This window comes from Capsicum annuum, chromosome 4, assembly GCF_002878395.1.
Source record: "Capsicum annuum cultivar UCD-10X-F1 chromosome 4, UCD10Xv1.1, whole genome shotgun sequence".
Classification (NCBI taxonomy): domain Eukaryota; kingdom Viridiplantae; phylum Streptophyta; class Magnoliopsida; order Solanales; family Solanaceae; genus Capsicum; species Capsicum annuum.
In genome coordinates, this window is record NC_061114.1 from 209,406,632 (window position 1) to 209,477,872 (window position 71,241).

At 34.3% G+C, this 71,241-nt stretch overlaps 2 protein-coding genes, 1 long non-coding RNA gene and 1 pseudogene across 6 annotated transcripts; 3 read left to right on the top strand and 1 right to left on the bottom strand.

The window, feature by feature from the left end:
- The first annotated feature begins 1,234 nt into the window (after positions 1–1,234).
- On the top strand, positions 1,235–19,150 carry LOC107867477 (10 kDa chaperonin). 4 transcript variants are annotated; one of them, XM_016713730.2, is made up of 6 exons: positions 1,235–1,402; positions 1,492–1,839; positions 2,094–2,118; positions 2,515–2,597; positions 18,673–18,812; positions 18,903–19,150. In XM_016713730.2, exons 2-6 carry the CDS (start codon positions 1,819–1,821, stop codon positions 18,949–18,951), a joined length of 318 nt encoding a protein of 105 aa, XP_016569216.1. In that variant the 5' UTR covers positions 1,235–1,402; positions 1,492–1,818; the 3' UTR covers positions 18,952–19,150. The 4 variants fall into 4 exon arrangements, with proteins under 4 accessions (XP_016569216.1, XP_016569217.1, XP_016569218.1 ...); XM_016713731.2 differs by having other exon boundaries at positions 1,610–1,839; XM_016713732.2 differs by having other exon boundaries at positions 1,686–1,839.
- Positions 14,427–15,785, bottom strand: LOC124897709. The gene is made up of 2 exons (XR_007054591.1): positions 15,069–15,785; positions 14,427–14,657 (listed from the first exon to the last, which is right to left on the bottom strand). It is a non-coding gene; the product is annotated as an uncharacterized LOC124897709 (long non-coding RNA).
- A 33,504-nt stretch (positions 19,151–52,654) lies between the features above and the next one.
- Positions 52,655–55,173, top strand: LOC107868700 (annotated as a pseudogene).
- Positions 55,174–63,758: 8,585 nt separating this feature from the next.
- Positions 63,759–67,773, top strand: LOC107868701 (importin subunit alpha-like). Its single transcript, XM_016715366.2, is given in 11 exon segments — positions 63,759–63,860; positions 63,949–64,092; positions 64,882–64,976; positions 65,099–65,192; positions 65,273–65,404; positions 65,554–65,739; positions 65,836–65,999; positions 66,091–66,169; positions 67,167–67,245; positions 67,375–67,424; positions 67,541–67,773. Coding segments are annotated over 11 exon segments (1,269 nt in total). The 3' UTR covers positions 67,685–67,773.
- Positions 67,774–71,241: the final 3,468 nt, after the last annotated feature.

Below are 71,241 nucleotides of genomic sequence, written 5' to 3' on the forward strand. Positions count from 1 at the left end.
TTTTTTTTTTTTTTTTTTCAGATTTCTTAGTAAATAAAATTATAAGAAATTGGAAAACAAGTTCTCTCACGAGGTTGTTTATAACTTAAACCTGTATATTATTGACTAATATATATATATATATATATATATATATATATATATATATATATGGCCAAAATTCATGACTCGACTTCTAGAATAATTACGACAGTTTATATGGACTCACCAATCCATTAACATGGCTGATGGCACGGCCAACCATTACGGTTAACACTACGGTCTAGTTTAGTGTGCTGAATGTGCAAGATTCTCTTTTTAGGTTGTCATTTAAATTTGTTTCTATTTCTAAAATTATGCAAATATGACGTTTGAGATGGACAAAACATTAGAGTTAAAAAAAGTGACGAGTTTTTTTGGAATAACGAATTTAGTATAATTAATTTCATATCATCCAATAGAAAGATAATGATACTTGTTCCATCTCAAATTAATTGACATGCTTGTTAAAATACTAGTCTTATAATATGTGTTACATTCACACGTGGATCTCGCTTCAGTGAGTTCAGTTTTATAAACCCACTTTGATATTATAAAAGAAAGTATGTTGGAATTAATAAATAAACTGACGATTTAATTAAATACAAAAAATACTTAAACAGAAAATTAATATATTCATGCAAAATCATATAAAAGCATTAAATACTACAACTTTAAACCAAATAAGAAAAACTATGTATTGAGAAAATTGAAGAAAATATGTGTTTTAAGTCTTTAACGAAGGATTGATGATATTGACCAACTTAAAGGGTCAAACATAATTAGAAAACTTTATTAAGTTAATTGTTGACTTGATTAATATTTTCAAAACTTACTAATCTTTTCAAAAATACAAATCAACTCACACTCCTCTCCTTTCCAAATCATCGATCGTCTCTCTCCTCTCTCTCCACAACTTCTCTCAATTTTCTCTCAATCAATAGTTCTGTAAAATTTCTCCCTTCAATCCCCTGTGACTTCAACCTCCGACGACAAATATTCGGGTGAGTTTCTTTTCGACTTTCAACCGTCAATCAACTTGAAGACTTCTCCAACAATAACAACCACTACAAAAAATGGATTTGATTGTGAAGGTTATATTTGCGGGAGTTATTTTAACCTCTGCAAAATTATATTATATGTGAAGGTTAACTAGACCGTCGCTAAAATTTTTTAGATTTGCGGGGGTTCCATTAAAAAACATACTGCAAACCTACTTTCATATTCCCTCATTTTTTTAATTGGCCAAATGTTTTCCCCCAAAACCACTTCTGTCAGTTCCCAACGTTCCCTTTTCACCTCTTCACAAGTCCTCGCTATTTTCATTTTCTCTCTTTCCAGTGGAAAAACTAAGTATTTTTTCCTTCGGTTAGTAGAAATTAAGGTTTGTGTTTTTGTTTGTCGAGTATTTTTTTCGTTGTTGTTGTATGTTATGGGAGTGAAAATTAATCGGATCTACAAATTGATTTACAGATCGGTGAATTAATGATTTGAAGTTGAAATTAAGTTAAAGAAGATACACCCTCCCCCTGTTGCTGTTGTTCCTATATGAAAAATTAAATCAATTTCCTGTGTTGTACACAAAAATCAGACCTAGGGTTTGGGTGCTCCATCTTGTTCCTATATGAAAAATTAAATCAATTTCCTGTGTTGTACACAAAAATCAGACCTAGGGTTTGGGTGCTCCATCGTCCATTCCAGTTCGACAATCGAAGAATTTGTAGAGCTTGGTAATCATTCTGTGTAATCGAACCTTGGTCTGAACTAGCGGTTCCAGCAACAAGGCGAATTTCTGAGGCAATGAAGCAATCCAGCAATCATGTAACCTCAGCTCTTTCACTTTCTGTTTACTGCTCTAATTTTTTTGATTACTTCCTACCTTTAATGGAGAAATGTAGATTGTTGAAGTTGATAATACTTCTCGTAGAAAGTTCGACTGAGAAGAGATTATGCAGTATGCTCGTGAACGCGAAGAACATGTCTTTTAATCTCATAATTATCTTTCTACTTTTATCTTCTTCATGTTTTAGTTATTTGCTTGATAATTGACATAGTTGATTTGCAATTTGGTGTAGGAGGCCGAGGGTCGGAAATCAAAGTGTAAGTATCATAATTACTAGTTTTCATTTCAGAATTTCTTTGTCTTTGGTTGTTTAACTTGAGTTGTTTTGCTTAGATGTGTTATTAGTTTGGCCAGAGACTTATATGTTAGTGTCACATACATGTGATGTTCTTTAGCGGAGGAATAAAATGTGCTAGAACGGTGTAGGAAGAATATTGAAGATTGCTATAGTTGATCCCAATTAGTTTGGACCAAGGTTTTTATTAGTGAACAATATATGATTCATATAGCCGACACCAACTAATTTAAGATGTAGGTGGAGTTGATGATGGGTAGACTATGTTTTACTTAGTGATGTATCCTTAGAACATGAAAGTTGAAACCTTGTAGCCTATAGTTTTATATCCTTGAAAATATAATCAGTTTTTGTGCAGCAAGAGGACCTTCAGTGCAAAGAAAGCCCTTGAAACCAAGAGATTATCAAGTGGACCTCGAATCTCGTTTGGGAAAGACTCAGGTTTTCCATAATTTCTTTTCTTTTATGAAGTCGTCACTATTCTTTGTTGTTATTATGATGTTTTCAGTATCACTGCAAGTTGAAGGTTTTCTTCTCTTTTCTAAATTATGTGTGAGAGAGAAAGGAACATTTACGACTTTAAAAGAAGTTTATGTGAGTTCTCAGTTATTTTGTTTGCATGGAGTGTGACTTTCTGTTCAAACATTGAGATTTTGAGTTGCTTTTTGTCATCTATAGTCCATTTGTAAGCTCCGTAGCCTCTTGAGTGTTGTAGACACCTAATTTTATCCCTCTCGAAGTTTAATTTTATTCATTTTTTAGTTTACCTTACCACATATCCTCACCCATTCTACATTTTACCTGCAAAGAAATAAATACAACAAATCCTAATAAATTAAATTCCTAATCCCTAATATTCCCTTATCCTAACTAATTTTTACACCTTATCATCCTAATGTTGCAAAAGGGAGGGGGCACAGGAAATTTCCACACAAATTACACCCACATACTCACGAATACAGATCATAGACTCCATTCTCACAATCACTTCACAAGACATAATTACACATCACAAAAGCCATACATACCTCACATACACACTCATTCACTGATTCATTGAAATTCCCATCACAAAAACCCACAAACATGAATTGGGAAATGCTGCACATGCTGGTACACCCACACAAATCAGAGAAGACGGCGGGAGGGGGGTCAACGGTGATCGAAAAATTGATAGAAGAGGGGAAAACAGTTTGAAAAATCTGCGTGCGAGAGAGAAATTGGGGGGATATGGGTGAACGTAGTGAACTAAAGGTATCTTGTTGACTGGCTTGAGTTTTTCGGCGAGTTTGTCGCCAGAATCAGCCGTCCCTCATCATAATACACCATCCACTGCTGCCGAACTGCCGAAACCAGCGAGAACACCTAGAGATCCGATCAAAACTGACTAACCCAACATTTTTTTGTCATTGTTTGAACTGGACAAAACTCCGAGACTCGAAAATGGTTGTTTAGTTTCTGTTTGGATGGTGGTTTCCCATGGTATGGTTACCATGGGAACTATGTTTGTTTTGATTTTTTGCTAAAAGGGATGGTATGGTATGGTATTTTTTCATGGTTTGATAACCATGGAATCTCCCAAAATCCTGAACCACCAATTTGGTGGTATCCCATGGTTTTAATTTTTTTTTTCAACTATGCCCTTATATAATTTTATTTAATCCTATTTTACCCTTTATCCTATATTACTTATTCTTACGCTTTTTTGCTTTGAATCTCTCTCTGCTCTTTGTTGCGTTGTTCTTCAACTGTTTTCCATCCATTTGCATATAATTTTGAATACTTTACAAAGAATTCAACTATGACAGCAACGATGAATTTAGTAACATCTGCTTATAAATTTAAAATTTATAATAATAAGGGTATTTTAGTAATATTACCCGTTATGATACAGTACCATATCATCAAACCAAACAAAAAAATTGTTATTAACCACAGTGAACGATACAGTCTATCCAAACATTGTATTGTACTATACTATACAGTACCATACCATACCATACTGTACCATACATCATAAAACCATGGCAAACCACCATCCAAACAGAATATTAAGGGTTACGTTGGTTGTTTTCTATTTGGGCTTGATAATTTCGGTTTCGAGTCTCGTGTGTGCTTTAGTCGATTGGTGTTTGAACCAAATTTTGGATTTTGTGGTTAATTTGGTAGAGAGTTAGTTTGTTTGCTCAATTTTGAGGTTTGACTCGAGGTTTCAGACACAGATTCTATCGGATTTAATTTGAATAATATATCGATTTTAAAAGCGGCATTGAGGTCCAATTATATCTTCTCTCCCTTTATTTTTTCTGTAAATGTGAATGATTTGTTGCTTGACATGTCTGGATCTTTGTTTTGTGTTGGTTGATGTTGGATTTGAATGTGAAAAATTGGATTGGTAGTCGAAGAATTGATTAATTATTTTGAGAATGAATTTGGGGAGGGATTGATTTCGATAAAAAATGAAGTCGGTTTAATTTTGATTTATTGATGATGTGAAATGTGATAGAATCATGATAAGTCAAATCGATAGGTAAATTATAGGTTTTGGGGTAGGCAAGCCTTAGAATTCTATATTAGTGAATGTGTGAATGCTTGTTTGAAATGGTTTTCCTATTTATATCGCATTTTTATCAAATATATTTATTCGCCGGGAAATGCCTCGAGGTCACGTGTATATATTTATTCACTGGAGAATATCCCGAAGTATCATGTACGCAAAGGAGGCTTGTGATCAAGGCCCGAGGCATCGGGTAAAGCATTGGAGCGTAGTTTTAGGATTAGCCCAGAATATAGTAGGTTTACATTTTTTATTTTGGACTGTATAATTTGGATTGAATATTATTCTGATTTTGAACTTTGTTTGATTCATTTGCTTGCTTGTTTTTATGTGTTTTTGTGATTTATTTACTTCATAGTGTTAAATTAGCTGATATACTCCCCCCGAAGTGATCGTGGTCAAACCATGGGATCGATGGGTGCCTAACACCTTTTCCTTGGTCAACGAAATTTTTTAGCCAAAATTTCTGTTTACAAACTAGTTTTAAAGTGTTAAAAACAGTTTTGAAAAAGAATTTCCAAAGGTAACTTGACATACCCGTTTGTGCGAAGTAGCGACTCTAAGTTTAATGTAAATAATCCTTTTCGAAACAAATTTCATTTTGTCACTTTAGTAATAAAAACCCCTTTTCAAACATAAAAGTAATTTTTTGGTAAAAAAAGGGGTGTGATAGCTCTGGCAACTCTGCTAGGGACTTTTCAAAATTCGAGCTTATTTTTGGAGTTGTATCGGCTTTGTTTGACATTATGGATGTATAAACATTGTTTGTATTATCGTTTGTGTTTATTTTATCATTGTAGAGTGCCTACGTGCTATGTGTTTACAGTCTTTCTTTATATGTTATCGCTTTATATCTGACATCATTTGCATAACCCAAGTCAATTCTTTTTGCAACAAGTCCCAGAGTGCACGTCGTGTACTAGAACTCTAGTTGAGTCACCCTTATTTTAGGAGAGGGAGCCTTCAGGCATATGGAGCGGGTGAAAAACTTTCGCAGCCACTATCGACCATACGCTTCTCCGAATAGCCTTGTTAGTGGACCCAGCGTAGGTCAGCCTTTAAGTCATGCTTATCTGCATTATATTGAGACCTAGAGGAACCCACTTGGTCCTTTATAGGAGACTCGCCTTAAAAACATCTCTATGTGCTAAATATTGGATTTTTTAAGGTGACGAGGTCATTTAACAGACTCATTTGGGAAAAATATGTGTCAGAATTAAAGAAGCGTGTGTTTAGGCAAAGAAAAAGAAAAGAAAAAAAAGAGTTTCGTAGTTCTTTAGAGTATTTATGACTTTTATTTTTCATAATCCAAAAAATCAAAAAGAGTTTTACCTTTTGCACTCATTTTCTCAAAAAGCAAAAATATCAAAAAGATTTTCCGTTTGTTCCTTTAGCAAACATTCATAATTTTAAAATTTCAAAAATAAAAATAAAAATTCTTAATAAGATCTTTTCATAAAAGAAAAACTCAAAAATGGTAGAAGTTTTACATTTCATATTAACGAAAACACCAATAAAGTATTTTTCTTTCATAATTGTTGGTGTTAGTTTTCATAAAATTGAAAAACTTAAAAAAGATTTTATTGACATTTTTTATCGTCAGTCTTTGTCGTATCTCTCAAGTCGTGGTTTAGCCTGTCCATTATTGTTTAATTATCCAATCTGGACGAACTACACACACCTGATTTTTCTCTCTCGAGAGTGAGATATGTAGGCAACTCTTCTAGGGTTCGGTGATCTTATTTAAAAAAAATGTAAAAAGATTTTGTTCACTATTCATTTAGAGTAAGTACTTCATATGCACCTTTAAAAGAAAACTACAAAAAATATTTTCTTTTAATAGGTTCAAGTTTCATTTTCGTATGAAATTTAAAATCAAAAACCCAAAAATATTTTCTTTGGTAATCATAGGTTTCATTTTGTATACGATGTTTAAAACCGAAAAAATTCAAAAAATATTTTCGTCAATTCTTCTGACAATTTGTTATTTTCTTTTCTTCTCAATTTTTTTTTAAAAAAAAGAAGGAAAAGAAAGAGTTTGATCGGCCATGTTGTGCCAAAACTTCATGAACTACGTACACCTGATTATTCACTCTCGAGAGTGAGATACGTAGGTACCCTTCTAGGTTTTGGTGATATTTTCTAAAAAGAAATGAAAAAAAGGGTTTGAGATAGTGTTGAACTTTAACACGTTATCTATTGTTTAGTTAGTTTAATGTGGTTGGTTTATGGTGTTGTGGCATTGTAGCTGATTCTCCACATCATACCAAATCCAAAGGGTTAGTTGTGTTCAACAAGGATATAAAGAGTGACATCATGGATCAAACAAAGAGTAGGAAAATGAGAGCTTGAAACAAGAGATTAGGAAACTAAGGCAACAAATGGTATAAATGCATCGAGCTTGGGCTAGTGGGTTGCATCCTCCCCCATTCCCCATTGTTAACCCTGCAAATATCTTTAGTTTTCTATCACAATTGCAAAGTTAGTTTTCTATTGTTGTTGACGCACCACAACATGCCTCGAAATTCATTCCACGTCAGCTGCATCCCAATACTTTCACCACTCATTCTCTAACTCCTTAGTATAAGCCTACTACATTCACAACACCATATACCGTCTGTGATTTTGCTGCTCAACCCTCTACTGAGGCTTCCACACTAGCTATCCACCCAACGGTTGTGGTTTCTCAGGCCGCTAGTGAATCCATGTTCAATACTCTTGATGATCATTGTTGTACTTCTGAGCCTATTTTTAAGTTAATAGAATCACCAAAATTTCTTACCAAGAAGTCTGACATAGCAGAAGAGTGAATGGTTGGAAAAATGAAGGGTACAGAAAATGCTATGAAAAGTTCCCTAGGACTCCCGGGTAAAGAAGATGTTTCATATAAAGACTGGGGCATGTCTTCAAGTATCAACCTCCTTCAAAGCTTTGAGCTATTGTAATTTGAGGAGCATGATGGACATGAGGATTCTGTGAAACATTTGGGATGATACTGCAATTAATCAAGGAAAACTGAAGGAAAGAAGAAGGAAAACACACCTATTGTCATGTCAGGGCCAAAACAGAGTTTGAGAGGTTCAACCCACCAATACTGTCAGCCTCAATCCTGATCTTACATATTATATCCATATAACCACTTGCAACAAGGTTCCTTTCTCCAAAATCCAAGAAATCTCATTCCACTTCCTCAATATCCTTTGATTAATGCACAATCGTATGCTCATTCGTCTTTCTATCCATAATGGTGTGCCCCGATCCCTCAACGTCGTCCTCGACCCCCACAAATTTAGGAACCTCTAAATCTAATTTTCATCCGAGGCCAGAGTTTGCAATAAGGAGGAAAGAAAAGGATAATTTCATGCCAATTGGGGAGTCATATACCGGTTTGTTCCAGACATTGAGACAATGGGGTATGATTACTCCTATCCCTAGGTATACTCCTGATCCACATTCAAAATATTTTGATACTAATATATGATGTGCTTATCTTTCTAATATGCAAGGTCACAGTACTAAAGATTGTTGTATTTTGAAAAGACAAATAGAGAAAATAATTCAAGAAAAAAAGATTGTGGTGCAAAACATTGGTACCTCAACCGTCCTACAGAGTTCTTCGCTAGCATGTGGTACTGCACTATATGTGGGAAGTAATGAGTTAAGCATGGGGACCCAACACTTATTTGTTGAAGAGAATGTGTTTGATCGTGGTGGAAACTCTAGTAATGCTGATATGCAAACCAATGGCTAAGTTGTCAGGCTGAGCAATTGAGAAGTCACCCCTCTCCCTACTAGGAAGAGGTATGTTAGTTTATTTTCTTTTCTTTTTTGTTTTATGAATTATTTCAGGATTGTAGTTCGAGATCTATCTTGTTTTGTCCCTTTGTCGTTTATGTTCAATCCTTTCTATCTTTTATTTCAACTAAATGAAGTATCCCTTTTCCTTTGTGTTTTAAATATGTGTTGTTTTTTTTATACAATACATTTTATGTCGGTTCTAGTGATATGACATTCCTGAGGAATTTTCAGCCAGATCTTAAATCTAGTTTAAGAATGAACTTTGAACCAGAGGGCCAAAGTCAAAAAAAACATCTGACAAAATAGGTAGATTACCGAGACATTTGGTGACAAGTTGAAGCCTTCTTTGAAAATTAAGGCAATTATTTTGAGAATCACAAGAATAACTTGGTCATCAATTGAAAGACATATCTCTATTAGGTTAAATAGTGGATGTGTGATCCTACATCAAAATGAATAGAACGAAAATCAACTCTATGAAAGCATAAGTCATTCGATGTGAGGAATGTACAACAAAGGTGGAGTTTACAGAAAAAGTAGCGACGCACAAGCTCAGTTAAACTTAGTGCTGTAAAAATGTCACAAATGATCTTCATCTTTCACTGTAATATTGCATGACATGTACTTACATTTTCAAGGATTAATATGATGAAGACATTTTATTTTGCTATCCAAACATCGTGTCATCCTTTGTTTATCCCGTTTGAGCTTTAGTTTTATTTTCTTTCATACCTCTCTTTGGAATCAAAATAGAGTCAACAAAGCTTAAAAGATAAGTGTCGAGCAAAATAATAGAGTCAGAAAAGTTTCAAAAGAAAAAAAAAGTGTTAAAAGAAAGAAAAGAAAAGAGTGTCAAGAAACAATAGAGTCAGAAAGGTCCCCCACCAAAAAAAGAGAAAAAAAAGAAGAAAAAGAAATCAGAATCAAGCAAAAAAATGAGTTGTTGGAACTATGTGTGACCTGATTCTCCTCTCTTGGGAGTGAGATGAGATATGTAGGCTACCCTACTTTAGGCTCGGTCCAACCAAATAAACAATTTAGAACTGCCCAGTTAAAAGAAATGGGGGCATGAGTTAATCTTTATCGTTAGAGTCGATTCCAAAAGTTGTAAGTCCTACCCCACTTCAAGTGTTGTTTGGGCCTCATGCCATTCTTTCTTTCTAACCTTATTCAAAAGCTAAGTTACAACTAAAGAAAGACCTTCAGATCAATCTTTGAGAATGTTAAGGCTAAGCATGCAATGCCTATGATAATGCATTTTGGGGACTACTTGTCTTCCTCAGCATAAGGAATTAGGAGAGAAAAAAATGAGAGAGCCTTATTGGTGAAAACCCTCACGGGCACCATAAGACAATGGTGAGTTGAGAGAGCTAAAAATTAAAGTGGCTTATCGGTGAAAACCCTCACGAGCACTATAAGACGATTGTGAATTGAGAGAAATGAAAATAAGAGAGTTTCATTAGTGAAAACCCTCATGGACACCATAAGGCAATGGTGAGCTGAGAAAAAGAAAATGAGAGAGGCTTGTTGGCGAAAACCATTCAAGGGAGGGCTAGCCGAATGAGGGTTTGCGAATAGAGATTCTGGCTAAAGAATTCTGTTGACCGAGGGGAAGGTGTTAGGCACCCCTCGATACCGTAGTTCGACCACGATCGCTTTGGAGAGTATATCGGCTAATTTAACACTATGAAGTGAATAAACCACAAAAACACATGAAAACAAGCAAACACACGAATCAAACAAAGTTCAAAACCAGAATTCTTAGGTCAATTGCATTTAAGACCTCATTCGACTAGCCCTCCCTTGAATGGTTTTTGCCAACAAGCCTCTCTGATTTTTCTTTTCTCAGCTCACCATTGCCTTATGGTGTCTGTGAGGGTTTTTTGCCAGTGAGACACTCTTATTTTCATTTGTCCCAACTCACCGTCGTCTTATGGTGCTCGTGAGGGTTGTCACTAATAAAACTTTCTCATTTTTATCTCCCTCAACTTACCATTGCCTTATGGTGCCCGTGAGGGTTTTCACCAATAAGATTCTCTCATTTTCATTTCTCTCAACTCACTATCGCCTTATGGCGCCCGCGAGGGTTTTCACCAATAAGACTCTCATTTTTATTTCTCTCCTGATTTCTTATGCTGAGGAAGACAAGTAGTTCCCAAAATGCATCATCATATCTATTGCATGCTTAGCCTTAGCATTTTCAAAGATTGATCTGAAGGTTTTTCTTTGGTTGTAACTTGAATTTTGGATAGGGTTAGAAAGAAAAGATGGCATTGGGCCCGAACGACACTTGAAGTGGGGTGAGACTTACAACTTTTAGGATCGACTCAAACAATGAGGTTGAACTCATGCCTAGTTTCTTTTGACTGGGCAATTCAAAATTATTTATTTGGTTGGACTGAGCCCAGAATAGGGCAACCTACATATCTCACCCCGAAAGAGGAGAATCAGGTCACGCGTAGTTCTGGCAACATATGCACAATATCACGAAATTGAAGATTTTTGATTTTCTGATTTTTTTTGTAACGATAAGCAAACAAAACGAAAGGACCATGCAACATCACGACACATTCATAAGAGAGACAACTACATATTAAGACAACTTAAATCTAATCACCAAATACCAAACAACACTCTAGACCCATAAGACGACATGTGAGACATTCCTAATAAAGACCATAATGTTAAAACAAACTTGACATGAACTTAACAAAGACACGCCAATACAATGACAGAAAATAAATGACTCAAACTAAATAAAGATAAGAAGTGCTCCTTCAAGCTGGTGCTCTGTGTGACGTCCCTGGCTGAGATGAACCCGTCTGTGAAGTCCCCGCTTTTCCACTCAGACTTTGCAACATATCCTGCAAGGATGCTTTGATACTCGAGAACAAACTTCTCGCCCGTATCCCCGCCTCTTGGAGATTACACCCAAAAAGGTTTTTCTGACACCCATCCACAGTTATGATCAAATGTGACAACTGAACTCTTAAAAACTCCACCTTGGCAACCGAATCTTCCTGCTCATCGTCCTCTACCATGATTTCTTCCCGTATCCGCCCTCTAAGTTGGGATGGTAAGGGTCTACTAATGCCACGGATAGAGATTGTAGCCATATTTCATAGTTTTGAGTACACCCTAGACTTTCCTCAAGAGTATCGACACCTAGCTTTATCGCATTATTCCAGAATTGCTCATATTTGCTTTCCCCCACGGCTTGGTCTTTAAAGTACTCTACATCCTTTAGAAGGTCCATTATTAGGGAAACGTCTTGCATCCTACTCAACTGACGCATCACCCTTCTTGGACTGTAAGGCCTAGCGCAATTAAGTCCTATCAAAACCAGAAGGAGTTGCATTTGAGATCCCATCAAGATTTTCTTAGGACGAAACCACATATAGGACCAAAGAATGTTGTCCGGAGTTCTTGATTCGAGAAATTCAATCCAGGAATTGACTCCCATAGGAAAAGAAAATTTATCAAAGCACATTCTCTCTTGCATGGCTTGCACTCGATCATTCAGACAACGATCGATCATATCTACTTTAATCAAAGAAGGCGTATGGAAATGCTCCATCACCCACAACTGTAATATCAGATTACTCCCCTAAAAAATCGTACCCCTTCATTTACTTCAGTTAACGCTTTATATATTTCTGTTAAGATCATTGGTACAATGGTGACCTCATCTTTTTTCTTGAATAAAGTTATCACCACTGATTGTAGACGAGTATTGATACATCTCTCATCTAATGGGAACTCTAAGATGCCCAACAAAGCCAGACAGAAAAACTCAAGACAACGTTGTTCCCAGATTTTTTTGGTAGTACAGAATTCATCCCAAAAGCAGTCGAAACCCTCTAAGGACCCAAATCTAGCAAACAAATAGTCAAAGGAAATCCAAGATTGTTTGAGACATCCCAGATGCTTGTTATCTTTCAATCCACAGAGTTGAAGAAATCTCTTACAAGTATGATTGCAGGCTAAAATCATCTGCTGACCCATATAAGTCAATTGAAACAAACGAGATATTTCTGCCAAGGTAGGAGTCAATTCACAACTTTCGAACCTAAACACCAAATTGTTTGGATCCCAAAAAGTCAACGCAACTTCTATTATATCCAGACGGGGCGTGAGATCCATGAGTGCTACAAGATTGCCTAACACTTTCCTCACTTCGTGCTTTTCAGAGTAGTCGAATGTGCCCCACCACTTGACCAACTTTTTGGGTACCTTGACAACCATAAGGACTCTAGATTTTGTGGACAGATCCATCCTGTAATAACACATAGGACATTAACTTAAACATTCAATAAGACTGGAAAAGATCCCCACCCATGGGATTATGACGCAGACGTGTGTTGAAGGGACAGACCATTATATGAGTCAAATTTGCCGAACAGTAGCACTGAATAAAATCAGCCTACTTAGTAAGAACCCGCTAACAACACTAAATTACACGGAGAAAAACCTAGGCTAAGACTAAGACAAAGGCCAAAATAAAGATTACCGGACCCACCGAGGGTTGCCTACGTACCCCCCGAGGGATGGGAATCAGGTATGCGTAGTTCGTTCAGATTGGACAATTAATGATTAAATAACAGATTGCACCCTAACTTGAGACACGACCAAAGACACACAATGAACAACATAACAATTTTTTTTTTGTGTTTTCAATTTGACACTTCACATAAAAAAACGACACCAACAACTATGAAAGAAAATCTTTTTTGTATTTTCGTTATATGAAATTTATAAAACTTCTATCACCTTTTTGCATTCCTCTTTTATAAAAAGCTCCTCTTAAAAGAAATCTTTTTGAAATTTCCAAATTATGGACGCTTACTAAAGAAACAAAGAAAATTTTTTTTGATGTTTTTGTTTTGATAAAATGAGTGTAAAAGGTACAAAATCTTTTTGAATTTTTGAATTGTGAAAAACACAAGCCATAAAGAACATTAAAAGCTATGAAACCTTTTTTGACTCACTTTCTTTGTTTCAAGCACACCTTACTTTTAACACATTCTTTTCCCGAATCAGTCCGTCAAATGACCACATTACCTTCAAAGATGCAACATTTAGCACATGGGGATGCTTTAAAGGTGAGTCTCCTACAAAGGACCGTGTGGGCCCCACTAGGTCTCAATATGATGCACATAAGAATGACCTAAAGGCTGACCTACGTTGTGATTTACTAACAAGGCCGTTCGGGGGAGCATATGGTCGATAGTGGCTGCTTTACTTTCCACCTACTCCATACATCCAACAGCTCCCCCCTAAAATAAGGATGACTCAACTAGAGTTCGTGCGCATGACGTGCACTCCGAGACTTGTTGCAGAAAGAATTGACTCGGGTTATGCAAATGATGCCAGATATAAAGCGGTAACACATATAGAAAAACTGTAAACAAAGAGCACAAAAACGCACAACAGTGATAACAATAACACAAACAATAATCACAAATAATTTTTATACACCCATAATGCCAAACAAAGCCGATACGACTCCAAAAATAAGCCCAAATTCTGAAAACTCCCCAGTAGAGTCGCCAGAGCTGTCACATCCCTTTTTTAACTCCAAAAAAAGATTAATTTTAAGGTTCGAAAGGGTTTTTATTATTAAAGTGACAAAAAGATGAAAATTTTTGTTTCGAAAAGGATTATTTAAATGTAAACTCAGAGTCACCACTTGGCATAATCGGGTGTACCAAGTCACCTTTGGAAATCCTTTTCGAAATGATTTGACTCTTTAAAAAAAAACTGATTTGCGAACCGAGATTCCGACTAAGGAATTTTGTTGACCGAGGGGAAGGTGTTAGGCACCCTCGATCCCGTGGTTCGACCACGGTCGCTTGGTGGAGCATATTGGCTAAATTTGAAACTAAAGATGTATAAACCACATAAACACACGACAATCAAGCAAATGAACACAAACCAAAACAAACCCCAAAAATACAATGTTCAGTCTAATTATACAATCCAAAAATAAAAAAATGTGTAAATAAATCCTATCTAATCCATACTAATCCTAACTAAGCTCCTATGCTTTACCCGATGCCTCGGGCCTTCATCACGAACGTCCTCCGAGTACAAAATACTTTGGGGCATTTTCCGGATAAAATAATACAAGTACTTCGGGGCATTCCCTGGCCAAATGATACAATTGAATCAAGTACGATAAACTAGAAAATATTCAACCAATATTCCAGATTCAAACATTCAACGAAAACTCTTATTCATAGGAATTTTGCCTACCCGAACCTATATTCGCCTATTTATTTCAATGTATTGTGATACTATCAATTCAAACAACATTTAATGAATCAAAATAAATTAATGATTGCTTTTTATCAATTTCAATTCCAATCCCTACTTGTTTCATTTTTTATCAATTACACCTGCATAGTTACTCCGATTCATTTCATATATCAACGAAATCACATCGTCAAAAATATAACATCATAACATCAACAAAAATCCAACAATCACCACGAATAATCACAACCAATTCAAATAATCGAAAATAAAGAACGGGGAGACGGGTTAAAGAAATGGACCTCGATAGAACGTTCTTGTATGATAATAAAGAAATCCGAAGACCAAAATACTCGAACGGAGAACCTCAACAGCGACAAACTCCGATTTCGATCACAAACTGATCTTAATAGACAGGTCAATACGAATGAAAATCAAACCCAAAACCCGAAATGAGAGTCAATGAATCCCGCAACCTGATTTCGAAAACGAATCACCAAGACAGACTAAACCAAGGCTTCAATGGTCTAATAGCTGCTAAAGAAATTGTATGACCTAAGCTCCGATAAGTGAACAAAGACAAGACAACCAAAACAGTGAACAACGACCAGGTTTTGTCCAAAAATCGAAGGAAAATAAAATGGTTTTTTGAGCGATTTTGAGAAGAGGTCTATCGAACAACGAGAAAGAAACCGATATGCGAACTCGAGGCTGATTTCGGCGAACTTACCGGAGCTCTCAACCCAGAATCTCTCTCTCTGCTACTCCCTCTCTCTTTTGATCTACTCTCTTCTTGCCATCTCACTCTGTGTGTGTGCGGTTTTAGTGTAGAAGAACCGAAGGTTTCTTTTTTTTATTTTCTGATCTTTCTCTCTATGGAGAAGATGATATGATGGTTATGGTGAGAGTAAGAAAAAATAAAAAAAGAAAGTGAAGGCGTGTCAATGGTGGTTTTCAGGAATGAAGAAGAAGAGCTCAAGATTTCTTTTCTGTCTATTCTCCTGATACCCCCCTCTCCCTTTTGTTTCTATATGTATTGTATATATAATATTGTGTGGGTCAGTGGTCCCCCTTGCAAAAAACGTGACCTCCCCTTGTCTCTTTTTAATTCCAAAGAAAGAATAATGAACCCCAGTGGGCCCACCCTCTCTTTTGTTCTCTATATGTATATGATAAATGAAAACAAAATGGTCCCCTCCCTGCATCTCTCTCTATCTGTGTGTATATTTATCTCAAAGAAAGCCCAAAAGGAATCATCCACGTGGGCCCCTTCCTCCCCTTTTCTTGGAAACTTCCTTTTTTTCATTATTTTTGTTTTGTTTTTTTTTACTTTTTATTTCTTTGTGGACAAAAAATGTGAAGAGGGGGAGGGGTCACGTGGGTAAGTAGGGTAGTGATGAGGTGTCTTGTTTTGATTGGATAGGTTGTTAGAATAAAAATAAAATTAGTTAGGGGTTGTTATTTTTTGTCATTTTATGGAGGGATGATTACATGATTGATGGTACATGATAAGATGAGATAAAAATGGTAAAAATGTTTTTTGGGAGGAACAAAATTAGGTGTCTACACAAGTTTCAGTAACATGAAAATTTTAAGGTGGGACATGAGACGAAGACAACAGGTTTGTTGGATGAGTTTCAGTAACGTGGCAACTTTAAGGTGGGAAATGAGATGAAGATAATAGATTTGTTAGATGTTTAAATATGGCATACTACTCTGAATGAGGAAGTGCTCGAGGTCTCTAAGTTCCTTCTTTATCTTGACAATACCAGTGCTCATTGTAGAAGGAATAACGGTTAGGATATTACAAGGACCGTCAACGTTGGGGAATTGATTGACTCTTTATATTGATAATTGGAAACCAGGATGAAGACAAATAATCTGTTAAGAGTATAATCTGGACCACATATAGAACTGGAATCTTCACTGTGAAGACATGTTGTAGAATGTAATCCAAAACTGATGACAGAAACTTGACCTTGTCTACTTGACCCTGGCTAGTGTTATGAGAAACTAGAGATCCTCGTAATGTTGCATGCTTTGGGTGGATTGCCTCTCATAAAGCAAGAGATCCTCGTAATGTTGCATGCTTTGGGTGGATTGCCTCTCATAAAGCATGTCTACAGGATAATATGTTCCAGAAGGGGTAGCATGTCTACAGGATAATATGTTCCAGAAGGGGTTATACTTTAATGAGCAGGTGCTACATGTTGAAAAGGAAATGTGACGCGCAATTGTTTCCATTTTACATTTTCCTATAGTAACTGAGAGGTCGAGTATGTTTTGGAATATCCTGGATGTTCAGTGAGTGATGCCAGACTTTGAAACTAATTTGGAATCACTTGGGGTGTTAAGTGCATGATGCAATGACTTAGAAATTAACTTTATAGTGCTGGATAACAACCATTTAGTGGACTGACCCACAATGTATCTTTTGGGTTATCTCTAAAGAAAGGGAGAGGATGTTCTGAATCAGGAGAAAGACCCTGTTAAGCTAAAGGTTACGTGTTTGCAGTGTTTGTCCTTTTGGCGCAGCATTAAACGTCAGGCGCCAAATACTGTTCCTTGATGTCTCCCTTTTCCTTCTCATTTAAGAAAGAGTATTCTGGGAGCTCTAATTTTGGTCATTTTATAGTTCGGTTATCAACTCTGATATTGCTGTACAGCCATGAGAGTCAGGGATCTGGTTGTTTTTTCTACTCCGAATAAGTAATGGTTTGAGTCTATAAGTTTTAGGGCATGGGCTTCTTACTGACATCTTCAGACCCTTATTCATAAGCAAAAAAAGAAAAAACTTTTGTCATGACAATCATATTCCTGCCCTGAAACATTAATTAGAACTGTTGGCCAATTTGAACTACTAGTTGATGCTGTTTGTACTAATCATTCATGGCAATTGGCAAACCAACGGAGAGCTGTATTCAAATTCCATACTGTAGCTGCCATTATACTAGGCAGAAACCAAAGGGGTTGGTAGTTAAACTACAAATTGTTTCTTGGGTTTTGTTGATTGTCGAAGTTTGCAGTTAGCTAGTGGTCATTAATTTTATTTCTACAGACATTAGATTAGGAGACAGTTTTTTAAGCAGCGGATATTTTAGCCTATGGCTGTGTGTTAGTTACACACTAGTAGTCTGGTACGTTATTTTATGTGGGAGATGATAGATATCTCAATTGTGCTGGAACAAAGGCATTAACATTGGAACACACTGTCAACCAGCATAAACTTAGAGTTGTTTGGTAGTACGTATTAGAAAATCTAATATATGTATTAGTTATGGTATTATTTAATTCTTTGGTTGGTAGTATTTTCAATCTACGTATAACTAATACACACTAATAAATATTATAGGGTGTATAACTAATACATAACAAATCACTTTGTTTGTAATATATAAGGCTTATTAAGCCATGGATAAGCATGAAAAGGACACTGAATCAACCAGTATATAAGAAATAATCCAGCAACTAATCCCAATATTATTAATATTGTACTTATACTCTATCAAGAGACCCCTAGTCATGAAGTTGCTCAAAAACCATGTAATGATGACAGCAACCAAGCCAGAAATGCTGATAAGAGAAATAAGAGCGTGTTTATGATAGTTCATTTGAGAGTTCTAGAACAAGTAGGATAGCATACATGCACCACTTGTTTAGCCCCACAAGAAGAATGAATTTGAAGTTGAAAATATCTCTGTTATTGAGATACGACCATAGAGCAAATGTTAACATACATGACACTGTAGCTAAAACAAGTCCAAGAAAATGATGGGTTATGCTTAATTAAACCCAAATGTGTTTAATACTTCCTTATTTTAAAACAATGTGGCAATATAAGAAAACAAATGAATCATATCGATGATGTTTTTAGTTGTACGCAAATATAAATCTTGTGAATTTCAGCTGAATTCCGGGAAAGTTGTGGCTGTTGGGCCAGGGCTGCACGACAAGGCAGGAAACCGGATCCCAATTGCGGTCAAGAAAGTTGACACCGTCTTGTTGCCCGAGTATGGCAGTACTCAAGTCATGTTGGGGGAGAAAGAGTGAGTGCATTTTGCGATTTGATCTTATATTGCTGTTAAATTTTAGAGATTTATTTATTTTTCTAAACATTCTTGATGATCTTGTGGCAGGTTTCATTTGTACCAGGATGAAGACATTTTGAGGACACTGCACAACTGAGCATCTATATATTTGAGTTCATTCACGCTGTTGAGGTTAATTTAAGGGGGGTGGGCAGGTTAATTTCAAGGATGTTTTTGGTTAAGTTATTGAATTGTTGACAACTGTGTTTGATAGCTAATGTAATGATAGTTGAATAACCTTTGCACTTCTATTCTTTTAGTATTGAATTCTTGACATGAAAACCTTTTTGTACTGCTCAATTGAGAGGCTTGTGGTCAACACATTATGCTTTATGGCAAATGCTTATGTTGATCAATTGAAAAATTGATGATCAAATTTTTTATTTTAAAAAAATAAAAATTGCAGGGGTTTTAAACCTCCGCAACTTTAAAATAAAAATTTATTATAAAAAAAATAAATTTAGAGTAACGGGGGTCGACCGCCGCAAATTAATTATGGCGGTCCGAAAAAACTGCCGTAAATTAATTGTGACGGCTCATATTGTGGGGGGTTTTGAAAACCACTGGAATTGAAATTTGCGAGGGTTTAGAACCGCCGCAAATCCTAAATTAACCCCTGCAATTTGATCTATTTTTTGTAGTGAACTTCGAATTCTTCGTCGTCCCATCTTCTTTCACAGGTAAAAAATTATGTCTTTTTAGTTATGAAGAAACAGAGGAACTTGAGCCAACTTCTCTTCTAGTATTGGTTAACAATTTCAATATTTCTTGCTTAAATTTGAAATATGGATTGAATCAAACCCTAATTTCTGGCATTTCTTCTCTACTATTTTCTATGTGAAATATATATTTTTTGTTGTTATTATAGTTCTTCTTGTCGAATTATTGATTCGATTTGTTGGTGATTTTTGGTCACCGTTGATGTTCTTAGTGTGTGTGTGTTTGTTGTATTGATGTTGCTGGGTTCATTTATTATTTTTCTTGGTAAAAATGGTGTTGCAACAGATTAACCATCTGATTTAACAGATTAACCACCTGATGCAACAGATTAACTATCTGATGCATCAGATTGATACAAAACAGCCCATGAACACAAGAAAACAAACACCAAAACAGTCCAATAGTTCAAGGAACTATGGACCTCTTTTGGTGACCTCTCTCGGATTCAAGAACACAATAAAAAGACTATGTAATGAGGTGTTTAACACCTATTTTCCAGCAGCAAACTAAACTATATTATGACAATAAAAATGAAGAACAACAATGTTACAACAACAATAACCAAACGGCTTGAACAACAACAACACAAACTACAAGATTAGGACAAGAAACAAAGATAGATAGTTAGACAAGTGTAGATGTAGTCTTAACAACCCAAGAGAATATTCCACTCTTGGACCTTTAACACTTCATACAACAAACACCTAACTCTTACAATGACACAAGAGTGGCATCCACCTCTCAAAGCACCAAAGTCTCACGCTTTCCAACACACAAGAGAATCCACCCTTATGCTATGACCTAATTTCAGTTTTGAGAGCTCTCTCTCACAAGAGTAGTATTCTTCAATATCAAGAATAAACTAAGACAATAAACTCTACCATGTTATATTTATATTACAATGCAAAATAATAGATAAATGACAAAAGGGCCCTTCCATTAAAAAGGCCCCAAGACAGCCCCATGGAGTGCATTCAAAACTGATTTGGGCCTCATCCACACTTGGGCTTGTGCATTCTTTAGTTGGTCTTCAAGTTGCTTAAAAAATATCTAAGGTCATGATCATTCCTGTATCACAGATAAACATCTTATGCAACAGATGAACAGAATAAATCATTCATCTATTACGACAGACGACTCTTCTTTTTGAAAGAAATCTAAACAATATTGATCCAACAGATAACTCATTTGGCAACAGATGAGTGATCTATTTCAACAGATATGTGGCCTATTTTTATTGTTTCCAATGGATTACTCATCCGCTGCAATAGGTTGCTTATAGGTTGCAATAGATAACCTACCTGGTGCAACAGACGAGAGATCTATTTTTATTATTTCTAATAGATTACTCATCCACTGCAACAGGTTGGTTATATGCTGCAACAAATATCGTAACAGGTTCCACAAATGAGTGATCTATTTTTATTGTTTCCAACGGATTACTCATTCGCTGCAACAGGTTGGTTATATGCTGCAACAAATATCCCACCTGGTGTAATAGATGTTTGATCTATTTTTATTATTTCTAATGAATTACTTATCCATTGCAACATGTTAGTTATATGCTGCAACAAATATCCTACTTGGTGCAACAAATGAGTGATCTGTTATAATTATTTTCAACGAATTACTCACCCGCTGTAATAGGTTAGTTGTATGTTGCAACAGATAATCTTCCTAGTGCAACAGATGAGTGATCTGTTTTTATTATTTCTAATGAATTATCATCCGTTGCAATAAATTGGTTATATGTTGCAACAGGTAACCTTCCTAGTGCAACGGATGAGTGATCTATTTTTATTATTTCCAACAATTTACTCATCTATTGCAATAGGTCGATTATATGTTGCAACACATAATATACCTGGTGCAACAAATGTGTGAACTGTTGAATTATTGTTTTACTATTTTGCATGTTAGATTTAATGTTATTCTTTTTTAAGGATGCATTAATCAATTATAATCTATTTTATGTTCCTGTTAATTTAAGATAATATGGCTCCCAAAAGAAAAGAAACTGAATCAAGTCCAAGTAAAGGAGCAAGTGAAGCAGCTAGGCTATATCCACTACTCTATGAGCTTGCTTTACAAGCATTATCTCAATCAGGAGCAGAAGATAATGAACATAGAGAGGAGGAATGTTTCAAAAGAGATGATCCAAATGCTAATAGCCCTTCCACCGTAGAGTAGGTCAAAACCTTCAGTATTGATCGTTATCCTGTGAGAATACAGTGCGATGGTGCCACAGATTTAGCGGGTGATTTTGTGGTTTAGTCAGCTATGGAAAAATCTTTCGACGCCTTCAAAAACTACTTTGAGAACAAAATTTGGATTCTTATTTCAAGGAAAACTGCTTTGGGTAATATCTTGATTTGTCGGAGGAAAACAATGCTCGTTTTAAAAAAAAATGGTATATGATATTCTCAAGCTTAGGTTTATGTATGAAAATAAAGATAAGATGGATGGGTTATGGATAAATTACTGTGGCATACCTATTTGTTTTGATTGGAAGGAGTTTACCATAGTTACTGAACTAAAATATTATCCTTCTACTCCTTCTCAAGTTATACCTACTCTTAACCCCAAAAAAAAACACCTTGCACATCCAAAAAAGGGAAAGGCAAGTCGAGTGATTGTGATGACCTGGTGTCCATTATTGGTCTAAGCTTCAAAAATAAAAATTTGATAGAAGCGTTGAAAGGTAAAAGACTTTCAAAGAAGCACAAGCAATCATTGTGATTGGTTTGGTTTGTACATAATATTCTTTAGGCTAGCGACGTTAACAACAACATAAGCCTCAGTTTAATAAATCTCTTCGAGGATCTTGAGGCATTTAACAACTATCCTTGGGGTTATGAAAGCATCAAAATGACTGTCAAATATTTGTTGACTCCGTTAACGCTAAGGACAGTTAACTTATATGGCTTTCCATGGGCTTTCATGGTAAATATTTCTTTTATTATGATATGATTCATTTTTTTATTCAATAATTCTTTTGATTTATTGGTGTTATATTATAGGCTTGGTCATTTGAAGTCATTCCTTATTTGAGACAACAAGTGAACTACAAGGAAGAAGTTTCCTGTCCAAGAATCCTAAGATGGTTGTCAGCCAAAATTGATTGAAATACAAAATTTCTTGATCTTTTCAATCCCCTAAAGGAAGCAGTAAGTCTAATTTTAATCAAGTTTTTGTTTTAATTAATGATTATTTTAAATGATTTCATCATCATTCTAATATATGTACTGATTTATTTTAGATTGTCCATCCGTGGCTTGTTCCGACCAATCGAGAGTTAAAAATGCCATTTTTTCTTACTTTACGGTCTCTACAAACTTTATCGGACCCTAAGGTCATTGATAAAATAAAAATAGAATTGTTTAGAGAAACAACCATCACAAGAAAAATAATTTTGGAGGGTGGGCTTGTTGTTGTTGATGATGGTAGTGGTAGTGGTAGTGGTGCTGTTGTTGGGGCTAATGATGCTCTTCTTACAGTTTTTGTAATAACAAGCCATTAAGATTTTGATCATACTGGTTATACAAATTTTTTCACTTTTAGAGAATGTTCTGCATGCAAATGTCAAGACTGCATGGCGAAATATGATGGAGTGATTAATGCTATTAATGCACTAACTACTTCTGTATAGGAAATGACATCTAAGAATGGTGTCATTCCATAAAAAAAGATTTTATATCTATACACTCCACTAGAGATCAAGGTGGCTAAGAAAGTAAAATTGCAATGCGTCTGTTTTTGTCTTGCACCGCTGTTCAATGTACAAAGGCCACAGAAGAGCAGCATGAGCTGAAGAAGGTGAATGTATATCATCTGTTCCAACAAACAAACAGACACATATTTGTTTCAAAAGATGATACATCTACTAAAAATTATCAAACAGATGCATTATCTGTTGCAACATATGTCTGTCTGTTTCAGCAGATCATATAGGTTTTAGTACTATTTGAATTTATACCAACTGATAAGTCTTATGTTGCAACAGAGGGTTCATCTATTCAAAATTATCGTACCGCTCTATTTTACCTGTTCAAATTTGTACGAATAGATGATCCATCTGTTGCAACGTAAGACTCATATGTTGCAACAGATAAACAATCTGTTGTATATCTGTAATTAGCATTGACAATTCTGGCTTTCCAGGTGGATGTCACAGTAGAAGCTACTACTGAAGAGTATAATATCACAGTTGATAACCATCAACTGCTTCCAAAAAAGAAGAAAAAATGGAGCCTGTCAGTTTGAGAGAATGAAAGAATTACCTATTTGAAGGGTTCAACATCTCAGACGAGGCTCTAAAAAACTAACAAAGTTGATCAACAATTATTCAGAATGGATTGCCGATGAGCTGTTAAAGCATCAAGCCGGCAGGTACATAAATCAATTTTAAAAATATTGATTTATACTATTCTTGTTGTAAAAATATGACATTAACACATATAAATCATCATGTAGAAAACAAAATGACGAACACTACAAAGTGAACGAATCGAGTTTTGATTTTGATATCTTCGACTTTGTTGTTGCACATCTCAGAATGAAGAATTGGTTCTATTTGACGTCACAACCTCAAACTTGGTGAAATGATGAGGTTTAAATGCCATACATATTACTATTAATTAATACTTTATTTAATTGCATTTGTGTATTAATTTTTTCATCACGTAATCTGAAATGTTTGATAATATGTGCAGCACATCGATGTCATTTTGTACTACCTCTGAAAGAAGGCCAAGTTGCAAATACGAGAACAATACAGCTACACGACATGCAATTGTTTGTATAAAGTTTACATCAATAATTCCTCCGATAGGTATTGTCAACAACAACCGAAAGTTTTTTGAAATAAGGAATGCTTAATCAACATCATCAAAGGTTTTAGCATTTCAGCTGGCTTACCTTGGCATTTGGTCGACAAAGTGTACATCCCAATCAATTGTGGTGATTAATTCCATTAGGTGTTGGATTTCGTCATTCTAAAAGAGACGCGCATCCGAGTTTATGACTCGATGTCGTGAAGGAGACGTTCCAGGCTGTCATCTGAGATACAAAGGCTGGCCAAAATATTGCCTACTTACCTTGATATGAGTGGTTTTTTGGACCAAAAAATTTGTACTGATTGATCGATGATTGAAGCATACCGGGATAAAATAGGTAATCCATTTGATGTAGAATATGTTGAAGGAATTGTTCAACAAATCATTGGTAGCCTGTAAGTATAAGTATCGTGATTTAGTTTCATTTCATAAATTTCACAATGCTTACATAAATTGAGAGATATGGATTATCTATTTTTTTAAAACGTAGGAATTGCGGTCCTTTTGTTGTCGCTTACACCAAATATTTGAGCGATGGATTACAAGTACCAAATGATGAACTTGGTGTCGGATTACTCCACAAAAGATATGCTGCTCTTTATGGAAATACAGAGAAGCGAAAGCTCAAAAACCATATGCAAGCGACATTAAAGAGCCACGACGATCAAAGCCGAATTTCGTAGCACCGGATGAAGAACAAGTTGTCCATATTGAGTAGATCTTTATAGCTTGAGTCTGTCAAAGTAATAACATCTTCTCCTTGGTTAACTTGTTGATTTATTTGTAGAGTAGATCATTTGTACCCATAATAATTTTTTTACATTTCACTTATTTTTTGAGTTATTTCATGTAATTTCCGAAGGCTTTGATTTATTTTATGCTGTCTATGAATGTAATTTAATTCTTAGTTTTGAACTTGTTAATTAAAATGGAATAGTAGATTCAAATATCGCAGCAGATAATACATTTGCTACAACAGATGACATATCTTATCAAACAGATTTAGACATATGTTGCAACATGTAGGCCATCTCCTAGAATTTATATAACAGGTCTTCCTACTTTTTGATTTGTTCTAATAGATTACCTATCAGTTGCAACAGATAGATTATATGTTGCAAAAGATAGTATATCTGTTGCAACAGACAGATATAAACATAGTATATCTGTTGTAACAGACAGATATAAACATCTGTATAATGCAACAGATGACCAACCTATTGCAACAGATAATCAATCTATCACAACAGGAATGGTATCTATTACAATAGATAGATAATTTATTGAATTATAAAAATTCAACTTTCGTCAGACATAAAAAAATTGTCACTACAATGTAAAGTAAACAAAGTGGCTTGAAATAAAAAATTATTATCGTGTTCGTCTTTGTCTTTATACATATTCATCTTTATACATAAGCTCCAAGAATTTAGTTAGTACCCTATAAGACCAAACCTCTTGGATCTTTTCCACAATGGCTTCACACAAACCAACCATTTCGGTGTTGGCCAGCAAACACTCAATGTATGCAATCGAGTATGACCCGCATGCGGCACTGATTTTATTTTTTTGAAGGTGGATGTTCTTATTTCTACCTTCAAAATCCCATGATTCCTTCTTCAAGACTTCTACCGACAAATGATCCATCAGTTTACTCTGCATTAACAACTTAGGGAATAACTTCATGAGTGGCTGTACGTGGGTTAAAAACTTGGCTTCCTTGAAGATAGGTAAGTTGCATTCATAAACCTTAATCTTTCCCTCGTCGAGAAGTATCTCAATAGCGAGAAAATGTTTGACTTCCACATTCGTGACTGCAAGGATTCTTTTTGCCTTGGTCCAGCTCTTGCCGTGTGGATATGGCCTCTTCCCTCTAACATAGTTAATCATATCTTCATACCATTTGAACGTGAAAACTAACTAATCAATTCCCCAGCCACCGGGACCAATTTTCCTACGGAGAGTATCGTACCTATTCTTAAACTTGTTGTAAAAGTTGAGGTTCATTATCCTATTGGCAGTATCATAAGCATCCGGGCACACTAATTGCCTACCCCTCATGAGGCAGAGAATTTCATCAATACACTGTGGTATAAGAAAACAATTTTTAAATAGTTTAGTAATTGTAAAGAAGAAAACATAGTGGAAAGATTCTATTGCAGAGGGTTCTATGAATCAATTCATGTATTACCCAGCTAACGTAACTTATGCAACAGATGTGTATTATGTTGCAACAGAATACCCAACTGTTGGAACAAATTACATATCTGTTGCGTAGCTTCTTCTTCATGGAGTAGTTTGGAAGGCTAGGTTACCAAAAGTAATCTTACATTATCCACATACCAACACGCATATTTGTCATACTCATGAAGTCTTGGGTGGCAAATAAATGGATGGTATATTATTCTGGAGGTTTTGTCTCGTCATTCATGATTTCTTCCAGTTCCTTCTTCTCTTCATAGCCAAGTGACGCGTATATGTCCTCTTTATTCAGCAGCCCCTAAACTTCAACAACTCTTGAAGTGGGAGGAGTTGAAATTTTTTTGGATTTCTGATTGGAGAGTACTTGTCTAATTTCTCTTTTCTTCCTCGTAAACACCACTGTAAGAGTGCATGGATCCCTCACTTTCTTGGATGGTATGACATCCCTCTTGGATTTCAACTCCTCAGCAGCTTCAACAGTAACCTGTAGTTTTTCAAGGAGTTTATCCTCTCTGTCCTTACACACTTTGCATTGAGAGCATGAGGGTAAAGAGGGGTGAGAGGGACCTGTGGAAGGGGTGTTTCCAATTGTATTTATTTTTTCTTGAGCACCAACATGCTCATAATTACGACTTGAAACAACAACAAAATCAGGATGACTACCACCATTATCAACAACTCCACCAACAACACCCTCGAAAGAAGCACGCAGATCTGTTGTAGTAGGTTGGTCATGAAGAGCTTTAACATTAGGCTGACCTTACCTAACTACTCTTCTTATGGATGTTCCTCCAGCCAATTCCTTCTTTATGAACTCTACCGTGGGGTCTGCTGTTGTATCAATAAGACCTAGAGTAATAAAAGAAGTCATCCCCAACTCCTGCTCAGTAGGCACGATCCAAGGATGTACAACCTATAAAAAAGATAGAAGACATTTAAATCATATCATATAATAATAATTTGCAGTCAGTTGAGATACATGTTAACACAACTAACTTATGCAATAGATGATCTATCTGCCATAACAACTGATCTGTATGTCACAATAGATTGATAATAGGTTGCATCAATTACCCATCAGTTGCATAATTTATCGTAGATGGGTAATCTGTTGAGTCGGGTTCAGGGAACCAAAGCAACAGATGGTTAATCTGTTATGAAATATGGATTGTCTATAGAAATAGATTACCCATCTTTTGCACCAGTTGCAGTTGATGGGTAATTTGTTTCAACAGATGATCCATCTATTGCAACAAATGGCATGTCTATTTTAATATCTTCATTTGAGCCAAATTATTTTAGTTGAAAGAAGATATACTGCATCATTTGGAGGGTTAAAGAGATCCGCCTCCTTAATTTTTTTGTTGCCCTTTTCAGCCAACCACCTAAGGATTATAACGCCTCAATTTTCTGAACCAAAACGCTACACGGTGCTTATAACCTAGAGAGACCACAAGATAATCCATGACTGATATCTATACCTATAGACTGCAATTCATGACATAATAATGTGGAAAATATGCACAATAGGCCATAAGGTTCAACTGAAATAATATAATATCCATATGGGCGAAAAATAACCAAAATAACTGAAAACTGAATCTGAAAGCTAAATCTGAGCGTAAATCTGAAAGCCTCTAAGTACTGTCTAAAATAAGGAGTTGAAGGAACATGTCTCCAACTAAATCCGTAAAACGGAACTGAAGAAATAAATGAATAAATCAAATAATATTGTCCTCAAATAAAGAGGACTCACTGCAACGCTGTATGCTAAATGCGACTGCTACTGCTGGTATAGGACTCGTGCCTCTGAACCTATGGTGTAATATGAAAAGAAAGCACCATAGCGCAAATGCGTTAGTACAACTGGAGTACTGAGTATATGAGTGAGGTAGGCTAATGCAAGGGTTTGCGTTCATGATTAATACTACTGTCTGAGTGATATGAACGTAAGAGTACAAACATACATACATAGTAACTAAGATCATGAGTACGTGATGACTAAATTTGTACGCTAATACATGGCTGGAACCGTAGTTCTGATAAAATAGATGACTGTATCTGAAAACCTTGAATCTGGTTGAACTCTCTGAGTTCCATGCTATAATTGAATTTGACCGTATCTAATAGTCCTGGTATACTAATATCTGAAGAACTATCTGAGTTCTTTTTCTGAGACTGATACTGAAATTGTGGGAGATAGTTGTTTAACTGACATGCCCCATATGTGCCATTATGGCTAAAATGGGGTCCAATCTCTGCCTTGATTGGAAAGGTGTCAATACCGCACCACTAGTAAGGACAACATGTGAGCAACCCTCATATAACAGGTAACTTTAGTGAGAATGGTGGGAACCCTCATATAATAGGTTAAGCCACCTTATCTACCCTCATATAATAGGCTACGATGTCTCAATCAATGCTGGCTACATTGTTCTGGAATGTAAGGATGACTGCTAAGAATCACACCGTCATATACAGGTGAGTTCCCATCCTTGGGTTCACTCGGTGCTAACTCCTACTCCCATCTGAAGAGACTAAACATGATTCAACTGACTTTACATGGACAGATTAACCAACTTCCATTGACTGGTGGAGTAGTACTATTATCTGAGAGTTAACTAAGATTATGAGATTTTTGAGGTTTCCTGAGTCACATGACTGACTGAGTTCTATATATTATAGCTTGACTGAGATTATTATGACAACATGACATGGCTCTAGGCACATAGCTATGTTTTTTGGGTACGAATACCCCCAGGACTCGATGGAAGAAAACTGACACACATGACATGACTTGATCACAAGATTGGAGTCCACAATTCGCTATATCATAAGTAGGGGATAGTATACTTCATGTATTTAATCAATACCTCAAACATGATAGGGAAAGCATAGATATAAGTCACACACAAAATTCATATTTCCATCATCATACATACTTCATGCCATCACCGTAAGAATACATAAATAGCATAGGCATTCATATTAAAGTGTATCGCTAACATGGACTTGTCATTTAGATATCATGAAATCATGTACATATGAACTTCTAACATCCTAGGCATTTTATCAAATACCTTACATGCATTCTTTAAGTCACAGGTGGATTTCATACTTGCATTAGTTCAACCCACCCAAAGTTCATGATTTTCAACCAACAATCACATATATTCCATGAAAAACATCCTTAGATATCATCTTGAAACTTGAACAACAATCATCAACGTGTACATGCTTATATCACCACAAAAGTTTACAAAATAATATTTAAAAGCATGGTTCTTGAACTCTATGAACGAATTGAATCCATAGATGAACACTACGCATACCTTAAAGCTTTATCTTGAAAGAGATCTAATATTTATGAAGGTTCCTGAAGAAATCCTTAGGCTTGCCCTTGATTTTTCTTGACTAGGGTTTAACCCCTTTGGGAAAGAATGATCTTGTTCTTGAGGAGATGATCTTGAGAGGAAACCCTAATCTTGTGGTTGAAAGTGTAAGAGAGGATTTTTAAGATGTTTTAACTAAAGAGAATGGAAGATAATATGTTCCTTGAGGGTTATAAGTCGTGTGAAGTGAAGGAAAAAGACCAAAATAACCTTATGAAATAAATTCCCAGTCACTGAAAATCATAGCTGATGACATTTGTGACAAGGCGTCAGAAGTGTAGTAAGCCATCAAAAATATCGTCACACAGGAGCTGGAACAGATAGTTTCTGCCTAAGTCTGGTGACCTTCATGGTAGGGCGTCACAAATGTGGTAAGCTACCACGAATGTCATCACACAGTTTCCAGCTTGACATGCTAGAGTAAAATAGGAATAACTCTTTGCTCCAATATCGGATTTAGGTAAAATTGGTATCGTTGGAAAGATAATTCAATTATATATCTGTTGATAGGTCATGAACTCAAAAATTCCAATTATAATGAGATATATGATTTTTTAAAGTTGACTATACCAATATCCTTCTTAAGAATTCAATCGGTAAGGAATGTTTTGATTCGTCTGATAGTTGGGAGTTATTTGAAGCCTTAATATACATATAAATTACTCATAAAACTATAAAAGAATCATGATGTACTATGCATGAGCTTGGTAAATGGTTCTAATATTGGTTTGGATTTTTTGCGATATTATAATATCTCCCCCTTGGAAATATTCATCCTCGAATGATGACTGCTTGAGAGGGGAGAAAAGATAAAACGACGCATACACTGGTCATGCTCAACTGACTCATGATTTTAGGATTGAATTGAATTCTAAACTGAATATAGCCCAACTGGACATGCATATCTGATGCATGACTGATAAGCTAAACTCATGAATGCATAATAAGCTATGCACTGATACTTGATACCAATTTTATACTAGAATTTTGAACATGTAACTGAATAAGCTTAAGGAAAATGGGTACCTCGAGCCAAGTCTGAATTAGCTGAGAAAAGATGAGGTTACTTGGTTCGTATGTCTGCTTCTGCTTCCCAAGTAGCTCCCTCCATGGACTGATTCTGCCAAAGAACCTTGACTAGAGGGACTTCTTTGTTCCTCAGCCTACAAGTCTGATAGTCGAGGATTTCGAATGGATTCTCTTCATAAGAGAGGCTATTCCGAATGTCAACACTCTAAATAGGTACTACAACTGCTAGGTCACCTGTGCACTTCTTGAGCAAAGAGACATGGAAGACTGAGGCTAGATCTGAAGGCAATTCGAGCTCATAGGCTACCTTGCCGAAGTGACTGAGAATTCTGAAGGGACCGATATATCTAGGACTAAGTTTTCCCTTCTTGTCAAATCTATTCACTCCCTTCATAGGAGAGATCTTGAGATAGACTTAGTCATCGACCTCGAATTTGAGATCCTTTCTATGAACATCCGCATAAGACTTCTGTCGGCTCTGAGCAGTCCAGAGTCTTTCTCTGATCAACTGAACTTTCTCTAAGGCATCGAATACTAAGTCAGGCCCTATGACTGCGGTCTCACTAACTTCGAACCAACCGATTGGTGACCTACATCTCCTACCATAAAGAGCTTTAAACGGAGCCATCTGAATACTGGAGTGATAGCTGTTGTTGTATGCGAACTCTATAAAAGGCAAGTGGTCATCCCAACTATCCTTGAAATCAATTGCACACCCCTTAGCATATCTTCTAGAGTATGAATGGTCCTTTTTTCTTGACCATCTGTCTGAGGATGAAACGCTGCACTGAGATAAACTTGGGTACCAAGATCTTTTTGGAACGCTTTCCATAAGTAAGAGGTGAACTGGGTACCTCTGTCTGAGATGATAGATAGTGGAACATCGTGTAATCTGACCAAATCCCTGATATAGAGTTTGGCTTAATCCTCGGCTGAGTAAGAGGTACGAACTGGAAGGAAATGAGCTGACTTGGTCATTCTGTCTACAATGACCCAAACTGAATCATGCTGATGACGTGTTCTAGGAAAATCCATCACGAAGTCTATGTTCACTTCTTCCCCACTTCTAAGTAGGAATAGTGAACTCTGCATGAAACTACTAGGTTTTTGATGCTCTATCTTAACCTTCTGACATGTAGAGCACTTAGCCACAAACTCTGCAACATACCTCTTCATCCCACTCCACCAATAGATCTCCCATAAGTCGTGGTACATCTTAGTGCACCCTGGATGAATAGAGTATTGTGCACCATACGCTTCTACAAGAATTCGCTGCCTCAAGTCATCTACACCGGGAACACACAGACGGCCCTGACAACGAAGAACACCATTTCCCCCTTGGGAGAAAACCTCTACTTCCTGACTCTGAACTGACTCTTTTAGCTTGACAAGGCTAGGATCCCTGTCTTGCTTCTCTTTCACCTTGGAAACTAGGGATGAGTCTAAACTACTCTAAACACATACACCACTCTCTGAAGAGTCGACTAAGCAAACACCTAGTCTGGCAGGCTGATGAATCTCCTGAGCTAATTTCTTGTTACTATCCTTAACATGGGAAACACTACCCATGGACAACCTAGTAAGTGGGTCTGCCACTACATTGGCTTTGCCCGGATGATAAAGGACACTCATGTCATAATCCTTTAAGAGCTCTAACTATATTCTCTAATGAAGATTGAGATCTTTCTGGGAAAAGACATACTGAAGGATCTTATGATCTATGAAGACGTCTACATGAACACCGTATAGATAATGCCTCCAAATCTTTAAGGCAAAGACAATAGCTACTAACTCAAGGTTATGAGTAGGATAATTCTTCTCATGAGGCTTTAACTGTCTGGAGGCGTAGGCTATGACTGTACCATGCTGCATGAGGACACAACCTAAACCTACTCTAGATGCATCACAATATACTATGAATCTATCAAAATCATTGGGAAGTGCTAAAACTAGAGCTGAGGTGAGTCGAGTCTTTAACTACTGAAAAATCTTCTCGCAAGGTTCTGACCACTGAAAATTGACCTTCTTCTGAGTCAATTTTGACATAGGAGATGCAATAGAAGAAAATCCCTTGACAAACCATTGGTAATAGCCAGCCAAACCCAAGAAACTCCTAATATCTGATGGAGAGATAGGGCGAGGCCAGTTTCTTACCGCTTTGGTTTTTTGAGGATCTCCTCTAATGCCATCACCGAAAACAATATGGCCAAGGAATGCTATTGATCTTAGCCAAAATTTGCACTTACTGAACTTGGCGAACAACTGATGATCCCTGAGAGTCTGAAGAACAATTATGAGATGGTCTGAATGATCACGCTCTGTGCAAGAATATACCATAATATTATCTATGAAGACTATGACAAATATGTCCAAGTACTTCTTGAACACCCGGTTCATCAAGTCCATGAAAGTTGCAGGGGCATTGGTAAGACCAAAGGACATGACTAGAAATTCAAAGCGACCATACCGAGTACGAAAAGCTGTCTTCAAAATGTCACATTCTCTAACTTTGAGCTGATGATAGCTTGATTTGAGGTCTATCTTGGAGAAATAACTGGCAACCTAAAGTTGGTCAAGCAAGTCATCTATCCTAGGCAGCGGATACCTATTCTTGACTGTGACTTTGTTGAGCTGACGGTAATCAATATACATTCTGAGAGAACCATCTTTCTTGCGCACGAATAAGACTGGCGCACCCCATGGGGATACACTAGGCCTGATGAATCCCTTATCTAAGAGATCCTTCAGCTGATCTTTCAGTTCCTTGAGTTCTGTGGGTACCACTCTTATGGTGGAATAAAAATAGGCTGAGTATCTGGGAAAAGGTCTATGCCAAAGTCTATTTCCCTTTCGGGAGGAATGCCTAGAAGATCTTCGGAAAAGAAGTCTGAATATTCATTAACTACTGGGACTGATTCGAGGCTGGGAGATTCGAAACTGGAATCCTTAACATGCACGAGATAATACACATGCCCCTTAGAAATTATTTTCCTTGCTACTCTTCCACTCTAGGATGGGCTCATTCGGGAACTGAAACTAAACTATCCTTTTTCTGCAGTCGACTATGGCATAGCAGGAATGAAGACAATCCATGCTGAGAATGACATAAAAATTTGTCATCTCTAACTCGACTAAATCTACTGATGTGGATTTCTGAAATATCATAATCGGGCAGTTCTTGAATACCTGCCGAGCTATGATAGTTTTACCCACTGGGGTAGAGACCGAAAAGGTCTCTACTAAAATTTTGGGACTGATTCTGAAATCGCCTGTTATGTAAGAGTGATAAAATACAAGGATGCACCTGGGTCTAGCAAAGCATAAACATGAACATAGAAAATCTGCAACGTACCAGTAACAACATCAAGAGAATTTTCCTGATCCTGTCGGGTCTGAAGAACATAGAGTCTGTTTGGGCGTTGCCCGCTAGTAGCACTGGAAGTGGCACCCTGCAGGTTCGGGCGATCGGACTGAGTTGTGGAATAATTCTGCTGACCCTGAGGACCTGGTTTAGGACAGTCTCTAACTCTATGGCCTGGCTTTCCATAACCAAAACAAATGCCTTGACCCGCTCTACACACACCCTAATGGTGCTTACCGCAGGTCTGATACTGAGGATAAGTGCGGGCACTGCTAACACTACTTTGAGATTTAGAGCCTGGTACTCTGTCTCTGTTGCTGTCCCTAAACTTTGGCACTAGGGCACTAACAGAGTAAGGGGCTGGAACTGCTGACTTAGGACGAAATTGTAAATAATTTCCTCCCTCTGATTTGGATTGAGCAAAACTGAAACTGCTTGCTCTTGCTCTCTTGTTCTGCCTCTCCCTAGTCTTAACCTTCTGCTCCTCTATTTGTTAAGTGTGGGTCATGAGCCTGGCTAAAGTTATATCACTGTTCATCATCACAGACCTACACTCATATGCCATGCTATCATTTACCCCTGACATGAATTTGCTCATCTTAGCCCTGTTATCTGCAACTACATGAGAAGCATATCTGGATAGCTGAGTAAATCTAAGAAAATACTCTCTAACTATCATATTTCGCTGCCTGATATTGATGAACTCAAGAACTTTAGCCTCTCTCAGCTCTTGGGAAAAGAATCTGTCTAAGAAGGCCATGGCGAATTCTTCCCACTCAACAGGACTTGCATCCTCTAACCTTTCTGCTAACCGCTGCTTGTACCAAGTGTGAGCGACATCCTGCAATTGGTATGTAGGTAACTCGACACTCTAAGAAGAAGTGACTCCCATGATATCAATGACCTTCTGGACTTGGTCAACGAATTCTTGAGGATCCTCGTCTGGCTTATACCCAAAGAAGGACGGAGGGTTCATTTGGGTGAAGTCTCGAATCCTAGTTGCTGATGAATTGGCCACTGGGTTAGCCAGAACGACTGCTGTTCATTCATTCTGGGCAACTACAGATTGAGCAAGAGAGGTAAATGAGGTCTTGAACTCCGCATGAGAAACATGTTCGCCCAAAGGATCTTTGGGCTGAGGAGTTGGCTGAGAGACTGACTTGAAATTATGCTTAGTAGCACGACATGAATACTGAAGAAAGGGAACTGTTCCTAAAACATCTCATAGCCTCCTGTACATAAATATGGCTTGCAAGACACCCATGCACAAGACTCTACTAGATGCGGCTTTCAGAATTCCTAGGACTCTATTGAACCTTACGCTCTGATACCAAGTTTGTAACGCGCTGATTTTCTGAACCAAAATGATACACGGTGCTTATGACCCTGAAGGACCACAAGCTAACCCATGACTGATATTTGTACCTGTAAACTGCAATTCATGACATAATAATGCGGAAAACATGCACAATAGGCCATAAGGTTCAACTAAAATAATATAACATCCATATGGGCGAAAAATACCCAAAATAACTGAAAACTAAATTTGAAAGCTAAATCTGAGCATAAATCCAAAAGCCTCTAAGTACTGTCTGAAATAAGGAGTTGAAGGAACATGTCTCTAACTAACTCCATAAAACTGAACTGAAGAAATAAATGAATAAATCAAATAATGTGATCCTTGAATGAAGAGGACTCACTGCAACTCTGTATGCTGAATGTGACTGCTACTGCTGATCTGGGACTTGTGCCTCTGAACCTATGGTGTAATATGAAAAGAATGCACCATAGCGCAAAATACATCAGTACAACTGGAGTACTGAGTATACGAGTGAGGTAGGCTAATGCAAGGGTTTGTGTGCATGAATAATACTACTGACTGACTGATATGAACGTAGAGTACAAACATACGTACATAGTAACTAAGATCATGAGTACGTGATGGCTAAATCTATATGCTAATACATGGCTGGAACCATAGTTCTGATAACATGGATGACTGTATCTAACAACCCTGAATCTGGTTGAACTCTCTAAGTTCCATGTTATAACTGAATTTGACCGTATCTAACAGTCCTGGTATACTGATATCTAAAGAACTGTCTAAGTTCTTTTACCGAGACTGATACTGAAACTATGGGAGGTAGTTGTTTAACTGACATGCCCCATATGTGCCATTATGGCTAAGATGGGGTCCAATCTCTGCCCTGACTGGAAGGGTGTCAATACCGCTCCACTGGTAAGGACAACATATAAGCAACCCTTATATAATAGGTAACTCTAGTGAGAATGGTGGGAACCCTCATATAACAGGCTAAGCCACCTCATCTATCCTCATATAACAGGCTGCGATGTCTCAACCTATGCTGGCTACATAGTTCTAGAATGCAAGGATGACTACTAAGAATCACACCCTCATATACAGGTGAGTTCCCATCCTTGGGCTCACTCGATGCTAACTCCTACTCTCATATGAAGAGACTAAACATGATTCAACTAACTGTACATGGACAGATTAACTGACTTCTATTGACTGACGGATTAGTAGTATTATCTGAGAGTTAACTGGGATCATGAGATTTCTAAGGTTTCCTGAGTCACATGACTGACTGAGTTCTATAGATTATAGCTTGACTGAGATTATCGTGACAACATGAAATGGATCTAGGCACACAACTATATTTTTCGGGTACGAATACCCCCAGGACTCGATAGAAGAAAACTGACACACATGACATGACTTGATCACAAGATTGGAGTCCACAATTCGCTATATCATAAATAGGGGATAGTATACTTCATGTATTTAATCAACATCTCAAACATGGTAGGGAAAGCATGGATATAATTCACACACAAAATTCATATTTCCATTATCGTACATACTTCATGCCATCATCATAAGAATACATAAATAGCATGGGCATTCATATTGAAGTGTATCGCTAACATGGACTTGTCATTTACATATCATGAAATCATGTAAATATGAACTTCTAACGTCCTAGGAATTTTATCAAACACCTTACATGCATTCTTTAAGGCACAGGTGGATTTCATACTTGCATTAGTTCAACCCACCCAAAGTTCATGATTTTCAACCAACAATCACATATATTATATCATCTTGAAAATTGAACAACAATCATCAACGTGTACATGCTTATAGCACCATAAAAGTTTATAAAATAACATTTAAAAGCATGGTTCTTGAACTCTATGAACGAATTGAATCCATATATGAACACTACGCATACCTTAAAGCTTAATCTTGAAAGAGAGCTAATGTTTCTGAAGGTTCCTGAAGAAATCCTTAGGCTTGACCTTGATTTTTCTTGAATAGGGTTTAACCCCTTGGGGAAAGAATGCTCTTGTTCCTGAGGAGATGATCTTGAGAGGAAACTCTAATCTTATGGTTGAAAGTGTAAAAGAGGGTTTTTAATATGTTTTAACTAAAGAGAATGGAAGATAATATGTTCCTTGAGGGTTATAAGTCGTGGGAAGTGAAGGGAAAAGACCAAAATACCCTTATGAAATAAATTCTCAGTTGCTAAAAATCATAGCTGATGACATTTGTGACAAGGCGCAAAAATGTGGTAAGCCTGACATGTTGGAGTAAAATTGGAATAACTCTTTGCTCCGATATCGGATTCAGGCAAAATTGGTATCGTTGGAAAGATAATTCAATTATATATCTGTTTATAGTTAATGAGATCAAAAATTCCAAGTATAATGAGAGATATGCTCGTTTGAAGTTGACTATACCAATATCCTTCTCAAGAATTCCATCGGTAAGGAATGTTTTGATTCGTCTAATAGCTGGGAGTTATTTGAAGCCTTAATATACATATAACTTACTCATAAAACTATAAAAGAACCATGATGTACCATGAATGAGCTTGGAACATGACTCTAATATTGGTTTGGATTTTTTGGGATATTACAAGGATCCTTGGATGAAAAACCTCATCCGGGTAATTCTTGAACTGCTTTCGGAGGGGAGAAATGACTTCAAATGCCCAAGACTTAAAAATATAAATAGGAAGCAAGAAAAAAGAGTCATAAGAACTATATCAATATAAATTAATGGATGAGTAAAAATAGTGATCAATTTTACCATAAAAGCCCAAGAAAAATCATATAATATGATCGTTTCTAGGCATAGTTTTGTCAGTAAATATTGGACAGTCAAGTATTAGCTGTCATATCCCCAGGGATACTCATTGAATTTCTCAAATTCATCAGTAAGCACCAACAAAAATTCTGCTTTGATGCATAGAAACCTCATCAAAATTGGCTGGCTCTCTGGGAAAGGTGTTATTAGTCGGTGAATTTAGTGTCTGCATTGAGTAACTGGTAACCGATTCTTATCCTGTAACAACCATGATTCCGACATTTCACGAAAAAGAAAAGGAAACAGCTATAAAATAAGCTATTAGTTGTTTGCCACTACATACAATCTCATAGTGGTCCTTCTATTTCATTTCAGAAAAAAAAATACTAAACAATCCTGAAAAGCTGCAGATGAATCAAAAAATTATTACAACAGTTCACTCTATACAGAAACAACAATAAGGAAGACAACAAAGAACCATGTTAGGATAATGTCTATATTATCTTGGCAACTATATACCAGAATAGGGAGATATCTCAACACGCATGCAAGGGGTGAAATAGGATGATCAATATTTCAAAATTGGGGCTTATAGAGATTAGACAGTACCTGTATTAGACATAAATCTATGAATACGAAGATCTGCACCTGGTGAGAGCTTGAGGTGTCGAATGATTGCGTATTCAAATATTAGTTCACTGTAATCAAAAGGTAAGCTCCGATTTAGAGTTGGGGTAAGACTGTAGCATAAGTTTTAGAAATAAGTTCAACAATTTCTTTGAATTTTCTTGGAATAAGTGGTGGTATTAGCTTCAATAGAATCTTAATCCACTTATTTGAGACAAAATTAAAGAAAGAAATGGAACTTAACTGTCTAATCGGAAGTATATCTTATGTAGCATGACAATGGTCACAACACTTTTGAAAATACTTTGTGTTGAACTGGTTTCAAGCGGAAAAAGAAGAATCAGCTCCATTTCACTATTGAAACGCACGCGAAGAAGGTGAATGGACAACAACTATGTTTAAGAAAGTTCCACAAACTATTCTATTTCCTAATTAGATATTGTATATTTGAGTTTAGAGTTAAGCTCAGATCGAAGAGAGGAATAACAGAATAACTTAGAAATGGTGAAAGGTTACCTGGCAAGATGAGATAGTCGACGCTGAAGATTGGAGATGTTAACAGTGACTAAACTTTCCACTTTCCCTTTTAGCTTTGACCCAAGAAAAATTATGATTAATCCAGTCCATTGACTCTTGAAAACAGCCAAATATTCAAATATATTATTTTTCTAAATATTAAATTCATAGAGAAAGACATACATATTCTTTGTGGTAGGCACGTTTTTTCATTAAAATTTCCTTTTTTATTTTTGAATTATTATGCATTATGCATTGAATTCAAATAGGGGAATTAATTAGTAATAGTTAATTACTATATGGTTTATCTACTTTTAGGTGTTTGGCTTTTTAATTAAAAAAATTAGATTGGCATGATTAATTAGTTGGAAAATAATGCATCTATATTTCACCCTTTTGGGAAAATAATGGAGCTTCTAATCCACATATTTTTAGTGTTTTCAACTCATGATAATTTTAAACAGTTTATTAGTTCAAATAAATAAGTTACTAGTTTTTTAATGATATTCGTAAAAAAAATATTTCGCGCATCGCGCGGATACTAAAAACAAAATTAAAAAGCCACGTGGCAAATGAAATATTAAAATAAATTACTGATATTGTTCTTCTTATATCAAAACATGTAAAGTAATGATAATTGTGATGTATTATTAAGTATCAGTTGTAGTTTTACTATTAACAGTTATTTTTAATATTTCATTGATTTTGAAATATGTTAATTTTATTTAATAAAATATAATTAATTTTAGGTGAATAAGTTATATTTTTAATGAATAATCATAAAAAAAATGTTCTGCGCATCGCACGGGTATGTATACTAATTGATGTTTAATATTCAACTTGAATAGTCTTTTTAATAGAGGTATACACTTTTAACTTTTTTTTTTTCCTTTTTTTTTTTATAAATTATACATAAAATTTTTTATGTTTCTCTTTCATTGAAAGTTTCTCATCAAAACATTGCTGAAAGAACAAAGTTTACAGCCGCCGAATGATATAGCAAAAAAACCAAAGATTTATCTTTTTTTTTTTCTTTTGTTAAATTATGACATAGTTTTATTATGTTTATTAACAATATTTTGGTGTGTATTATTCGTTATATTATAGTTGAATCTTTAATTAAAATTCTTTTCTCCAATTAATTAGCTCAAGTTTGAAAAAATTTCTCTAAGATTAACTTTGTTATAATATTAAAAAAAAAAGCATGGATTTAGTTTCTTTTGATTTAGAGAGCGAAATTTCATCTTTCCTAATCTATAAATTTAAAATTTTACACTAAACAGTATCATTTATTATTTTATGATATCTAGGACTTTGTTTTATTATTAGTAATTAAGTCTTTAGCTTTTTTTGTTAGTATTTGTTATCAAATGAGGTACACGTTTAGATTATGCAAATTTTGTTTGACTACGCTATGTTTACTTTGCCTAATTATATATATCGCATTCCCAGCTAAATGTGATGGTGAGACTCATTGCATATATTCTTTGCGCTGCTTTGCTATTAATTTTTATGTTTCTCTTCGCCATTGTTGTTTTTTTAGTACTTTTATTTGCTTCATTCGAGTCAATGATCTTTTGAAAATATACTTTCTATCTCTAAGAGGTAGTAGTCAGGTTAGGGTATACTCTACTCTCTCGGGTAAATTTTGGTTGTTGTTTAGAAATTTAATACCAACTAGATTTTACCATAGGTAAATTCTTTTTATAGATATTATTTTACCTAATAATAAAAAAATATTTGTTGATCTAACACTTTCTAGAGACATATGAATTGCTCCATATATCATAGTGGGGAAGTTCTTTTAAGTTTTTTTTTTTTTGATTGTTCTATAGCCTTGATACATGGGGCTTTGAGCTGTAGGTAATAAAAAAGTTTTAAAATGAGGTGTAGGTGACACAAGTCTTAATAATTGAGTGGAGGTGACAATTAATTTATTATGGATTAAGAAAGTTGGAGAAGTATGAAAATAACCCACAAGTTTTTTAATTTATACTTTGATCCAAATGTTAGTTAATATAACAGGAAACGGATCGGAAAAAAGGTGCGTTTCTCTCTCATCTCATTCGTTGTTGTTTTCTCTTTCTTCACGATTATTGTTGTTTATTGTTGCTGCTGCTTTATTCATCACCTTCTGCTTCATTATCATCATCTTCTACTTCATTATCATCTTCATCTTCTTTTTGTCGATCATTATTGTTGTTGTTGTTACCGCTACTGCTGCTATCTGACCAATTTCTTAGGTCAAATTTTGTTTCCTACATCACTTTTCACTTTGACATTACTTCATAGGTGACTTCGGTAAGTAAAATTATGATTTTTATTCGAATTTGTCATTTGAGTATATGTTATTGCTGTTTTTTCCAACAATGGATAGAATCCGATCCAACATAAGTGCCCACAATTTAAACAGATCACACATCTGGTGCATCAGATGAGTAATCTGTTGCAACAGAAGACTCATATGTTGGATTCATGTTTATGCTTCTATAGTGCCCGTAACATGAATCGAATAGATGGGTAATCTGTTGCAACAAAATATTTATCTGTTGCAGCAGACTAGTTATCTATTGCAACAAACTTATTATCTGTTGTATCAGACTGATTATCTGTTGCATCAGACTTCTTACCTGCTGCAACGGATGAGTAATCTGTTGCAATAGATGAGTAATCTGTATAGAACAATACAAATCAGTCCCTGTCACAAACCCAACAGGTAACCAATATGTTTCAACTCTTACTATTGCTACTGGATTCAAAATTATTCCGTACATCCAATCATCGACATGTTTGTTGAAAAGCTAATAGACAAAATGAAAAGCAAATACTTCCTCCGTCTCAAATTACCTGTCCCAAATTTCCTAATTTAATTTCTCATTTTGCTTGTCTTTTTTCATTAATAAAGAAGAGACAAAAAATTTCATGTTTTACCATTTGCATTAATTACTTTTTCTTCAAATTAAAATGTAAACATCATTTAATAGGGATATTATGATAAACTAGGCATGTTATTAATTATTTTTCTTAATCAATGTGCCATCTCAATTAGGGACGGGTAATTTGAGACGGAGGGAGTATGAATTAAAATGTCAAAGCCATGCAACAAACTAGTTATCTGTTGCAACAGACTTATTATCTGTTGCATCAGACTAATTATCTGTTGCATCAAACTGCCTATGTATTGCAACATATGAGTAATCTATTGCAACAGATGAGTAATCTGTTTGGAACAACACAAATCAACCCCTGCCACAAACCCAACAGATAACCAATATATTTCAACTCTTGCTATTGCTATTGAATTCAAAATTATTTCTTACTTCCAATCATCGACATGTTTGTTGAGAAGATAACAGACAGAATGAAAATTAAATATGAATTAAAATGTCAAAGTTGATCAAACATAATTTTTTTACTAAACAAAAACAAATAAAAATACATAGACTAAAAGAAAAAAATAATTTAATTATTATTATTATTATTATTATTATTATTATTATTATTCCCAGCCAACCAATCTTCAACCGGTAGCAGCATGACTCTCTTCAGCCTGCGGATCTCACAGAGTATCCTTGCTCTAACTATTCCCAATTTCCATTGCAGGTCACTAACCTGTATCCGAAGTTCATTCACAACGTCTTACAGAAAAGCAACATCCCACACTTGATCAGTCATATCTAGAACACATATGAACTGACAAAAAATGTGAAAATAAAAATAAAGAAAAGAATATCCGAATGTAAAACAACGTACTACAAATTGGCAAGAAAAATACTTACCTGAGTCAGGAAAGAAAAAGTGGTGGAAGGTGTAATATGAAAGGCAAGACGCAATAAATAAATAGAGTGTAGTTGAATGAACGATTGAGTAAGGAGGGACCTATTTATAGAGGATTGAATTTGAATGAGTTAGGCAAAAAGGTGCGACTGTTCACCTCCATTTATTAATTACATTTTTTATTACTTTGAAAAGTTATGACTTAATTAAATTAAGAAATAGTGTGATAAGTCATGACTTTCCAGCTTATTATTATTAATTAGTTCTTTCCAAGAACCATTTTTGTTGAGTTGTGAGAACAGATTCTATATCTGTTACATTAGATAACTCATCTGTGACAACAGGTATATCATATGTTGCAACAAATAGAAAACCTGTTGCATCAAATAATCTATCAATTGCAACATATAATCTATCTTTTTTTAAAAAAATTATCATCATATCATTAATCCAAATTTGCTGACTTTTTTATTATATAAATTAAAAAAACAGATTTAAAAACAAAAATATTTTCTATGAAAAGAAATGGCGCCTATTTAATATTAACGTCAATTATTCAAATTAAATAACCATTTTTTATGGTTATAAATTGTGTTTATCATTTATTTCCTTATTGTTTTCTGTGAAAAGAAATGACTTAATTAAATCAAGCCGGTGAGTGTTTTATTATTGTGACAAGTCATAACTTTTCAGCTTATTATTATTATTATTAAATAACCTTTTTCTCAATTTAAAAATCAAAGACACCTTTTCAATAACTGTTTCTTTAATAAAATAATAACCATTTTTATTGAGTTCTGACAACAGATTGTATATCTATTGCATCAGATAGACCATCTGTTGCAACAGATATACCATCTGATGTAACAAATCGACTAGCTATTCTAATAGCTTTTTTGATTTCTTCTAACAGCTGATACATCAGTTGCAACAGATGGAGAATTCGATGCATCAACAATATTGTTGAATGTGTTTTAGACAAAAAGTTACGACTGTTCAGTTTTTTCTTAACAATCATCACATAAGTTAATTAATCCAATATTGTGACTTTTTTAGTATATAATAAATAATAATTTTAAAAAATAAATTTAAAAACAAAAATGGTGAAAAGTCACAATCAGTTATTAAAATAAAATAATCGTTCTTTTACGGTTATAAATTGTGTTTATCATTTATTTCCTTATTATTTATTTACGAACCATTTTTCATATTAAATAATCAGAAATTCATGACTTTTCACCCTCTCAATAACAAAAATAACCTTTTTTTATTAATAACTGTCTGTTGCAATATATGATCCATCTGTCGCATCAGATTAACCTCTGTTGCCACAACATGTTGAGAATAATGAATAAACAGAATGATAATTAAATATTAAAAAAGAATTAAAAATTCAAAGTCGACCACCAAACATAGATTTTTGAATTCCTTAGGTAGATCCGATATAAAAAGGAAAAATACATACGCTAAAAAAACATAACCTAATTATTATTACTACTACTATTATTATCATAATTATTAGTAATATTACAATTATTTTCAACCTGACAATTTTCATCCGGCAGCAACAGGGCCCTGTTCATCCCTGTTTGTAAGTGTAGTATAATGAACGAGTAAGGAGGGACCTATTTATAAATGATTGAATTCGAAGGAATTAGTCAAAAAGTCACGACTGTTCATCCCTTAATTAAATAAAATAGGTGAATTTTCAAATATGTAAATTAAAAAAGTGAATCTAAATAAAACATTTTATCTTTTATTATATTTTAGAAAGAAAAAAAATTACTTTAAAATAAATCTAACAGATGGATAATTTGTTATAAAATATATTCCATCTGTTGGATAACTTACAACAAATTGATAATCTGTTGCAACAGATGGATATATCTGTATGATTTTTCCAACAGATATGTAATATATTGCAACAGATTGATAATCTATCGTAACAAATGTCTGTAATTATTTGACAATTTAAACAGATATGGCATCTGTTGCAACTTGCTAGTTATCTGTTTATTCAATTTAAGCCATAGATGGGCTAGGAATAATAGGATGCATGCTCATGGATGGATCCATTATCATGTGTGGGAGTTAAGTATTACTGATAAGGTTATCGGGACAACACCACAAAGTACAATGATTTTGTGAATGCAGTTTTTAACCGATTAGGCACTGATCATTCAAACAAGCTCCTGCATTTTACAGTTAAGTTTGATGGGTTTGAATTGATAAGGCTGAGGGCCCCATGATGATGGTGCCGATACCCTGTTATGAATTACTAACGGTTGTTGCTCTTGTTTATGCGTGTCAAGTTTTGAGATGGGATTAATATTTGGTGTTAAGGGATTATTATTTGGTGTTATTGCAGAGATCTAGAGATTGAACTTAACTTTAAGTGTGCATTGGACTCTGAGAAGGCCTTCAAAGCCTCGCACTGCATCAAACAAGAACATAAAAATAAGAGAAATTCCCCTGGCCTAAATTTATATGGAAGGGTTGTTCGAGAAGATGATTATACGCCAGAAGGAGTGGAAGGAGAATACCTGGGAGGGAAAGGAAAGTTGATAAAAGACTATATCATCTGAAAGCTAATTGAACAAAATACATAGGGTAGCAAGGAACTTCTTATGGATCTGACCGATGAAACTGACTTAAAACATGAGGAATCTAAATCAAGTGCAAATATGAAAGTGTATCCGGTTATGAAAAATTCATCTGTTGTTTCTCTGAGAAAAATAGTGTATATGGACACTCTGCTAGGGAGTTGCGACTAGGTAGCGTGGTCGGGATTATCACCTAGATAAAAAATAGCAGAAGAACAAGAAAGCAGCATCACGAGTATCGGGGGTTGAAATATTGTACAGTAAGTCTAGAAAACTTGCACTAATCACAGCTGCAGTTAAAATAAGGAATCTAAGAGAAGGCTGCAGTTTTTGAATTTTAAATTGTATCCCATGCCTTCTTATGGTTTCGATTAGGTCCAATGCTGTTGACCTGATCGGAACCACAAACAAGATTGAAAGACAGATTGAGTATCATTACTTCCTTAGCAATATGGATTAATTGATTGTGTTTTCTAGCCTTAGCATGCTTTTAACATTTCTTGAAGAAAATCAGAGGCTTGCTATAGTATGTGAATCCCAATAATTTTCAAGCTTGCCTTCAGCTTGCCGATTTGGTATTTAAGCTTGTCGTTGCTGTTTTTGAAGTTGGTATAGAGTTCCTGGTCTTTTGTGAGATCGATCAGGAAGACTTTCTTTGAAGTTTTGGCAGTGTAGAAGCCCTTCAAAACACTTTCTTTAGAAACCTTAAATGATACATGTAGGGTCGCTATGTATGTTTTAGGTCAAAATGTGTCGATGCACACTCAAGCCGTGGTCCCAATAGTTGAATAGCTTACTTTTATCGAGAGCTGCTCAATGCAACTTTGCTCAAACAACCTTCAAGGGATTTGATAAATTAATTAGCAAGGAGTTTTGTAACGTTTGATCTAAAATGACTCTACCAAGCCTATAAAACATTATATAACTCCAGGCTCATTACCCTATAAAAAACCTTTGCCCAAGTTAGTGGAAAAACCAAAAGAGCTCAATCTCTCAGCCTTTCTGCTGATCACTCTTCTCCCATATAGATGACAAGATATTCGCCATGCAAAAGTTTACACCATTAGCAGAAATGCTTGCCACAATGAAAGTCTTTAGAAGGCATGACTAGTTATCTTGACGTCTCTTGCCAATATATTGGAATGGACATAGCGAGCAATTATGCTTAGTTTGGTTTTTCCATTCCAATGTAATTGCAAGAGACCTCAAGAAATTCATAAAAGTGATATTGAGAGATTGCTAATCTTGCCTTCTAAAGACTTTCGCTGTGGCAAGAATTTCTGCCGACGGTGTAGACTTTTACATGGCGGATATCTAGTGCTCTATATGGGAGAAGAGCGATCAGAAGAAAGGCTAAGAGATTGAGCTCATTTGATTTGTGCACTAACTTAGGTAAATATTTTTGATAGGGTAATGAGCCTAGAGTTACGTAACGTTTGATAGGCTTAGTAGAGTCAGTTTAGATCAAATGTTACATAACTCCTTGCTAATTAATTTATCAAATCCCTTGAAGGTTGGTTCAGCAAGCTTCATTGAGCAACACTTGATAAAAGTGAGTTATTAAACTGTTGGGACCACTGCTTAAGTGTGCATCAACTGCTTAAGTGTGCATCAACACATTTTGACCTAAAACATACATAACGACCCTACATGTATCATTTAAAGCTTCTGAAGAAAGTGTTTTGAAGGGCTTCTACAATGCCACAACTTTGAAGAAAGTGTTCCTGACCGAGCTCACAAAATACCAGGAACTCTATACCAACTTCAAAGACGATAACGACAAGCTTGAATACCAAATCAGCAAGCAGGAGCAAGCTTGAAAATTATCAAAATTCACATGCTACAGTAAATGTCTGATCTTTTCCAAGATATGTTGAAAGAATGCTAAGGTTAGAAAACACAATCAATTATATCCATATTACTAAGGAAGTAATGATACTCAATCTGCCTTTTTATCTTGTTTGTGGTTCTGATCAGGTCACATCAGTGGACCTAATCGAAAACACAAACAAGAAGGCATGGGATGAAATTTAAAATTCAAAAATTGCAGTCTTCTCTTAGATTCCTTATTTTTACTGCAGCTATTATTGGTATAAGTTTTCTAGACATACTGTACATCATTTCAATCCTTGATGCCCATGAGGCTGCTTTCTTGGTCTTCTGCTATTTTCTATCTAGGTGATAATCCCGACCACGCTACCTAGTCGTAGCTCCTTAGCAAAGTGTTTATCTACATTATTTTTCTTTTAGAGAAACAACAGACAAATTTTTCATCACCGGATACACTTTCATATTTTCACTTGATTCAAATTTCTCATGTTCTAAGTTATAGTTTCATCGGTTAGATTTGCTAGAAGTTCCTTTCTATCCTATGTTTCCTCTTTAATTAGCTCTTAGATAATATAGTCTTTCATCAACCCCCCATTTTCCCTCACAGGCATTCTCCTACCGCACCGTCTAGCATATAATCATCACCCCGAGCAACCCAACCATATAAATTTGGGCTAAGGCAATAACTATATTGATTTTCATTCTTGGTTGAAGTAGTGGAAGACTTCAAAGGCCCTCTCAGATTCCAATGCACCCTAAAATTTAGTCCAATCGCTATTGAATCTCTTTACAATGACACCAAAACTAGATCCCTTCACAATGCTTGACATATAAACATGAGCAACAACCGACATTAAATCTTAACAGGTTATCAAAACCATATTTATGGTCCTTCAACCTTATCAGTTCGGACTTACTTAACTGTTAAATTGTAGATATCTTGTTTGAATGATCAATGACTAAACAGTAAAAACAACATTCACAAAATCAGTGTACTCTACGTGTGTTTTCACGATAACATTATCAGTAATACATACCTCCCACATATGAAGTGGTTCCATCTACAAGTAGCTTATTCCTCTAAACTCATCTTTAATTTACTGTAGCCTCTTGTGTTGGTCGGGTAAAAGTTTTTCAAATTTCAGTTCCTTATATCTACAAAGAAGAGGAAAAAACTTGATGTCAAACAAGAGAAGAACAGAAGGAACATTATCTATCTGTTGCAACAGATGTGGAGTAATCTGTTGCAACATATGTGTAGTCTGTTGCAATAGATGTGGAGTCTGTTGCAACAGATGTAAAGTCTATTGGAATATATCAAACTAACCTTGCTAGTGGTTTGATTTATTCTAACAGTGGCTCCGTCTGTTGCAACATCAACAGCAACATAAACTACAAAGAAACAACAAATAAAAAACATCAACAACAAAGAAACAACATTATTTATTCCAACACCATCAACAACATTATAGACAATAAAGAAGCAACATCCTTTGTTCCAACACCATCAACAACAACACACAACAAGTTCCAATAATACTAAACCCACCATCAACATCAATAACAACATCAACAACAAAGACACAAATAAAATACATACAAAAAAATGATACTGTCAACAAGGCTTTTAAACTTCTCCCAATAGATGACTTTTTTTGCATATTGTAATAAAAATTCTCGGTTCATTTATTCAACACTTAAAAGTTACTTCAAAATTTTTAAATAAATATAATATGGGTAAATGGTAATTAAATAAAAAAATAGAGATAAATACCTTGCAAAGAATAAGATGAAAGTGAAAGAGCAATAGTAAACCATACCTTATCTACAATGTCAAAAGGGGATCAAAATAGCAATTTTAGTCAAGAAAAGATATGGTTTAGATCGAAAAGGATCTTTATGAGAAAGAGGAGAGTAAAGAGTGAAAAAAGGTTGTGGTAATCCTAAAGAGGAGAGAAAGAAAAAGATGAGAGATGAATACAATAAATTTAGGGCTAAAGGAGAGATAAGATAATTTTAGATGTAGACGTGGGTTTAAATTTTCATTGATTAATATTTATTAATAACTTTATGGGCACGAGGAAGATAGGTGACATTGAAAAGACAAAATAAGACTAGTCAATGAGATTTTTGAGTTTTTCAAGAAATATTTTTTACCGCCTTTAGTAGTAATATTTTATCTATCTTTCTTCTTTTGGATAGAAGATCCTTTTAAAAATAAAAGAAAAAAAGATTTTCAAATAGATATGTCATCTGTTGCAATAAATATCAATATTTATTTGAAAAAATCAAACAGATTAGTCATCTGTAGCAATAGATACAAATGTCCATTTGATAATATAATCAAATATGTCATCTGTTACAATAGATATCAATATTTTTTTGAAAATTTCCAACAGCTCAGTCATCTGTCACAACAGATGCAAATGTCTATTTGATAATTCAATCAGATGTGTCATCTGTTGCAACATATATGAATATCTATTTAAAAATTTCCAACAACTCAATCATTTATTGAAACCGATTTCATTGAGTCTATGCAATTTCATGGTGTTGGTATTACATTCATCTCGACCTGAGTCATCGATCAATCACTCTGAGTTGAAAGGATTCTTATTAACTTAATGCTAATCTAGTACCTCAATTTATTTTGGTAGAATTAGGAATGAATGAGTCTATAGGGTCAATTACAACTTCCATTGAGTCTTTGTAATTGCATGGTGTTGGTATTGCCCTGACCCGAGTCGTCAATCGATCACTCTGAGTTGAAAAAATTCTCATTAACTTAATGTTAAGCTAGTACCTAAATTGATTTTGGTAAAACTAGGAAGGAATGAGTTCATAGGTTCACTACAAATTTAATTGAGTCTTTGCAATTGCATGGTGTTGGTATTTATTCATCTCGACCCGAGTCATCGATCCATCACTCTAAGTTGAAAAGATTCTCATTAACTTAATTTTATGCTATTACCTAAATTGATTTTGGTATAACTGGGATGAATGAGTCCATAGGGTCAACTACAACTTTCATTGAGTCTTTGCAATTACATGGTGTTGGTATTGCCCCGACTTGAGTCGTCGATCTATCACTCTGAGTGGAAAATATTCTCAATAACTTAATGCTAATATAGTACCTAAATTTATTTTTGTAGAACTAGGGATGAATGAGTTCATAGGGTCAACTACAACTTCAATTGAATCTTTGGAATTGCATGGTATTGGTATTGCATTCATCTCGACTCGAGTCATCGATCGATCACTCTGAGTTGAAAATATTCTCATTAACTTAATGTTAAGCTAGTACCTAAATTGATTTTTGTAGAACTAGGGATGAATGAGTTCATAGGGTCAACTACAACTTTAATTGAGTCTTTGTAATTACATGGTGTTGGTATTGCCCCGACTCGAGTCGTCTATCGATCACTTTGAGTTAAAAAGATTCTCATTATCTTAATGTTAAGATAGTACCTAAATTGATTTAGGTAGAACTAGGGATAAGTTCATAGGGTCAACTATCACTTCAATTGAGTCTTTACAATTGCATGGTGTTGGTATTGCATTCATCTCGACCTGAGTCATTGATCAATCACTCTGAGTTGAAAAGATTCTCATTAGCTTAATGTTTTAAAAACTATATATCTTTTAAAATTTTAAAAAATAATTAAGATCAATTTGGATCAAATTAATAATTTCAAAACTTGTCATTCTTTTCAAAATTACAAATCAACCCATACAAATTATTCATTTATGGGAAAAACTTTTCCTCATTTCAAATCTCAAGTTCTTGCTCCTCACTTTTCTCTCTCAACAATACAGACAACAACTACTCAACATATTGCTCAACCCTTCAAAATAGAATAATTTTCTTCCTATTTCTGACCACATAGTTGTTATATTCGACTTCATTCTCGCTTGTATCTGTCGTTTTCTCTTTCTTCGTAGGTAACAGAGTTTGAGAAGAGTTCTATAATTGTTATTTATTTTAAAAATTAAGGCTTTTTAGTTAATGATGAAGAAAGACTTTTAGTTGTATTATCTTGGTGGTGGTGTCGGTGGTCTTGGTGTTGGTATTGGTATTGGTGGTAGTGTTGGCGGTCTTGGTATTGTAGTTGGTATTAGTGGCATTGGTGGTGGTTTTGGTGGCATTGGTGATTGCATTGGTTATGGTGTTGGTGGTGGTCTTGGTGATCCATCTGTTGTAACAGGTGGAAGATCTGTTGGGAGATATTAAATAGGTCTTCAAACAGATTCCCCATCTATTCCAACTGATGGGTTATCTGTTGGAATATTTTTTTTAATGTGGCTTATAATAATTTATTTAAATTAGTCTTACCTTTTTTTTAAAATTATGTAGACATCAAATGTAATGTATTTTTTAATTTTAAAAGATGTCTCCTAAAAGAAAATAAACTGAAAGTGGATTAACTTCTGACCACCCAACAAAAAAGGCTAGAGTACAAATAGATTCGGAGGAACTTACTGAACAATCTCAGTCAGGGCAAAATGAATCTGAGGAAAGTGAGAACTCCTTCTCACCAATGGGGCATGAATTAATTCGAAATCCCTGCATGATCCTGTCAAACTATTAGAATCAACAGGTTTTGAGTTGCGATGCTGATGGATCGCCCTAAAGAAGTAACTGGTGATCTTGTACTTAAATGTCAGTTGGGGAAAATTTTTAATGAATTTAGGAGTATTATGAAGAATAAAAACATAGACGGGCTTTTTAAGAGGAGATGCTTTGAATAATTTCTTAAGCTTCCTGAGGACCACACTCTTCTTTTCCAAATGAGCATGGTATATGGTCTTCTAAAACGCAGGATCAAGTTCACGAGAGATGATAAAGATTTGAAGGAGGGCAAAAAAAAGATGGATGAGATCTGGATCTACTGTGGCATGCTGGTTTGTTTTAGATTGAAAGAGTTTGCCATAGTGACAGGCTTGAGATGTGATCGTCCAGAAGAACCTCTCATCAAGGATACACCGCACAAAAGGTCCAATAAGCACAAGGAAAATAAGATGGGTCATTGGGCATTGCTGGAAGTAGCTACAAAGCGGGGAATTTAATAGCATATCTCAAGGATAAAAATATACCAAAGCAGTACAGAGAGAAATTATGCTTAATTTGGTTTATGCATTACGTTTTATTGGCAAAAAATGTTCGGGAAGTCATAGAAGATTATTTGACCAATATCATCCTTATTGTTTCACTAGAGCTTTCACCATATCCTTATGTTATTTCAGTTAACTGAAATCATCCTCCAATTTTTCAAAAAGTTATCCAAAAACATCCTTCCATTAAGTGTTTTGTTAGTATTAATGTTGATCCGTTTGTCGCATGAGTTGGTTTCATTTTCTTAAAGGTAAATGTCGGATACACGCACTTAGTGAATTTTCTATTTGTCCTGTTAAAGGTGTGTTTTGTGTTTCTCTAACACAAGTTTCCTAATAGGTGGAGCTTAGAGTTCCTCAAGATGTTGTAACAGGATGTCTGTTAAAGTCATTTAAGTTCCTTAAGACCAAAAAACTTCCCATAGGTTCACCTGATCTGAAGTTTGTGTATTTGAATTCAAGGACCCCATGATGGTGAGTGGACTCAAAAACTGTAATCTCCATAGAGAGACCTTAAGCTTCTCTCTGAACAGTTGATAATTATTTTTACTTCTAGTGACTACAAAGCTGGCAGTAAAACAAAGAGTAAATAAAGAGTTTAATATATTTGACAGTTACCTGCTTAATTGAAAATATTTATTAGGTAAATAAAGAGTTTTGGTTATTACCTTAAATCTTTTACTCTATCAAAGTGCTACTTTATGGCATGATAAAAGAGTTAAAGGTAATAACCATGACAGAGATGGAGATAGAAAGGAGGCAAAAATGTTACCTTTATAATGTTGTTAGTCATTTGATATCTCCTCTGTTGTGTTAGCGGATTCTTTATCACTTTTACTCCCCCACTCTCCCCGATCTCACTTTGTGGGAATACACTGGATATGTTTTTGTTGCTTTATTTCTTTTCCCAAAATATGGTGCACTATGTTGTCTTGAATTGTGTACCAAGGTTTCCTTTTCTCTTGATATACTCTATGTCTATCAGATATGTTACATGCTCTGGTAGAATATTAAAAGTTTTTATTACTTAGCTTTCTTAAATGACTTGTTCAGTTCTTTATTCTTCACTCATATTTATCTTTGATTCAAAGTAAGGATACGTCTCAATCTAGGCCACGTGGTGCAATTAGCAGCTCAGGCCATATCAATAGTGTAGGTGCAGAATGATATGTTGGGCGTGATGGGTCAAGCCATATTATATTTACCTTTTTCTATTTCTTCTTTCATTGCACTGCAGTTACCTATGGATATTGATGATGCTGAACTTGAAGAGTGCATTCTTCAACATTTGGTTGTTGCTACTTCAATGGGAAGGGCTCACCATATGGGTCAAAGGGATGGTTCAAGGAATAGCTTATCCACCAATGAACGTCCATATTTTTTAGTGTTTTCAACTCATCATAATTCATCTCCTACCACTTCTGTTTCACCTTCTCCTACCAGATCAATTATAGATTCTGCTGCAGCCACAATAGTTGATTCCTCTCTTCCCATTAGCTCCCATAGCAGTGAATCACCACGACATATGCCTCATCTTTTGTTAGTTCAATGTAATAAACTTTCTGCTTTATCATCTGGTTCTATTCTAATGCTAGCCACAACACAAGAAATATCTATTGGTGATAGGTAGTGATGATTTTTGATATCCTTTCAATTTTATGCATACACCTAGGCTTATCTTAAATTGGTTTATGATAAGTTGGATTGGTCAACACATGCAGTTTTCAAATCAACTTTCATTTTTTTTTTCGTCTTTCTAGAAGCCCTTCTAGTTCGTCTTTGACACCAAGCCAAGGGAGAGCTGGACCATCAGAGTTCTGTTCATTATTAGAGTCCTTCAAAGTCTCGATTTAGTTCTCTATCAATGAAGTATGGACAACTTTACTCAATTATATTTGTTCTTAGAGTAGTTGGACTTATTTTGTGTTTTTTGGTCATCTTAAGCCTGACGCATGTTATATATCAATGCCAGATGCTAGTTCTGCTAGGAGAGAAGCAGATGCTGGAATTGCTGGTCTATCTCACCTAATGGAATGCCTTAAAACTCAAGAAAATAGTAGAGCCGGTTCTGTTCCAGCAGAACTGCCATAGTGGATTCTTCACACACGCTCTAGAGAAACCATGGTAATATGGGTAATCATATTGCAAATGGTTTGAATAGAAACTTAATAGCTCATACTGCAAGTTCATCTCAGAATTAAGTCTTCTATTTAAGCATTTACCTGGCGTCTGTCCTCAGCATTTCATCTTTCATCTTTGGATGTAAGTCATTTTCTCCTGTTAAGGGGTTTTCTTTTTCCTTCAATGACTTTTTGTTTTGCAGTTCCTTGTTTATAGCCTTTAAAATGCTATTTTGTTATTACTTTTGGTGATGTTAAAATGGTGTCATCATCATTATGTCTCGCTGAATAGAAGGTCAAAACACATAATCATAAGCTTCTCTTATTTAAACGAAAATATGTTATTATGAAAAAAAAAATCAAATAAACTCTGGTGATACTTACAGATGGAGACCAATTAAATGAATCAATCCTATTTGATTTTAGAAGTTTTGCAATATTGGCCTTTTTAAAACAGATCATAATTTTTTTAAAAAAATTCTATCCTCCACAGACTACACAAATAAGATATTACTTAGTCATTTGATATCTCCTCTGTTGTGTTAGCCAGTTTGGCATGTGGGTTTGAGATTTTCATTTAATATAGCCTGTAAAAAATTGTTAGCAAACTGCCAAACATGATGAGAACAAAAGATCAAAAGACAACTGTAAAAATTATTTATTAATTTCTCAAATTAAATTACGAAAAACCTCTTTGTACACCACATTTTTGACTTCATTTGTTGTTTTTCCTTCATCATCGTAGGATAAAATCCTTAACTCCTTCCTACTTGTCACTCGTGAAAGAGCAACGTATAATTGTCCATATGTAAACACTAATTTCTTCAAAAATAACCCAACATGAGATAACGATTGGCCTTGACTTTTATTGATGGTCATGGTAAATGAGACAACTATGGGAAATTGTCTTCACTGGAACTTAAAAAGTATTCTCGCATCAGATGGTGTCAAACTCATTCTTGGGATAAATACTTTTTCACCTGCCATTTTGCCTAATAAAATCTTAGCTTCTATGATCCAATTTCCAAGTCTTGTGATGATCAGCCTCGTGCCATTACACATTCCTGATGATTGATCTATGTTTCTCAATAACATTATCGGTACACCTACATTTAATGTGATTGAGTGATTTGGAATTCCAAAACACTTGATACTATTTAGGAATTTCGGTGTGTGTACATGCTCCAATGCCGTAAAAGAATGATCAGACATACAAACTGTATTAGAACTCGGATATGTCTTCTTAGGATTATGATTAAGTGATACTATAAAATCATTGATCGACTCAACTATATCTAGAGTCGGAGCAAGAATTGATCTTTGCCGGAGGTAATCTAAGTCACTGTAATGATGGTAGAAATCAGGATATATACTCTCTACAATTGCCGATATTGGATCGATACAATCCTTAATGAGAATATCATTAGGGATTTGAATAGTCTCAATACCATCAATGGATCTTCCAATGTTTCCATCACCAATAGACAAAATCCAATTGGCAAAGTTTCTTAACTCTTCCAAATGTGTGCCTAATTGATTTACTTGCAATCTCATATTCTTTGTTAGCTTTAGGACTTTACAGTGGCTCCATAAATCTGAAGAATTTAAAGTGACATTAACAATATCTTGCCTTGTTCCTTTGGTTATGACGGCCAAAATTTATCTGAAGTCACCACCTAGAATAATTGTTTTTCCTCCAAAAGGTTTATCTAAGCTAGATGTGTTTTTAAACCTAAGAATATCTCTGAGAGTCTGATTAAGAGCTTCAAAACAATATCTATGCATCATTGGCGCCTCATCCCAAATAATCAACTTTGTCTTGAAAATCAAATTTGCTAGAATACTACCTTGCTTTATGTTGCATGTTGCATCTTCAGTTGGATTGAGAGAAATTGCATATCTCAAATGAGCTGTTCGACCTCCCAGTAACAAAAGAGATGTAATTTCACTTGATGCAACAGTTAACACAATATCTCTTCTAGATCATATGCAAGAAGACAAAGTCTTCTAAATGAAAGTCTTGCCAGTTCCTCCATGGCCATATAAAAATAATAATCCACCTTTGTCTTCATCCACTGCTGTCATTATTTTTTCATACACCGATTTTTGTTCAGATGTCAAATTCATTACTAACTGTTGGTGTTCAACCAACAAAGAGCGCTTGTTAAAATGCAATTCATCAAGGATTAATCTATTGCTATTGTCCACTTGTTGCTCATTGTAAACAGCTCTTGGCATAGTTAGAAAATCATGAAAACTTTTTCCACAAACTTCCAAATTTTTTTCCAACCTTTGCAAATAATGATTTCTCAATTCATTATCTGTCATCTCTGCCTATGAAAGAACAAAAATATCATAATGGTAATAACATAAAATATAATATAAACCTACATGCAAAATATTAGTTATTCTTAACTATAAATTTGTACCTGGATTAGATAGAAATACTCTTTTTTCTTGGAGGATATCTTCTGATAATAATTTCCATGTTAATTTCCAAACATATTCTAGTCGTGACATCGAATTAGACAATAACAACATTACAAACATTTGTCTAAGATACAATGGCATTCCCAGTCACTTGCTTCCTTTATGTCATCAATATACTCTTTGTCGTCATCTATTAAGCCAAGTGCATAACATGCATCTCTGAAAGTGGTATGGTCATGATTGTTGATCTTTTTGAGATCCTCATAGCTTGTTTCACCTCTAATGACATTCAATAGTAATCTAAAATAATACAACTCGCCACTTCCAAGTGGAACAAAAGATATCCTCCCGATAGAAAATGCAGAAGTTTCTATTTTCTTCCATTTCTTTGCATCCTGTTTCCATACAAACTTAAGCGGAAATTCTGCATAAGTTAGTTCTCTAGCTTCAGGAAAGTTTTTTTTGCCTCAAACCAACTTAAGAACATTGATTCCCTTACACTCGGCCTATTGGCAACATCATCAATTGGATCATAATCAGAGAATATAACATTTTGTCCATCTTTGAGATGAAATGCTAGTCTTTCTATTGGAGGTTGCCTATAGTTAATTGGAAATCTAAGTATTCTCCAAGCAGCTTCACAGGATGATATGTATCAGCAATCATATACATGTTGATTTCATCAACATTTGATGAATCTTTCTCATTTGCACTTTGAGAAAAAGCAGCAGTGACACGATTATTTCCCTTATTAACGTACTTAAATAAGTACTTAATAGATTTGGATTGATTTCACCATTCAACATTGAAATGAGTACCATACTTTAACAATAAGAATCGATTGCGTGGCACCACATATCTGTTCCAATTCAATAAGAAAATAAATAAATTATAATCTTTCTTTGAGAAGATATTGTATCTCCAATTCTAATTCAAAAAAAATTGATGGAATAGATATTATATGAGCACTCTACATAAATACTAAAAATTGATTGAGTAGTACCCCATACCTATTGTCAAAATCAATACCATCTTTCTTGATAGTTCTATCATCTTCCCTTCTCTTGTAAATAGGATAACCTATAAATAGGATAACCATCATCATCAATTGTGGTTAACTGTATAGTTTTCTTTGGAAAGTGCTTTGTACATCTACTATTCTGCATGCAAGGAGAGTAATTCATATCAGAACCACACAACCCATGCATCATGAATAACTGCACCGCTTGATAATAGTGAGGATCGGTCAATTTATCTTGTATTTTTGCTGAAATAATTCTATCAATATCCACAGCAGTGGGATACTTATTATGATCATGAAGAAAAATTACAATGTGAGCATGAGGCAATCCTTATTTTTGAAATTCAATTGTATAAATCATTGCATCAAACAAATTTATTGGATGAATAAATAGTTGAAACTCATATTTAAAGATATATTAATATATGAAAAATATATGTATATAAAAATTATAAGTGGGGAATCAAATATACCTGCTTTTACTCTTTCAAAAATTTGTTTGTCTCGCAAATCCTTTATTAAACAATCTAAATTTATTTTAAAAACCTTGGATAAAATATCTAGATGATCCTCAGGTTTTTATCCCTTACTCTCTACAAATCTATAGATCTCTAGCCATTTTGGATTGCAAGTAAACGTGATGAAGAGATCAGGGTAGCCAGCCCATTTGCATATTTCCATAGCATCTTGATAATTCTGAAGCATGTATCGTGCACCTCCTGTGAAGCTTGATCCTAGAATTACCCTTTTTCCTTGAGAAGATGGATCAATTTATCCTCACAAAAGTGCATCTTCCAACCCTTTATACATATGGGCTCTTAATCATTTTTTATTAAACCGGATATAGTTCAATAAAAAAGATTTGAACATTGTATAACCATCAACCAAGAATTGTTGAAACAATCTCCTCAAAGACAAAATTGTAGGAACTTCATCCTTCCTATCTTGAATCTTGTAAGCAAAATATTCTTGGCAGCTAACATATCGCCTTCCTCGGGGCGTTTTATAATCAACAGTAGTAATAGAAATGTCCTCTCTGTAGCCATTTTCACCGTATGGAAAAAGCAAAGGATATTGCAAGCTTAAATATGCAACATTTAATTCATTAATTTTTTGTAACTGTCCAAAATAAATTTCAATAATAATATATCTGTCACTTCTGGATGGTTCAAAATCTCCTACTACCAAAGCAACTACCTCTGAAACCGTTGACAAGTTATATCTTCTTCCATCGGTGCCTCTTTTACCTATTAATTTGAGTCTAACTTTGGAGTTTCTATCTTCTTGAAATCTGTCTCTTACCATTCTGAATGTTTTAGCTAAAACATTGTGGTTATCAAGCATTTGCTTTAGATCACTAACAATTGCAGCATGAAGTTTGTTTATATCTTGACCATGACCGCAAAGAATTATAAAATGTAAATTATCAAATATGCCTTTTCATGTAAAATATTAGCTATATATTTTTACTCACAAATAGTTAGAAAACACTAACCTTACGGCATGAATTATATTCTGCACTTCATTGTCCATATCGTAAATGTATCATTGAGCAAACTTTGGAATACATCCCTCAAGAGGTAACAAACTTCTAATTCTATGATAGTTCTGTCCAGACAATATGAATGTTCTTGGTCCCCGGCTTTGATTGATAGATTCATCAACCTTTTCTCCCATTGAAGTAAATGAGAACATAGAATTATAACTCCTAATATTCTCTCGAAAGTGATTGCTCTTAGAAGCTGCATAAAATTTAAAATGGAGAATAAAGATTTATATATGAAATGTGAATATGCTTCGAAGGTAAGATAAAAATAATTGGCTTAGAATTTGAGGAGGCTTAATTGTCTTTGTCAACTTTATCTTTCCATGATTACAACATAAAGAAAACTCTGGTGTTTTAGACTTTTTCATCTGTTTAATTCTTTCTTCGTACCAAAAAGATGCCCCATAATGTTCACACTCATTGATAACATCTCTGATATCCCAGTACTCTATCAATCATCAAAAATATAGAGTTAAAGTCATATCAACTCACTATTTTTATGATTTTTTATTAGTTACTCACATATATGTATAAGTTATTAAATAGTGCATACCTTCATTACAAACATTCTCCCAATTGACATCATCCTCTAAGAAAATAATAGTAAATCAATTTATTTGCAATGAAGATACTGTTTTAAATATCAATATCAATTGAAAATAATTTATAACCAACTTAGTTACGCTATACATACCTTCACAATCATCTTCATTGTCTTGACCTTCATCACAAGGAGCATAATTTAAATCAGGCAGTTGATCTTGACTTTGGGTACCTATAATGAATAAATTTTAGCATAAAATGAGTGATTAATAACTCCAAATAATAGCCTTGGTAGAATTTAAGTATTTTACGTATACTTAAATTTAGTAATGATTTCTTATTAAGAAACTTTGAGCGATTCACAAAAATAACTTCAATTATATTGTGGAGTAGAATTATTAGATCTTAAATTTTCACATTGCATATTAAAAATATCTGAATTAGCATTTTCAGTCACCAAAATGCCTTTACCCTTCCCCTACCTAGTATTTGGGGAAAAACAACTTTCAGATTCTGCCATTAATAAAAGATAAAAGATGTTTTTAATGATGTGTGAAAATGATAAGATATCTATTGGTAAAAATGTGAGGAGATTCAAATTTTACCATTATCAGCTGGAGTACAATTCAAATCAAGCAGTATATTTTGCCTTAAATCTGTGATATCATTAATTAAGATGCCTTGACCCTTTTTCTGCCTTATGTTTGGAGAAAAACATCTTTCAGTAGCTGTCATTAACAAATATAAAAGATATTTTTAATGACATGTGGTAGAAAATGATTAAATATCTATTGACATTTTTATAACCAATTTGGTGAAAGAGTGAGGAGATTAAAATTTTACCATCACTAGCTGGAGCACAATTCAAATCAGGCAGGATATCTTGCCTGGAATCTATAATCTCATTAAGTAATATTTCTTTTCCCTTCTTCTTCTTCTTTGTGGAAAAACAACTTTCAAAATCTATCATTGTTGAAACTAAAATTTTCAAATAAAAATACAACTTCTTTCAACTAAATCTAAATAGTAATTTGATAAAAATTAAAATTTTGTCTTAAAAAAAAGACTAACCATTGCTCAAATCAAGTAGAGGAAGAGACTTTGAGTAATGTGCCGAAGGTTGTGATGAAGAAAGTTTTTCAAGTTTCTTCATGGATACACTAATTGGCGATGTACAATTTTGATATGATGAAATTGGTGCTACAACTTGTTCCTTTATTTTATTTCCATCTGCTGTATGCATTCAAAATATTCTAATACCACTTCTAAATTCTGAGTTATTGAAATTCTTTTGCAATATTTCCTGACATGCAATTCTATCAATTGACATATTTGAGCTTGACACATTCTTTTATTTTCTCAGTTCATTGACATCATTGCTTAGAAACACCTCTTATTTCTCAATTGAGGTACTGTTTCTGAACATGTTAAATTACGGTAAGTATATGAATCGGACAGAATGATATAAAAAACATAAAAATATTATATATATTAAAACTAACCATTTGAAATATCAGATAGAGGCAGAGAAACTCTTTCCTGTTGTTCGATAACATTTACTCTGTCAGATGTTGGGTTAATATTCTCTATAGAGAAAATGACATTGTTTTAAAAATAAGATAAACAAAGAAGGAAAAACTTGAAATTTTCAATTAATATGATTCTAATCACTGAATATATATACCTATTTCATCCGTTGAGTATTTGGCCCGTTTTTGATTTCGTAGGATTCTTCTATTTAGTCTCGCTAATTGTGTTGCCTAATTTTCCATATGTATGTGCTTCGTAATCTAAATTTCATATGAGAATTTATGAAATTTAGTTTGTTGATAGTAGAGAGAGAAGATAGCTGAGAGAAAATTGAGATAGTCGCTCTTATTTTTGTTATGCATATGCAGTAAATTATCTTTTAATTTTTATTTAAGAATAATTTTTAGTCTTTATATTATGTCTATATTTTTCCCTCATAGTGTTCATATTTAACCAAGATATTTATACAATAGAACAACCTGAAGTTTATTACCTTTGAACTCTTTTTTAATTTGAAATCATTTACTCTAATTTGCAAGGTTGAAATAAAAAAAATTAAATGAAGAAGATGATTTTACCCCAAGCTATTTAAAAAAAATACTATTTTGAAGGATTCGATATATGTGTGACCAACAAATTATTTTTACTATGAATTTTATTAATGTCTAAACATATCACACACATCTCGTTTCAATCAAATGTTGATAAAAAAATTATTATGATATATATTTTTTATATTGTATATTGTATATTGTATTTTCACTTTATGTTTATTATATTTATATATTATATATTATATTTGTTATATTTTTTTCACTTTTTTTTATATTTGAATGGATTGATTTGTAATTAGGGTATGGTTTTTTGATTGGACATTTGTGCTTTCACCTTTTTTTTTTGTCAATTTTATCTTTTATTATTATTTTTTGGTATATGTTTATTAGTATTTTTTGCATAATTTAATCAGAGCTGGGAGGATTGCGACTACACAATGAAGCTGCTACAGTGAGGATGATGTCTTACTTGAACTCAACATAAATAAGTTTCAGAGCTCTTTCATAGGGTACACTCTACTGCACCCCTCCAGACCTCTAGCATGTTCATTTATTACTCCCACAAAATAAAAAAGAATATTGTGTTTGTTCTTACTATGAAAAAGAACAGCGAGTATGACTTTGTTTATAAAATTCTTTGATCAACATAGCAAGGTAATATATGTTGCTTTTATCTTGCCTTACTTTTCAAGTATTGTTCTTGCCTTACTATGATAAAATTTTGTAACTTAACTATAAAAAGTGGGAAAAGATGTGTGTGTGTGGTGATTGCTGGGATGAAATAAAATATTTCAATTCTTGTTCATTTTAAAGAATCATTTCTACAGTGTCAAAATGATGAGCAACTATTGAAATATATATATATATATATATATATATATATATATTCGTGGCCAATATAGTTGACCTTTCACCACTTGTTTCTGATTCAACGGTGAGATTTGTAGATATTCGGGCTTTTGTTATTCAATGAAAATATAGTGATCATATTTTTTTAGGGTAACTATTAGTCTACTTCTCAATATTTTTTCTTTGCAGAAATATGCAACAAAAGGTGGTTCGTAATTCATTTTACTATAAAGCTGCTAAGCATGCTGCTAACCAAATGCTTAACAATTCTTTCATTTCCTTTAAATATACAAAAGTATCCTTGACAAAATAATCATTTGCTTTCATTTCCTATAAAGATTCTAACCAAATGCTTATTTTGCTGGTTTGTCATTTGTATTTAGGTCTCAAGTTTTACAACATACAACCTTGCTCTCTACTATATGATGAGTAGCCCTTTAGAGGATTCGCCTTTGCTAGAGAGTTTTGTCAAAGGAGATGATTCTTACAGAAACTCTATGTTCAAGCTCATACCTTACATATCCGAGGTTTGCTTTTGATAATTGGGAGTGAAAAAAATTACCTGCGCCTGCAGAAACTATCAGTGGATTCATACACTTGTTTACTATATCTTCTGAAGGTTTAGATGACAGTGCATCCTTGTATATATTTGTTTTACCATATAGAATATGTTTGACCAAGCTTTTTCAAAGTGCTTCTAAGTTCTGAATGTATTTGGCACAAACACCTTATTGTTTTAAAATATTCATGCTTTCTAGTATAGATTTTCGTCAATTACTTGTTTCATTCTATTTTTTGGCTCACTTATCCTTATTGGATTCAATTTCTATCTGAATGGCTAGTGCGGTCAATGGTTACTCAATGTTCATTCATTCTTCACTCAGTTCTTAGCCTCATTTTTTCTTGTTGGATTCTATCTTTTATTTGCATTGCTAGTGCAATCAATGGTTACTTGATGTTCATACTTTTGAGTTCTTAAAGATATTTTTTAATTGTTAGAGAAGCGTAATATTTTCAATAGTTAGGTATGAAAGCTAAGGAGTTTAAATATATGGTCTGTTATGTTTCTCCCTTGTCCGAAAAGAAGAAACGATAGAATCACTGTTTTGAGAGTCAAATGGATATTTTGAAAAAACTATTTAAGAAATAGGAAGACATCTATTATTGAATCTACACTAAAAAATTAGATTAATCGACAGCTACTTCAAATGCAGTCACCCTTATTGGATGGAGGAGTAATATTACGCCAAAAATGGTGTCTTACTGCTCCAATAACAAACTTATCTGCTTTGATTTTATTGGTTTATACCTTTCAGCTGGAGAGTCTTCCAGAAATGATTTTTGGGGTTTGGTCCGATGATAGTAGTATGCAACTTGAATTTACAACACAGTTCCAGAAACTGCTTTTAATTGATTAGTTTTGCTTTGCTTTTTTCCAAATGTGTTTCTATTGATCACCTTGACAATGAACGTTTTTCCTCTTTGTATCTCTGTTTCTTAATTAGTATTGCCTTATCTTCTGATTGTGTTGGCAGAACGCAATCCTCCTATAAAGAAAGTGATACAGTCTGGGGTAGTTCCTCGCTTTGTTGAATTTCTTGCTAGAGATGACTATCCTCAACTGCAGGTTGTTACAAAATCTATTGCTTTTTTTAGATAGTGTGTCTTTATTTCTAATTTTTACATCTTTGGCATCCTATGATCTAGTTTGAGGCAGCATGGGCTCTTACAAATATTGCATCTGGTACATCAAAAAATACTAAAGTTGTGATTGATTATGGTTCTGTTCCAATTTTCATCAAACTTCTAAGTTCACCAAGCGACAATGTCCGTGAACAGGTAAAAACTATAAACTTAAGAGGGCTAGGGTTTCATGTTTCTTTTAATAATAATTGTCATGATATCATGTCTATGAAGCACCAACTATGCCAATTTCTTTCTGGAAAGTTAAAAGTACTTTTATTTTGATATTTCTTTTACTTTTATAGGCCGTTTGGGGTTTGGGAAATATTGCTAGTGACTCACCCAAGTATCGTGACCTTGTGCTTGGCCATGGAGCCTTAGTGTCATTGCTGCCACAATTTAATGAGCATGTAAAGCTGTCTATGCTGAGAAATGCTACCTGGACATTGTCAAACTTCTGTAGGGGCAAGCCTCAGCCGCAATTTGAGCAGGTTTGACTTTAAAGAAAAAGTTTGTTTTAATCTTTATTTTTTTTTTCCAGATATTTATATTACTTTTGATTGTGCCTTTTGAAATTCATTGCTCAGACAAAAGCGTCACTCCCCACTCTTGCTCGCCTTATCCACTCAAACGATGAAATAGTCTTGACAGATACATGCTGGGCTCTTTCATATCTTTCTAATGGAACTAATTACAAAATCCAGGATGTTAGTGAAGATGGAGTTTGTCCCCGCCTTGTTGAGCTGCTACTATGAGTCATAGATCTTACTTCTATTTTTAAGGGTTTTTTTAATGTTAAAAGTATAGGTTTCTTACTGCCTTCATCTTCTTTTTGTGAGTAGTCATTCTTCACTATCTATTCTCATGCCTGCCTTGCACACTGTTGGTAACATTGTCATAGGAGATAATATCCAAACTAAGGTATTTATCATCCTCCCATGGGTAATATATATAAGATCCTCTGCTGTAGTCAATTCTTCAAGTTTGAATTTCATTTTTTCATCATTTAGTTCTTAAATGAGTCTTTGTGAAAACATGAATCTCAATATCTAATCCATTTGTACGTCAGTTGTCTAGCATCCTTTTTATGTTTGGGTAAATTATCGCAGATGAGACAAAAATATAATTGAATCTAGCTCTAGTCGATGTTAATTCTGATACTCAACTATATTATAATATCAAATAAAAGACAATGTTAAGATTGGGCTAGTCAATTAGTTCTCATGCATTTTCTGCCATGTTTAGGAGAGGTTGCTACCAAAGTCTTCACCAACTCATTCGTGTACTTCGGTTTTCACATTTGCCTACTTGGATAAGGGGGTTTATGGTGTGTGTTACTGTCATGATTATTTCTAGAATAAACTTTTCACTGTTCAACTGCCTGAATGGGTGGTGTTGTACCACATCATTCTGTTTACTTTGGGCTCGCTCAGGAACTCTATTTATTCACTCAAGTCATTTATTCTAATTGAGTGTGTAGGAGAAGGAATAGGGTAGAGAGGACATTTTTTAAAAATTTTTTGATCCTGAAACATAAGATGAGAGTAAAATCGAATTAACTCGTGGGGAAGGTGGGGAAGCTCCAAAAGGGTATATTGTAAGGCAGAGATATATACTCCATCAGCGAGGAGTTAGTTGCAACCTTCCATTTTTGCTACATTTCAAATCTGGTGGAAATGAAATGGACAAAAAGAATCAACATATTTTGGTTGTTAAAGCAAATTATGTCCTACCTAATTTATCAGCTAGATTCTTTCTCTAATGGACATTGATGAATCCATTTTATTTATAGGTTATGATTGACCATCATGCTCTTGCCTGCCTTCTTATTTTGGTTGTTAAAGTAAATTATGTCCTACCTAATTTATCAGCTAGATTCTTTCTCTGATGGACATTGCTGAATCCATTTTATTTATAGGTTATGATTGACCATCATGCTCTTGCCTGCCTTCTTAACCTGTTGACGCAAAATTACAAAAAATGCATTAAAAAGTTAAGTTGCTTGGACTCTTCAAAAATGTCTACGGGTGCGTGTCGGATCCTCCAAAAATAGTGTATTTTTGAAGGATCCGACACTGGTGCGACAACATTTTTGGAGAGTCCGAGCAACTTAGTTAATAAGGAAGCTTCCTGGACAATCTCAAACATTATAGCTGGTAATTAAAATCAAATTTAGGTATTTGCGCTTTTTTTATCAATTGACAAACAAATGAAAAGAAGTGAGAGAAAGAGAACCTTTTCAATGTGATTCAGTAATGTATAATGATGCTGAAAAGGGTTTAATTTAAATAGGTTGTGATCGAGGCTGGCATTATTGCCCCTCTTGTCCATCTGCTACAAAATGCTGAATTTGAGATAAAGAAAGAGGCTGCTTGGGCAATTTCAAATTCTACATTAGGTGGAAATATGCCATCCTATCAAGTATGGTTCCTTTAGCAAATTCAATTTCATCTGGTTAATCTTACATCTATTTTTTTAAGCTCATATGGAAATTGATTTCTAGAGAGCTGGGATGAGCATTTCCTAAAAGCAGCTAGTGAGGGGAAGGAAAAAAATAGAATGTCTGGTGCTAAAAAAGCACTTCTATTGAGTGGTATGCCGGGTATAGGGAATACCACATCAGCAAAGGTGGTTAGTCATTTTCTGAATTTCCAAACCATCAAGGTATTTTTCTTTTAAACATTGAAAATTTTTGGACTGTAATTTAATTATTTTTTTGCCAACACCTGCATTTCTATTGGATTAGCATAATAGTACTTTTATGCATAATATAATACCAAATGCATGAAACAAAAATTGGCGTTGAGTAGAGAAATATATCGCAATAAGATGATATCAAAATACGAAAACTTGAATAAATTGTAATTATCACCATCAAAACATCCATAATATAAATCAAATGCTGAAATTAATCACTAAAAATATGACATCCAATTGAATGTATCTTATTTTAAGTCTTCATCCAATGAGCTTTATTCATGTGATTTTCTCCCTTTTTCAACTCTTTTAACCTTGTTGGTTGAAAGTTGTGCATTGGGATCATCATCAATTTCTACCACATATGATTCATTCTCGGATATACTTCTCTTTGTTGGGGTATTTGAAATAGAGATGACATCATTCTCAGCTACAGAATCCTGAAAGTTCAGTTAAAAAAGATAGTGAAAATTAGTTATATTTATGATACTTTCATACATATATAAATAAAATAAGTGCATGAATTCACCGTTAGTTCATCATCTCCAGATGCAAGATGTTCATGGTTGAACTCTGGACACTACGAAAGAAAATTAATAATATCAACAACAATTTATATTTCAAGTGATAAATTTTAACATAAATAAAATAACTTCGATTTGTTTGAAATTTCTATGTGACTAATATAACATACAGTGCATGTATCTTCACTTGGCGGAGGACGATATTGCTTGATGAGATCTTTATCATCACTAAATTTAAGAACAATGTAAACCTCGTCATGTTTGTCGATGTTGTCTTTTTTGACGGCCACTTTAAACATAACCTCTCTATCCAAAATATAATCCAACTGAAATGGATATGATGGAACTCGAACAACACCAACATTCTAAAATAAATGTTGTTATTAGAAATGGTATAATAAATAAAAAGTAAAAAAAAAATATTTTTTTACCTTGAGTGATTCTTTCATTAATTCATCGGCAGTCTTTCCTATAAGTTTCATTGCATGTTGATCCCAAAGTAACAAAGAAATAAAGTTAGTGTCATCTGTTATTATTAAGAATAATTTATACCTTCAAGACATATTTTATTATAATTTTATATTTTATGTTACAATTGTAATCAAATGTGTTTATGATTTTTATCATACTTGTGATTTGCAGAATTTTCAAGAACTTGACACACTTTGTAGTAAAACTTATAGCCAAGTTTTTCAACCTTCCTATTACAGTCTTTGCAACTCAGGTATGGCCACTTTTTATCAAGGTCTATGTGTATTATGCTTGCAACAACACAGAAGCTCCCTTTCTATATTTTATTAAAAATAACACAGTTTTAAAAAGTCATCTGTCAAAATATAAATTATTAATGGAATAGTGTTACTTACATCTATGCACTCAATTAATTGCTTGATAGTTTTAACTTCAAGTGATCCAGAAGATAACTCATCTGAAGTAGAAGAGTTATTTTGATAGGACATTTGACTAATCCTCTCGAATTTATCTCCACGCACATCTTCCATTCTGTATGGGTTGAAGTTTGTTAAAATCTATTTCATATAACAAATTATCCAAGTTACTAAAAAGAAATGGAGAGTATACTACTATATAAACCTGGAGATAAATTCAGCAACTTCAGGCAGTTGAAGATTTATCCATAATTTTGAAGCAGTCCAAGAATTGCGCACAAAATATTTGCCTGCATTTATGAGTATATTTGTTATCATATCATGATAAATATATTCAATATAAATATTATAAATGTACAGAAAAAACTGAAAACCTTTAAATTTATGTGCCTGTACCAATTGCATCACCACAATTACATGCTTATCGATAGATCCGTCCAAGCGCGGATGTATTTGAAGAGCGAACTCCCCCCAGAAAGTAGCTTCAATCATTTTATTCCTTCAAAAATAATATATATACAATTTAATAATATAAAAATTGAACATCTTCAAATTTTATTTTAACAACTCGTATAATTATGTTTGTCGTCTTACTCGTAATCTTGTAGTTCCACATTCATGAAGCACATGGATTTATTGCCTTGTTTGTATTCCTGTACCGGTCCATAAGCGACAATCTCTCCGACAACATCTTTAAAAGGTAGTGTGAGATAGAGTTAATGAAACGTTTAAATTATATAATAAATGAAAAAAAAAATTACCAAATAATTTCTTCTCATCAACATCAACTTGATTGATCAAATCTTCAAATGGGCGAAATTTGAAGATGGTCTGATCAAATCGTGGATCATCTATTTTTTGTATTGTTGTTCTGTGGTTAAACAACAAATTTCATTGTGTGATTGTTGGTTTTGATTTTAGATTTGTTTGGTACAACAATAAATTTTTTCATAAAATATAATGCTTGTTCCTGAATTTCCTCGGTGAGCTTAGTGAAAACGGAGGTTCCAATTGATACCTGAATGCGATCACCCTATAAACAAATAACAATTCATATTTAAGCGTATTATAAAGAAAATAAAATTGTAAAAATTAAAAATTTGCATAAATTACATATACCTTTTTGTCTTGCAAAAGCATTTCTATTGATAACAGTTTATCGGGATTTTCATGTTCTGAAATATTCCATAATCGTACTACGCGAACTTTTTTAAGTTCCATTGCATTTTTGTATTTGATATCTCATGAATGAAGTTAATTTTGGTAGACATTTTTTCCCTAGATATTGACAACTCTGTATTTTTTGGGGATGTTACTGAAACTATCAGTTTATCTATTTATAACGATGCTTTAGTTTTTGAATTGTATAGTTGAGATAAAGATGAATAACATATTTAAATTGTTATCTGTTTGAAGTGTCACTATCTTAGTTGAGATAATAAATAAAGATTATTTAGATAATCACTAAAAATTTAAATTGCTAAAAGATAGTGACACGTTTATTTTTTAAATTTACACTTGGTGAAAATTCAACTTGTTTTCTGGTTATAATATCTTTTTAGTTGAGGTTTATTTGGGTTAAAAAACTGCTATCAGAGTTATTGGCTAACGTTTCTTTTTTTGGAGTTACTATATTTGCATATTTTTTTTAAAGTTAATATATTGCTGAAAGTTGTTGCTTATTGACCCTTGTGTTTTTCTTTTTCAGGTTCTAAATTTGAAATACAATTTGAATTTAATGTTGTAGTTTGTTTTTGAATTGCAGAGATAATGATAAGCTGTTAGGATAACATTATTTTAAATTCATTAACAGATAATGATAATTATAAGCTGTTAGAATAACATTATTTTAAATTCAAATCAAGTAACTAATATTTAGAGTTTA

Excerpts from the sequence above, each read along its gene's own strand:
- LOC107867477 (XM_047410958.1), top strand. The coding sequence starts at position 1,819 with ATGAAGCAATCCAGCAATCAT. Across the intron at positions 2,119-2,514 it reads CGAGGGTCGGAAATCAAAGT|CAAGAGGACCTTCAGTGCAA; the intron begins GTAAGTATCATA and ends GTTTTTGTGCAG. Across the intron at positions 18,813-18,902 it reads GTCATGTTGGGGGAGAAAGA|GTTTCATTTGTACCAGGATG; the intron begins GTGAGTGCATTT and ends ATCTTGTGGCAG.